Source organism: Sciurus carolinensis, chromosome 11 (genome assembly GCF_902686445.1).
Source record: "Sciurus carolinensis chromosome 11, mSciCar1.2, whole genome shotgun sequence".
NCBI classification, from domain to species: Eukaryota; Metazoa; Chordata; class Mammalia; order Rodentia; family Sciuridae; genus Sciurus; species Sciurus carolinensis.
Window position 1 is genome coordinate 19,145,584 of NC_062223.1, and position 72,089 is coordinate 19,217,672.

Sequence of the window (72,089 nt, forward strand, 5' to 3'; positions counted from 1 at the left end):
CTGAATTGGATTAGAATAATCAATCCAAGATTACTTATGATGCTCACTAAATAGATGATGAGAAGAATCACAAAAACAATGACTTGAAACTCAGGATTGTCCGTAAGTCCCAAGAGGATGAACTCAGTCACTGCTGAATGATTGCGTTTGGCCATTGAGCAGATGTAGAAGTTTCTAGAGCAAACCCCTCCAGGGCACACCTTCTGAGTTATCTTGATTCTGTAGGAAATAATCCAGGTTGGTATTAGAATAGGACAGGCTTACAAAGATGTGCTATGTTTACTCAAAGGAGAACAGTAATGTGCACTCCCAATTACACTTGGACTTTCTGGATGCAGGAGAGGTGTGCATCCAAGGTAGAAAAGTCTTTAGGAAGTTGTGTGTGTGTGTGTGTGTGTGTGTGTGTGTGTGTAGATAAACCTATATTAAACATAAGTCAAAGAAAACAAAAATGTGTGAAAATTAGAATATGAGACATTTTTTTAACTATATAAAGAAAACACTTTTAATGGCAATGTATAAGGCCATAAGACAAAAATATTGATAGTATATCACTAGGTAAGGTATACAGTTTGGGGTATAGAATAGTCTTCTGTCTGTATATTTACATGCTCTGAATTTACTTATATCAATATATAGTATTTAGGAATTTCAGAGAAAAGTAAAAAAAGTCAGTGCTGTTTTGAAAAATATACATACATGTACATAGACATGCAAAAACATGTATGTACAATTTTCCTCTTGAGGATTAATAAAATATATTTAGATAATTCAGAAATATTTTATCCTATATTTATCCCTTATATTTACCCTGTATTCAGTGACAAAGGGAAAATGTTTTATTCCTTTTATTCACATTGCTTTCTAGTTACCAGAAAGATGACAAAATTAAAATTCTTCCTTTAAGCAGAACAGAGAGGTGCAATTTTCATTGTTTCTGCTTTTTATTTTATTTCTTGCAGGGTGCTGGAGATTGAATTTAGGGTTCACATATGCTAAGCTCTATCACTGAGCTACACACCCGACCATCATCTCTAGTTTTCTGTATATTCTCAGATAATCTTCACATCAGCCTTACAGATGGACAAGCTAGATGCCTGCTCCATTAATTGATACAATAACTGTACAATGTTTGGTGAAATGCATTGAGTCTCTAGTAAGACCCTTATGGCTCAAGTGCTAACACTTTATCCTAAAATCCCTACCTGCAGCTGATGAAAGTACCGTTTGCTTTCCAAAGAGACATGAAGTTTCACAAGTTTCAAAATATTGGATACCCTGGAAATAGATGACATATCATTTTCTAATACCTGAAAAGTGCTCAATTAGCACCATCAATTGTAATGATAATACAAGCAATTACTGCTACCATCATTACTATTGTCATAGAAGGTCAGTTTTGTTCTTAAGGAGCTCCAGTGCCTACCGCCATCCTTCAGTGACATGCAGGAAATCACTCTATTTCCAGAATCGTCAGTTGGCTTACTTGAGATGCCTCAGAGGCTCATCCTTGATTCCTTACCCTGCTGGCTTTTAGTACTTGGGGGATTTTTTATTCACATTCACTGTTCAGTTTTCTCTGGAGCTCTTGCTTGGAAATTCATTCCACTACCCTAACATCTTCAACTTTTTCTTCTCCTTCTTCAGCTGCTCTATGTTTGAGGACCCAAATCTAACCAATATGCAAATTACTTACACTGGCATATTTTCTATTTATCTAAAGTAAAACTTTGGCCCCCATGTAAAAAAAGAAGTACATTATTATATATTTAAGCAGTTGTTGTTGGAAGCGTTATGTATTCCTTGATGGACACTGTCCAAATACTGTTTCTTGTCTCTTTCTCAGTTTAGGCAGAAAAACAGAAAAACTTGAAATATTATAGATTTAAGGGATAAATCACAGTTAAGAACTACAGTAATTTTGGAAGAAACTGAACAGTAAAGATTAAGAAGTCTGAAGCTGTAACATCAGTGAAATTCACTTAACAACACAAACCTGTGTCACAGGTGTGACTGCAGAGAGGTTTAAGAGGAGGCTGTCCACCCAGTGGTAGGTCTCACAGAGATCTGCAGAAATGGTAAAATGTTAATGTCACCACCTTGGAATGCTGTCTACCATACCCTGTGAAAACAGCAGCCTCTACTTTTTCTGCGCCTCCCAGATAGAACACATTCCCTCTCAAGGACAGACTTTGACTCAGAACTTTAGGAAAAGAGTTTAGCAGGTCATGAATTCTCAACTCTAGCAGAATTTGTGAAGTCAAATTGATGACAGGGGTTAGAGAAATTCCTTCTTTTACAATCCAACACCAACACAAATTCATTGTAATAAAATTTAGCATCCGAATAAATACATTAACAGCATCATCCTTCTTTATAACATGATATAATTTTCTCTCATAAAATTAAACCCATGTATAACCCCTCCCTACTCCAACAGTCACGAACAAACCTGTCTCTTATTTTATTCACTCTGGGAGACAATCGAACCACACTCTAGATTTCAAATTCTGAAAAATCAAATGTTAAGTTAAAAATGTTAAATACTATTAACATACCTCATTTTAATTCGTGATGAGACCAGGTGAAGATGAAAGTGTAACTTGAAGTAGATGGAAAAACCATGTGAATATCAACTGCAATTTAATAATCTCAGAATATTTAGATGACCTGGTCTTTGAAATTTCTTCTGACTTAGTGGTCTGGGACATATTGAAATTAAAGGTGAAGAGCAAATTATGTCATTTGACTTGGGTGGTTACTTATACCTTATTATTTTATGCTGTTCTTATACATTTACTGATTAATTCAAAGACCACACAGTATAAACTGTATCAAGAGCAAAAAAAGGTTCTGTAAACTAGCATGTCCTTCAAGGTAAGCTGCTCTGTCACTTGGGCTGCACAACATAACAATTCTAGTAAAACTTGAAATTCCATGAAATGTAGGGGTGTTTATAAAGCTTTGTAAAACTCCTAAAGGGAATTACAGTAGAGACTTTTATGATTTGGGGGGGGAAGAGAGATAATTTCGTCATTGGATAATTATTTGTCTTTTGAGAATAAAGCTTCTGACTGGTTATTAGTCCTTGGAGAAACTGAATGGTTAACGACAGGCTAGGAACCATGCTATCATGACACCTGAGCTGCCCAGTCTGATCTCCGTGTGTCTGCACCACCATGCCTCAAAGCAGGGCATGCACAGCAGCTCAAAAGATTTAGTGGTGCAGGGCATGAGCTTGTCCTACAGGCAGAAACGACTTGCACAGTGATGTGACTCTGATTTCCATGGTTAATAGCAATTATATCTACAAAGTGACAATGCAATGATCCATCCCTTTCTTCCTCTCTTCTAGTCTCTCCCTCCCTCCCTTCCAGCTTCCCCTCTTCTTCTTTTCCTTTTTATGATCAATTTTAGTTATTTTCTTTTTTTTTTCCATTTTGAGGTCATATTTTTTATTTATCTATTTATTTATTTTATTGTAAACAAAGGGATACAACTTGTTTCTCTGGTTGTACATGAAGTAGAGGCATACCATTTGTATAATCATACGTTTACCTAGGGTAATGGTGTTTGATTCATTCTGTTATTTTTCATTCCCCCCCTCCCTCCAACACTCTTTTTCATCTGTATAGTCCATCCTTCCTCCATTCTTGCCTCCCTCCCATGCCCCATTATGTATCATCATTCACTTATCAGCAAGATCATTAGTCCTTTGGTTTTTGGGATTGGCTTATCTCACTTGGCATGATATTCTCCAATTTCATCCATTTACCTGCAAATGTCATAATTTTACTATTCTTTATGACTGAGTAATATTCCACTCTGTGTGTGTGTGTGTGTGTGTGTGTGTGTGTGTGTGTGTGTGTATAACAGTTTCTTTATCCATTCATCAATTGAAGGGCATGTAGTTTGGTTCCACAATCTGGCTATTGTGAATTAAGCAACTATGAACATTGATGTGGGCTGCATTATTGTACTATGCTGATTTTAAGTCCTTTGGGTATAGGTCAAGGAGTGGGATAGCTGGGTCAAACGGTGATTCCATTCCAAGTTTTCTAAGGAATCTGCACACTACTTTCCAGAGGGGCTGTACTAATTTGCAACCCCACCAGCAATGTATGAGTGTACATTTTTCCCCACATCCTCGCCAACACCTACTGTTGCCTGTATTCTTGATAATCGCCATTCTAATTGGGGTAAGATGGAATCTTAGCGTAGTTTTGATTTGCATTTCTCTTATTACTAGAGATTTTGACCATTTTTTAATATATCTGTTGATTGCTTGTAGATCTTCTTCTGTGAAGTATCTGTTAATTTTCTTAGTCCATTTGTTGATTGGGTTATTTGTATTCTTGGTGTAAAGTTTTTTGAGTTCCTTATAGATTCTGGAAATTAGTGCTCTATCTGAAGTATGAGTGGCAAAGATTTTCTCCCACTTTGTAGGTTCTCTCTTCGCATTGCTGATAGTTTCCTTTGCTGAGCAAAAGCTTTTAGTTTGAATCTATCCCAGTTATTGATTCTTGCTTTTATTTCTTGTGCTTTAGGAGTCACATTAAGGAAATCTGATCCTAAGCCAATATGATGAAGATTTGGACCTACTTTTTCTTCTATAAGGTGCAGGGTGAGAGATAGGGGTTTAGTTGCATTCTACTGCATATGGATTTCCAGTTTTCCCAGTACCATTTGTTGAACAGGCTGTCTTTTCTCCATTGTATTTTTTGGCACCTTTGTCTAGTATGAGAAAATTGTATTTGGGTTTGTGACTGTGTCCTCTATTCTGTACCATTGATCTACTTGTCTGTTTTGGTGCCAATACTATGCGACTTTTGTTACTATTACTTTGTAGTATAGTAGAAGTTCTGGTATTGCGATACCCCCTGCTTCACTCTTCCTGCTAAGGATTGCTTTAGCTATTCTGGGTTTCTTATTCTTCCAGATGAATTTCATGATTGCTTGCTCTATTTCTGTAATGTATGTCATTGGGATTTTAATTGAAATTGCATTGAATCTCTACAGCACTTTTGGTAGTATGGCCATTTTGACAATATTAATTCTGCCTATCCAAGAACATGGGAGATCTTTCCATCTTCTAAGGTTTTCTTTAATTTCTTTCTTTAGTGTTCTGTAGTTCTCATTGTAGAGGTCTTTCACATCTTTTTTTAGATTGATTCCCAAGTATTTTATTCTTTTTTGAGGCTATTGTGAATGGAGTAGTTTTCCTAAATTCTCTTTCTGAGGATTTATCACTTATGAATAAAAATGCATTTGATTTATGAGCATTGATCTTATATCCTGCTACTTTACTGAATTCATTTATGAGTTCTAGAAGTTTTCCGGTGCAATTTCCCGGCTCCTCTAAATATAGAATCATGTCATCAGCAAATAGGGATAGTTCGAGTTCTTCTTTTCTGTACTCTGCTTTAACAAGCTTGATTTCAATTTCATAGGCATATTTTCATTTTGAAATGCAGTCTACATTTCTGTATATTGATAACTTTATTTTGCCTATTAGTATCTGTATATTTATGCCTCTCTGATGCCCATATGGGTGCAAGAATTTGACACCAAAAAATTGTTAAGAGGTAGGCATGAATTACAAACTCAGAACTCTTCTGTGTAATTGAAAATGCTCAAATAAATATTCCATTTTTGCCACACACATACAAATGAAGGAATCTATCATTCTCTCTTTGATACATACATCTGTTACATATATGTGTGTGTGTACATATATATGTATATATACATATACAAGATATGATGTATGTATTCTTTGATATATACACATTACAGATGTATATATGTACATACATGATATGATGTATGTATCAAAGAGAGAGACCACATACATATGGTTATCAACTGCAGTGTAGTGTCATCCTTTTTGTAAATTATTTCTTCAAGTTCATGTTATTTTTAATTAGTAATGTTGGGACTAGAATCCAGGTCTGGCTCATAGAAGAAAGGGGGATAATACACAAATTCCCATCATGAACATTTGATGTTGCTTAATCTTTAAAAAGACATAAGTTGAATAACTGTGTTCTCATTAACTGATGAAAAAGTTGATGAGATCCTGTATACACTACAATGACGTGTTTGGGATTTAACCACAGTCTTTGACTAGGAGGCATCTTCTCTTTGCATTGAGTTACCCTGCTTACTGGACATTGTGTTGTAATATATGCTTTAATAAATAATGACTAAGTCACCAAGACATAATTTCCCCACCATCACTACTTGTGATCCTAGCTACTGGCAAAATAGTCTATGAAGTGTAAATCACTGTGAACATATTTGTTTAGAATTTGATTCCTCCTCCCCATGTAATTCAGGAGTAGGCTGAAATATAATTGTATTTCTGAATTACATCTTTTTAGATAATCAGGAAAAAAAAAAAAAACCATAAAGTAGTCTTCTAGGCATAAAAATTCTTCTCACTTAAAGAATTCCAGGATAGTAGAAGGTGTTCAATCATTGGCAAGGTAAGGTTGGAATGTTTCCTTTAACAAAAAGAAGGTAGTGGATGCAAAGTATTGGGCAGTTTTAAATTATCATGCATGGTTTCAAAAAATCAGGGACCTGGGAAAAACTATTACACTATGCACCTTTGATTTACACATGGAAAATAGTTAGTGCAACCTTAGAATTCAGAACTGAGGAATGGGGTATAAGGGGATTCTGAACTTCTGTCTATGCTCTCTCTGCCTATAATTACATATATAATGACAGTTTTCATTGAAAAACTGGGAGAATTGGCACAAATTCTTATCAACCAGGAAATATTGTTCAGACATTTTCTATTTGAAAAATGAGAGAAAGGATGTAAATTCTTACAGTCCTTTTTATACCTGAAGTCACATTTTAAGTGAAAATTAACAGAAAAATGTGTTATAAAGTGAACAGATGCACGTAGATTACATATTAAGAAACAATCATGCTGGTAGATTTTCAGTAGCAAAAAAGAAGTACACCAAAAAGTCCATTTTTAATTATTTGAGTCACTTTCTTAATTTCATAAACATAAAAGCCTTGTTTCTATTGATGAGGATTTTCTTCAAAGCCTCTTTGACTTCCTTGTTCCTGAGGCTGTAGATCAAGGGGTTCAGCACAGGGATGATCACGGTGTAGAAGACAGAGGCCATCTTGTCTGTGTCAAGGGAGTGGCTGGAGCTGGGCTGTAAGTACATAAAGAACAGGGTCCCATAGAATATGGTCACTGCCAGCACATGGGAGCCACACGTGGAGAAGGCCTTGCGTCTTCCTTCAGCTGAGCGCATCCTCACGATGGCAGAAATGATGTACACATAAGAGACAAAGACAGTCAGAAGGGAGGACGTGAACATGACACCAGCACAGACAAAGATCCACAGCTGTTTGGAGTGGGTGTCAGAGCACGTTAGTCTGAGGAGGGGCATGTCATCACAGTAGAAATGGTTCAGGATGTTGGAGTGACAGTAGCAGAGGCGGAAGGTGAGGATGACATGGAAGAGTGCAACCAGGATGCTGTAGCTGTAGGGTACTGCTACGAGTCGAACACAGATGCCTGGGGACATTACCACCATATAGAGCAGAGGGCTACATATGGCCACGTATCTGTCATAGGCCATGGAAGCCAGCAGCAAGCACTCAGCTGTCATGAAGGCCAGGAAGCAGCCTAACTGTGCGGCACAGGCACTAAAGGATATAACATTTTGTTGGTACAAGAAATTCCCAAGCATTTTGGGAGTAATGACAGAAGAGTAACAGAAATCGACAAATGCTAGATTGCTAAGGAAGAAGTACATTGGTGTGTTGAGTCTGGAATCTGTTCTAATGACCAGGATCAAACCCAGGTTGCCTACTACTGTGAAAACATAGATGGATAAGAACATTACAAATAGAGGCATCTTCAGCTCCTGGCGATCCGTGAGGCCCACGAGAATGAACTCTGACACTTGGGTGCAATTTTTCTGAGCCATTTGTCTTTGAAACATGTGGATGAAGAAGATGGAGAATCTAATCAAGCTAAATATTTCTATATTTTAACTTAATTTTATAAAAAGTAATTGTGTTGCAAACATGATGTTATTTTAATATTAAAATTATTAGTACACTTGAAGACTGAGGTTGGAATGAAGGTCAAAAGGAGACGTTTTAGCCGGGTGCAGTTGCACACACTTCTAATCCCAAAGGCTCTGGAGGCTGAGGCAGGAGGATTGAGAGTTCAAAGTCAACCTCAACAAAAGTGAGGCACTAAGCAACTCAGTGAGACAAAATAGGACTGGGTATAAAAATCAGCATACTACAGTAACTCAACCACATCTATATTTATAGCAGTTCAATTCACAATAGCTAGATTGTGGAACCAACCTAGATGCCCTTCAATAGATGAATGGATAAAGAAACTGTACAATATATACACAATGGAATGTTAGTCAACTATAAAGAAGAATAAAATTATGGAATTTGTAGGTAAATGGATGGAGCTGGAGAATATCATCCTATGTGAAATAAGTCAATCCCCAAAAAACCAAAGGGCTAATGTTTTCTCTTATAAGAGTATGATGATACATAATGGGTATAAGGAAAAAATGGGGGAATGTTGTATTGTGTAGAAGGAATTGAGGGGTGGGGAGGAGGCCAAGAGAAGGAAAGATAATGGAATGAGGTAAACATTATTACCCTATGTACCTGTATAATTACACAAGTGGTGTGACTCTACATTGTGTACAAGAGAAATGAAAAGTTGTACCCCATTTGTGTAAAATGAATCAAAAAAAAAAAAAAAGAAAAAGAAATTAAAAAAAAAATAGGGCTATGGATGTGGTTCAGTGGTCAAGTATCCCTGAGTTCAATCCCTGGGAACCCCTCTCCCTAAAAAAAAAAAAAAAAAAAAAAAGAGAGAGAGACATTTCTTGGGAAACACACAAAATTAATTGAATTTACATTTGTTTAATTACAGTCCTCCAAACTGTAATTATAAGGTCAAGAGTTGGAGGTTAGAAATCAGTTTACAGTGACTCTTTCAAATATTCAAAGGTATCTTTCAAATATTTAAAAGTATTATGTTGTTGAGAAATATTGGTATTAGTAGCATAAAGAAATAAGCATACTCCAGGGCTGTCACTTAAGCCCTTAAGTTCTGTGCAGCAGAACTCCACACTGTCCCCGTGCTGACATATTGGAATTCTCTATTCTTTCAATCTACTTTCATTACTTACCACAAAGAGCTCCCTGTAGCTTTCTATACATCTTCACACTACTGCTGAAGGTTAACACAATGAAAGACACACAAATACCCTCATTATATAAATGATGGAGAGACGACTCCAATAGTTTAAGAACCTGAATTCAGATAGCTGGAATTCAAACCCATGTTTGTAGACTCAGACATTTTTAAGCCTCATCATTATATTCTCAATCTTTCCTCAGCTAAGCAAATTCACAGAAGGCAGAAATAATGTACACATAGGTGATAAAGACAATCAGAAGGGAGGAAATGAACGTAATACCAGTATGCACAAAGACCTATAAACATTTGGAGCAAATGTCTGCGCAAATTCATGCCGAACACTTGTTTCTCCAACTGTTTCCTGTTATAAAGTTGCAAAGACATTTTTATATGGAAAGTTATCAACTTACCAGGTCAAGAGCAATGAACATCTATATGTTTTAAAAAATATTTTGCTTTATTAAAATAAAGGAGGCATTTGTTTTCTAATAGATCTACATCAATTTTTATGGGTCCTGCCATATCTTTGGCATTTACTTAAAAACATATATTAGAATTATTTTTACATTAATTTTATTTTATATTATATTATTATTATTTTAAAAGGAATATTATAATATATTATTATTTTAAAATGAATATCTTCACATTTTATTTTGGACTGTTCATAGTCCAAATAACTTGTATTTCCTATTTTCTTTTTAAAAATATTTTGTTTTAGTTGTTGGTGGACACGATAACTTTATTTTATTTTTATGTGGTGCTAAGGATCCAACCCACAGTCTCACGCATGCAGGTGAGCACTCTATCCCTGAGCCACAACCCCTGCCCCATATCTTCATTTTTTGACTAATGGGTCTTGAGGTATATTTTTTAGTTATCCCAAAATGGCTGTAGAGTTTGTATTTATTTGCTCAAGGATGTTTATTAAGCATGGACTCCACCGAAACTAGTCACTTTAAAGTACTCTAATTCATTTTTTTTTATAGTAAATAAATGTGCTCCATTCCATCTTGGAATCCTCACACAATGATTTGTGTGTGTCCAGTGACAGCAACATCTACATGGAGGAAAAGATGGACCCCAAAATATTCAGTATCACATAATATAACTTGCATATGAAGAAACAAAATGCATTTTCATTTTAAGAATAGTGCCTAGAACTGCTCAGACTAAAACTCTTGTCTTGACTAAAGGCATTTTGATCCACGATCCAATGCAAGAAACATGTGTTATAAACTGTCATAGAACATATACAAACATCTAAAATGATTCTCTTGTATCTGTCTATATATGTATGATTACACAAATCCAGAAGAATTACCAGAATCCATTATCTTCTTTTATAAAAATACATTGTATACTATTCAAAGAGTCAGTGTTTTCACTATTCGGTGGTGTTTCACTGAGATGATTTAGCTCCCTGACCTTTCCTTCTCCAAGACTACCAACTTTGCCACCAGCAACAGAAATGCAAATACTGCTTCTCTACAACCACTTCATAGCAGCAAAAATACCTTTAGGTCCTCAGGACATTTCCATTAGTTAGTTTTCTGACATAGTGTCACTTTTTCTTGCATTGATACTTGCACCTTTTTATGCTACATTCCTGTCTGTGTGAGAATGTGTGCATTTATCTCTGTGTGTGTATATATGCTTTTAAATATATGTGTTCACACACACACACACACGAATATGTGTTTGAAAATCAAGTATCTTTTACCACTGATTTGAAACAATTGTCTTTGAAGAAAAGCATATGAAAAGCATATGAAAGTCTTTTTCTATTTTTAAAACTTGTAGCACAAAGGTCATTATTCAGTAGATCCTCAGAAAATACTTGCTGCATTAGAAGTATCTTTTATCCTGACTCTTTACACCAAAGGTATTCCTTCCATCAGGTACAGTCTTACTTACACAATAACCCACTTATTTTATCATGACAATTTCCCTTCTTTATAAAGAAGCAATGTGACATAGCATTAAAAAAGATGAGGTTTGAGCTTTAATAATGGCAATGAAATGCACCGGTAGTTTTGTCCCTTAGACAAAGCTTTAAAATGTTCTTGGCTGTACATAAAATAGAGGTAAACTCCCTTTTCATGAGTAAATAAATATAAAATTCCCTTTGGGTTGACTCATGCTATCAGATCTATTTGAAAGAAAAGAAAGTGAACTTTCTAGCATAATTAGCAGTTTTATAATGAACTTCTTAAATGTCAGATATCTGTTGAAAATGACATTTTTTTGGTATTTAAACTAGGTAAGTTATAGTAGAATGAATTCTGATTAAAATTGAGAGACCTGGACTGAATGTGTTTCTGTCACTTTCGACTTACATAATTTCTTTGCATCAAAAATTTAGTTTGTTACTCAGTTTTTCTAATCTATATCCAAAATGTTTGTTGTATTAAAAGGGAATTAGCATGTCCATCGCATCACATACATAAATATATTTTAGAGGAGAACACAATGTTTAAAGTCCCACAAAATTTGTTCCATGGAGAGATTAAAATGTATGTGGACATAGAAGTCAGTATAAGCTCTTTAAAATATATTGACAATGGAGTTAGCACTGTTAGTGTGTCAAGGTAATGTACCTCTAGGACTGGAACATACAGGATATGGAACAAAAAAATAGAAAATTCTAAATTGATGGAAATGCATAGCTATAATTCTTAACCGATGGAAATATGTAGTGCAAAATTTTATGTGCGATTTGATTTTTATATAAGAAACTGAAAAGAATGTGGTAAAATCTTAGCTCCTCAAACATAATCTCAACAAAGAGTAAATTAACAAAAGGAAAGTCTAAACCATAACTGATAATTTTTGTTGCATTTGTTAAAAGAAATAAAAATACATAAGAAGTTAAATATTCATTGAATAAGGACATGGATATCAGTTTTTGTGTGTGTGTGTGTGTGTGTGTATGCATGTATGTATCTATCACTTTCTATAATGAGGACAACCACTGACCACAGTCTGATCAATGATCAATGCTTTTGCTTACCATTACCTGAGATAGGTTGTAGAAGATCCTGTCAGCTTGTTCTGTGTTCCTACAAATGTGTAAGTCCTCTTTTAAGTATAATCACAAGTTGATTAATAGCCTATGTTACACTCTGAAAATGCATCAGAAAGCAATTTTGTTATTGCATGAAAATCACAGAGTATTTGCACAATGTAAGTTGACTGCAACATCACTAGGAGATATAAACTTAAAGGGCCACCATCATACATGTGGTCTACTGTTGATTTGAACATTGCTATGTGGTGCGTGGTTGTAATGAGGAAGCTATTTTGTTGAAATTTAATTTTCCATGTCTGGAGATATCTGGTAAGTCCACACTGTTTAACACCTATTTGAAGTTCAGTTTGCTACTCTGTTTAACTCAAAGGTAGATAGAATATGCATTGTACTTGAAAAGGTATTTCATATGACCTTTTGCAATATAGCCCATGTTAATTCCAGCCATGTCTCTTTCCTTCTGCCAAAACTAACACACAGGCGTTTAAAGAGCCCAGTGGTCTTGCAGTCCTCCAGCAGAATATATGCTTCATATATTCTTTTTTCCCATGCTCATCTCTACCTGGTGTAAGGTGGATATAGAGTTGGAACACCACTTTATTCTTTTAGGATTCTCTGCTTTTTAGTCCCCAGACTGGGTTACCATCTTTCATCTTTGTGTTATGGAAACATTTTATGCAAAGCTCATTTACATAACATCTCACAATTTTTGACAGAATGTAGGCTCATGAGTGGAAATCGTGACTTTTTAACTCATTTCCTATTGCAGCCCCTTCTAAATGTTTGGTAATAGAAAATTTTATATTCATTTTGAAACAACATTTCAACACCTAATGCCTCTTCTTTATAAATAATATCAATAATATCTTTATTTATATCAAAGTTATTAAGTGGGATATTGATGATTTGGTTTGGGTATACTCTCTTCTCATTCGAGGTAAAATGTCTAGTTTTTGCAAAAATGAAGATAGTTTTAACATAGATTGCAATCTAGTTGATTAAATAACATTTCTAAATCATCTAATTAAAAACTATCTTGGAATTCTAAAGTATTTTTTCTAGCTCAAACTAACAAGACATACATTTTATATAATAACTCATGTATGTATAGCTTAATTTCAGAAAATGTCACCAAAAATATTTTACTCCAGTCTATTGTATTCTATTCTACTTCAATTTTAAAATGTTTATTTTGATCCCAATTTTGAAATACATTCTTCAAACTTACTTGGGTAGAAAGTGTTCCTATTTCTTCTCCACAGGTGTTTGGTCAGAAACAACTGAAAGGGTTTTATTGGAGTCTTTGTCCCAAAGGAAGAATGATGCAAATGAGATCATCCTAAAAATTACAGCCTATTCCCAAGATAGATTACAAGTGAATTAGCATTGTTCTTTGGTTTGGATGAACCACAGACCACAGCTCTGCCTGTAGCATAACATTGTTGCCCTAATATTCCCATTTTGGGAATACTGTTTATTGAATGATTCTTGTTTTTATCGTTCATATTTGTGTTCTTGCTTAGTGACAGGGTTTGAATTTACCTTTGAACAAAAGAAAATAATTGCTTTGTGAATATTCTTACAATGTATCTTTCAGAAAACTGAGTAGTCAACTCCCAAGATCCTCTTCCTGTGTATTTTAAGACATAATGTACTGTATTTGCTTTCCTCTTTGAAATGCTCATGGATTATATGTTTCTGCTTCTGTGCTTTGTTTTTTATTATTACTTAATTTCTTTTTATTTGGTCTAAAGAGTACTCTTTAAGATTACTTTCTTAAAAAATTGAAGCCATAGCAATGAAAGTATATGTTTTTAATACTTATCAGGAAAGAATGCACTAGCTATGAGTGCATTGAGTTTCCCCATTCATATAAACCCCTATCCCCTGGTGTGATGGTGTTTGGAGGTGGAGCCTTTGGGAGGTAATTAGGATTAGAAGAGGTCATGGAAGTGGGGTTTCATGATGGATTAGTGTCCTTATGAAAAAAGATACCGAGTGTGCTTTCTTCCTCTCTCTTTCTCCATCTCCTCATTTCTGTCTCCCCACAAAGAGGTAGTGTGAGGACACAGAAAGAAAGAAACTGCTTAAAAAGCATAAAAAGAGGCCCAACTAGTCACTGAATCAGATATAATCTTTATCTTGGGCTTCTGGCTTCCAGAATGGTGATGAAATCAATTGCAATCATTTAAGTTGCCCTTTGTATGGTATTTTATTATTGAAACCTGAATTGAATAAGGGGATATCTCTGAGAAAGACAAATAATTATCTATAATGCAAAAGACTTTGTGGGGAACAGGTGGAGGGAAGAAAAGAAATTATGAAATAATTTTTGTTTTTCCAAAAGCAGAATTTTCCACCATCTTCCTAATAATCTAGGGAAGTCAATATGTAACTCAGGATAAGACCATATGTCCAAGTATGTCTTCTATGGAACTGGACTAGACAGGAGACTTTTAAAAAATGAGTTTACACACAAAAAGCTTAAAATACATAAGTGCAAAGGCCAGCAAGGCATTTGGCATAAACCCTGAGAGAAGTTTACATTTCCAGGGATTCTGGATCTGTTGATGAATAGATTTTGTGAGAATACAGTGGTTTGTATCTGCTTCATATAAAAGCTTAAATAAAAATTTTTTACATGGTTTTGGACAATATAAGTATGTTTAAGATAATAATGATTATGAATATACAGTATGTTAGTTTGTGCCAACTTGCAAACATACCTTATACAGATGGCAATATTCCCCATTATTATTTATGTCTTGTTATAAAGCATTGTGACTTCATATCTGGTATCAGGACTTGAACAACTAAGAAGAAATCTTCTATACAAATTTATACTCTTAAATAAATTAGATTAAATCCAAATGGCAATGAGCAGATATTGTTAAGAAGAAATTGTTAGGATTTTTCTTTTGTTACAATATTATTTCAACATCAGTTTAAAACAAATTACCAAAGATTTTTTTTTTACAGGGTATGTTTTATCTTCTCATTTCTTAATCTTTTTCCAAGTTGGAAAAAGTTTAGGAGAAATGAGAATATTTGACTATGAAATACAAATAGAAAGTTTTAGGTTGAAAGAATTGATCTTCAGGTTACTGAGGTGGTAGTATCAATATTCCATGGTAGGAACTTGGGTTAAAATCCAGATGGAGAGAAGGAACGGGGGAAAGGGGAAGAAATATGGAATACTTTTAACATAACCCTCTTATGTACATATGTAAATGTACTAAAGGGAATTTCACCTTTATGTATATGTAGAAAAATAATAATTAAAAATAAATAAATAAAGGAGTGAAAGAAAGATTGACAGAGTAGAGAAGGGAGAAGAGGAGTAGGAGAAGGAAAGGGAAAGATGGGGAAATGTGGATTCACATCAAATTTCTTTCATGTATGATTTTGTCAGAATGCATCCAAATACTATGTATAATTACAATAGTCTAATTGAAAACAACTGGGGCCCTGACTGCAGCAGCCTCTGAATGCCTGGGTGGCTGAGCATGGTGAAACAACTTTCTAGGTCCCCTGGGCAAGAAGGGTGCTCCCATGGTCTCTTCTCAAAGGAATTGGTACTTTTGCACACTTGAGCCTGATATGGATGTGGTATTGCCAGTTCCTGAGACACTCTCAAATCTTATCTCTTAATGTTTCTAGGTAAAATATTTAGCACTTACTTAGTGGCTATAATGACCTTAACAACCACAGCTTTCTTAGTCCCAGATTTACTCACAGTTTTCTAGCCAAAATGCAATTGTTTTCAAATCTTTCTGTTTTGCTTTATCCTCTCGATTACCAAAATAAACTTGGCTAAAAGCCACCAGCGATATCCATGCCACTGCCTGAACTCTATGCTGCCCAGAAATTTCTTCTATCAGGTTTAGAAGCATAAGGAATTCCACGGAAACCACCCTGGACACAGGAGATCACATAAGGGAGTTTATTAAGCAAACAGAGTGTCTCCCTGCAGGGCAAGAGAGAAAATGAGAGGAAAAGAGAAAGGAAAGAGAAAGGGCACACGCTAGAGAGAGTGGAAAGCAAGGAGAAAGAAAACAAGTCAGGGGGAGAGAAAAGCAAGAGAGAAAAGATGGCAGTGAAGCTATCTTTAAGAATCCCGCATGGTCTAACAGGGGACCAATAATGGAGAAGGATACTTGCAAGCTGACTGATGAACCAATAGCTAGCTAGGATGTTCACAGACTGACAGTAGTTGGGGGTGGGGAAAATGGCTCCACCAGAAAGGGCAGGAGAGCAGCTTTCAGACTGACAAACTAGGTTGTGATGCAACGGAAAGGTTGAGGGAGCAGCTTTGTACTACAAGAAGGCCATCACCTTTAAATTCAGCCTCACAGAAAATCTCAGAACATGGGTAAAATGTGCAACACTTCTTAGCCACAATGTAACACAAATGACATTTCGTTCAGTTTCCAATGGAGTCTTCCCTTTCTGAAACTTTGTGAGCCCAGTCTTCACTATCCATAGTCCTATTAGCTCTCTGGTATTTTGAGTTCCTACCAGAGTCACCTATTCAGCTATGCTCAATATTCTAAAGCTTTTCCAGATTTCAACTCTAAAATTCTCAAAATTTCCCCCACATAATCCAAAAAGCTTTAAAAGCTTCTGAACCACCTAGTCAGGAGTTTAGGCACAACAATGACCCTACTTCTCAGTAGCAATTTCTGTCTTAGTCAGCTATTTTTGACTCTGTGACCAAAAAAACCTGAAAAGTGTAAATAGAAGAGGAAAAGTTTTTTGAGGGGCTTATGGTTTCAGAGATCTCAGTTCACAGATGGACAAAGCCTTTCTCCGGGCCTGAGATGAGGCAGAACTTCATAGCAGAGGGGTGAGCTCAGGACCTGGAATCAGGAAGCAGAGAGAGACACTTATTCTCTAACCAAGGACAAAATATATATCCCAAAGACATAACCCCCAGTGACCCATCTTCTCCAACCACACCCCACCAGCCTACAGTTATCACTAAGTTAATCCCTATCAGTGGATTGACATACAGATTATGTTAAGGTTATGATAATCCAGTCATTTTACCTCTATAATCTTTCTTACGCAGTCATACACGTGAGCTTTGAAGTGACACCTCATACCTAAACCATAACACTAATTAACACTGATGTTTTGATCAAGAAAAAGAAATGTGAGGGACTTTTGGAATTGTGGGACAAGGACTTCCATGAATTCATCCCTATATAAAATCAAGAAAAACACTGGCACACATTTGAAAATCTCATTTTCCAGAACTCTTGGAATTAAATTTTAAAATAAGGTGAAAACTGTTTCTTCAAGAAAAACTTCATGAGTCATATTAAACGGCAGAGTCTGTCGTGTTTGGATACATGGGCCTTTTGGGGATGTTCAACATTTAAACTACAGAATCACACACCAGAGGAAAGGCAGATTTTACAGAATGACTTCAGAAAAGTTATTGAGCAAACAAACAAATAACAGCAACAAACTTCACAATAAGATAAAATAAGGTGAACAAAAACAATAAATGGTGGGGCTGTGTGTCAGGGTGTATGTATGTGTGTGTGTAGGTGTGTGCTTGTTTATTTAACAAATTAGGGATTAAGTGTCTAAGTAAAATATTTCAAAAGAGGCCAGAGGTGCTGAAATAAAGAAGCATATAAGGTATGAACTATTTAGAATACAGTTAGTGAAATAACAGACATAAATTCAATTGCACCAATAGTTATAAGAAATAAGAATGGGGTTTTAAAAAACGCCAGCCTTGAGGTAGGCGGGGCGGGAGATGTGAACGGAAGGCGTCGCTGACTGCGGTTGGAGCACCGGTGCTGGGCCCCCTCGCGTCTCCTGTCGGTAGCCAGCCTTCAGATCCTGATCCCCGAGGGCCGATCAGGAGCCATGGGGCGCCGCGCGCCCGGACCCTATGCGGCCCGCCATGGGCTCGCGCCGCCGGAGCAAGCCCGAGGCCCCAAGGAGAGACCCCGCGAGTCCGCCCCCCCAGTACCCCGCGGCGGGGAGCCTCCCTAGGTTCTTCCTCACAGAGGCGGAGAAATGTCTGGCTTAAGCAGGTCAAAATGCTGCAGAAGAGCACAGACCTCTTGATAAGGAAGCGCCCCTTCAGCCGCCTGGGCACTCCATCTTCTGGAAACATGAGCCCTCCTCGGACCCTCCAGCCTTGCAGTTCTCTCTGGAATTGATGACCCCACCACCTCTACTTCGAAACTGAGTGCTTTGACTATAGAAATGGAACCCTCCCATCCATCCACCATTTGATCCCTTTTCCTACCCTGGGATTTTGCCTCCTTATCTCCCTACCACCAATAAGAGATATGCCATTTCCTCAGCTCCCAGGATCCATACCTGCTGCTGGTTGGGCTGTAAGATTAAGGGCCAGGACAGGATGATGGAGATGAGAATTCATGGGAGACACTTTGGGAGAGTCTGTCTTCCCCCTAATCTCTCTTCTGTTACTCTACTCCTCCCCATTCCCCATTCCCCCATAGACAAGAGAAATATGTATGAAATGCACACGTGGGATGGACTTCAATTGGCAAGCCCAGGCCCTGTTGGCCCTTCAAGAGGGAAGAAAGGGCCCAGGAATTACTGGGTGAGTGCTGAAAGGGGGAGGAAGAACATTCCAGAATTCCATGGAACTGCCTGTGAAATATCACAGGCTGGGTCTGGCCTCCTGAGAGAGTGACACGTTGATGCCTCAGAGTTTGGAGGAGATTCTGTGTGGCAGTGATTTCAGTCCCATTTGTGAACAGTCATTGCTTCAGTCCTTTGAGCCCTCAGAAGTGCAGCAGATCTCCAAAGAGTAGCCTGTGCCTTTTGTCTGTCTATCTGTCATTTACTCTTTGGCCCAGGCAGCAGAAGCATATTTAGTTCACCTCTTTGAGGATGCCTACCTCCTCTCCTTACATGCTGGGCGAGTCACTCTCTTCTCCATGGATGTGCAGCTGGCCAGGAGGATGCGCAGCATTGAGGAAAGACTTGGCTGAGCTCCTGCAACAGTGTCTCTGGATGTTACCTGGGACTCTCAGGAGCCACGACTAGACCCAGTGGTGTCTGAGGTGCTACCTGGACTGTGCTGTCTCTGAGCAGTGTGTGCATGTTTCCCTTTAAATTTTCTTTATGAAGGAGAAGACTGCATATTTCCTCTGTAGCAGAGGTGTTACAGGAGACAACACCATTCCAAAGTCCTGAAAAGACTTAGTTGGTGTGTTACTCACATGACTCCTAAAGGAATTTGAAGACATCAGATCTGCCATGTTATAGGAAAAGGATATTTACTTATTATTTTAGATCATTCTGTACTACAGGCATTTTTTACCATGAGTATATTTGTACTTTTATTAAAAATGTAAGGGAAAAATAAAAGAACACTGCCATCTATTGTATGAATGGAAAAAAAATAATAATGGGTTAAATACTCCAGTGAAATGGCAGAGATTATTAAAGAGGCAAGATTCAGTTATTTGCTATCTTTAAGAAACACCAGATATACTCAGAAACACAAATATACTAAGACTTTGGAATATTATTCCATGCAAATGTTAACCAAGAGAAAGCAATAATGGTTACACTAATGACAGTGAAAAAAAAGACTTTAAGGCAATAACCACTAACAGAAAACAGAGACTTTTAACAATGGTAAGAGGAGAAAACAAGAAAATTTAGCAATTATAAACTCATGCACAAATAACAAATAAACCCCAAAATATCTGAAATAAAAATTGACAGACAAGAACAGTTTAAGCAACTTTTAATTGGGATTTTAATGTCAGTCTTAATAATTAGTAGAACAAAGAAACAAAAAACCAACAAGCCTCTAAAAGAATTGAGCAACACTAAAAATCAACCATCTTGACCACATAACAATTGGTAGTCATATAATTGCTCAGGACAGACTTTCTCAAAGTTGGCACTATTACCATTGTGTTCTTGATAAATTATTGCGTAAAGGACTATGCTGGTCTTGGTAGGTTATTTTTGGCGAATCAGATCTCGCTCTCTCTGTAGAAGTACCATTCCTTCACACCACACTTCACATGAAAATCAATAATTATTTCAGGCATTTCCTACTCTACCCTGAGGGAAAAAAATATCTTCAGTGAAAATTCTGGTAGAAATTTCAGTGGAAATTATTTGTATAATTTTATCAGAAAATATCATTACATTTGATTTAGACTATATTATTCAAATTCAATTTTGAATATAATGTTATAACCCTTATAATTTGGAGTGCCTTCACTTTTGTCTATTGTGGATTAGCATCTAGTTTTATAGCTATCAGATGAGATAACTTAAAAAATAATATTTTATATGAGAAATTACAATGTAAATCATTATGTCATTTTCTATGGGAAATGTAATTCTAAGTCAAAAATGGTTACAAAAATACAGAGAATGATTTCACTTTACAGTGAACTGATCTTTATTGATTATCGCATTTGTCCAAGGCAGGATAACTGGTTTTATTAACAGAGAAAACAGACAACTAAGAAAAGTCTTTTTTTTGTTGTTGTTGTTTATTGAAGTCATGTTTTTAGTTTCATGGACTCAGAAGTCTGGTGTCTGTTCATGATGATTTTCTTCAGAGCCTCTTTCACATCCTTGTTCCTGAGGCTGTAGATCAAGGGGTTCAACATGGGGATGATCACTGTGTAGAAGACAGAGGCCACCTTGTCCGTTTCCAGGGAATGCGTAGAACTGGGCTGTAAGTACATGAAGATCAAGGTGCCATAGAATATGGTCACTGCCAGCATGTGGGAGCTACATGTGGAGAAGGCCTTGCGTCTTCCCTCAGCTGAGTGCATCCTCAGGATGGAAGAAATAATGAACATGTAGGAGACAAGGACTACGAGAACAGAGGAAATGAATGTGACCCCAGCACAGGTCAAAACCCACAGCTGCTTGGAGCTAGTGTCTGAGCAAGCTAACCTGAGGAGGGGCATGTCGTCACAGTAGAAGTGATTGACAGTGTTGGAGTGGCAATAGCAGAGGCGGAAGGTGAGGATGGTATGAAACAGTGCCATCAGGAAGCTGTAGCCATAGGGCACAGCTATAAGCTGGATGCAGGTAGTTGGGGACATTGTGATCGTGTAGAGCAGAGGTTTGCAAATGGCTACATATCTATCGTAGGCCATGGAAGCCAGTAGCAAGCACTCCGATATCATGAAGCTGAGGAAGCAGCCTAACTGTGTGGCACAGGCACTAAAGGATATAACATTTTGTTGGTACAAGAAATTCCCAAGCATTTTGGGTGTGATGACAGAAGTGTAACAGAAATCAACAAAAGCCAGATTGCTAAGGAAGAAGTACATTGGTGTGTTGAGTCTGGAATCTGTTCTAATGACCAGGATCAAACCCAGGTTGCCTACTACTGTGAAAAGATAGATGGACAAGAATCCCACAAAAAGGAGCATCTTCAGCTCCTGGCGATCCGTGAGGCCCATGAGAATGAACTCTGTCACTTGGGTGCAATTTTTCTGAACCATGTGTCTTCAGGACATCACGATGAAGAAGAAGAGAGAAAAGTTAAGTCCAAGTTGTGTATCTATACTATGCTTACTCGAAAAGGTGTTTTCATACTTTGATATCTTGCAAAGGGGTTGTTCTGTGTTTTTCTCCTAGTACCAGGGGTTGCTAGCATTCTGAGATTCTGGAAATATGATTGGTAGTAGAAAGAAATTTTTGTGGACAAGGATTATTTATTTTCCCTATGTTCATCGTTTATTCAGAGATAGCTGATGTGAAGTGGCCACCATTGCCTCAAGTTTTTTAAATGTACAGTCCGACTTGTTAAATTGCTATAGTTTTTATTGAATAGATATTGATATCTACAACAAGTTGATGTCTGTAAGTTTCATCTTCTCTGAAAGATTTGTTATCTTGTCCATGTGAACAAATCTACTCATTATCCCAATGTTGACAGAAATATGGTTTTGTATTTTTCTACCTTACATTAATTATATTTTAAATATAGGCATTCTAGGTTACAAAATAATCTTCATGATATGTTACCAATTGAAATATTAAAGATAGTTAAATTTGTGGAAGGCATATCATGGTATCTAACAGACTTCATTTAATCTTACTACACCTTAATGTTAATATATTCATGCCCATTTTGCAAATGGCAAAGGTGAATAAATAGCAACAACATCAGACAACCTGTTTAAGTACAGTTGGGTTTCAAATCCATGATTTTTACTCTGGAGTGCACATCATTCGTCAGAATGTTCTCAAAATAAAATATCCTGTTTATTCTAGTTTTAGAAAACTAAATTATTTCTAGATTTTTATGTATATATTACTCCACCAACATCTTTAAAACACTAGATAAAGGAAAGATAAAAGGGAATTATTTCTCACAAAACCTTATAATATATTGTAAACTAGGATAAAACATGTTTGCTTTCAAAGAGATTTGGAAATTTTTCTAGAAGTTAATTTATAAGTTAGGTTGTGTCCCTTTCAGTGTTTTTATCTTTTTGTTAAGAAAACAGGTTTGAATCATATCTTGCACGTATTTTTTGTTTCCCTACTATGTTAAAAGTTTAATATCTTTCTACATTTATTTTTAATGATTTTGGCTAATTTTCACAATTGAATTATTGGATATTCAAATAATCTGAAATATTGTATTTTCCATACTCCTTTTCTTCTTTCCTTTTTTCTTTTTCTCTTTCTGAAAAATAAAGATGAGTTTCTTAGAAAAACTCATAATTTGCTTCACATACTATGAATTTACCTCACAAATAAATATACAAATAAAATAAAATCTCAGGCTTCCTCACAGCTCTTCAGAATATACTTTTTGTTTACTTTGTTTACTCCAGCTATTGTTTCATTGTCAAGAATACATTTTAATTATTTTTACTTTTATTTTTCTAACCAATGTTTATTGAGCAACACTATTTAGTGGGTAATAACTTACCAGCAATACTAATTTAACCTTCTTTTTACCCTAAACTAATTGTGTGTTTCTTCTTGACGTACTAATACACATTTTAATGTCTAGTTTTAGCAACGTGGAAATTTTAGGAAATAAGAACCTAGGAACCCATAAATTCCAAATCTCTAATTTTCATGTTTAATAAAAAAATGAAGGTCAATTTTAAGCAAAAATAATTCAATAAATAAAAATTAAAAACTAAAACAAGAAAAACAAAAACAAGGAAAAGGGAGACAAAATGATAATAAAATAATTGTTTATTTTGCTGCTCGAACCAAGAATCTTCTGTAGAACAAAACTGTCAGACTCCAGCAATTTTTATCACAGGTAAAGAAATAACCACTCCCTCTAAGAAAGCATGGAACTAGTAAATATACCCAGAATAATACTCACTCCGTAGAATGCGCAGATATATTCCTTTGTGTTATGGTATTCTGTCCTATGTAACCAAAAGAATGCTTGTCAGCATCTTAGAATTTTTAGGTTTGAAGTCCTAGTAGTGAAAAGCAAAGTTTTGAATCTGCACTCTAATCTACAACACACCACACCATTTTCACTGAGCAGGAGACCACATTGCATACAAATAGTACCCAAAGTTACCTCTCATGTGCTCTATGATCAAGAGAGCAGAAATTCTGGGCCTCACATTTCCCTTGATTATGTCTGTGTGCCACTTTCTTAGGAGGCAATTTTAATTCATGTGTTCATCATGCAATAATATGTAGTGAGAACTAGTAACGTCCAGACAGTACATGGAGTCTGCATATAGAGCCCAGAAAAGCACAAGAACCTAGACCAGAGGGAAAGAAAGCTCTATCCAAACTTCCTTTGTTTTTCTCATCTCTTCCTCAGTTTTCTTTTCCACTTTTCAAACACAAAAATGTGAAATTTGTGCATGGAATGCATTGATTTAAAAAGTCATGCTTACCTTTCCTTTCAAAGTCAAATATATTCTTTCAACGAACCCAGGTAGAATGTGCTTCTTTATTTCCTCATACTGGGTGCATATAGAGTCCGGCTGTGTGATTTTGTTAGCATCTGTCCCAAAGGATCTTACTTCAGAGAAGGAGGAAACAAGATTATCAAAACGAATTAAAATACATGCTCCTCCGTTGGGACCTTTATTAATGTGAGTCCCTAATTTTAAAGAACGCTAGATCTGTAACTCTGCATCTAGTGTGGCATTATTGCTAAACTCTTCCAAATTCTTAAAATATTATTATAAGTTTATTTTTAAATATTTTTGCTTACTTAAATTATTAGTGTTATTCTTCAAGTTTGACTTTGAAAGGCAGGAACTATCTTGTAAAAAAATTTGAGGGCTGGGGAGATAGCTCAGTTGGTAGAATGCCTGCCTCGCAAGCACAAGGCCCTGGGTTCAATCGCCAGCACCGAAAAAAAAAAAAAAAAAAAAAATTTGAAAGGAGCTTTCTATGAAAAATGCATCTAATTCTTAGAAGGGCCCATCCTCAACACTGTCTGAATAAGACATTGGTAAATCTCTGGGCGTGTGCTTACGATGTTGTACTATAGCTCTGAACTCATGGGCTGGTCCATACTGCAGTATGTATTTCCTGACTCTTACATCTCATCACAAAGCTTATAAAACATTGTGTCTAGAAGTAAAAATATAATAAAACCATTTCCAGTGGACACAGTTTGACTGTTCTGGTAAACAAGCATAGTGAATTAAAGATTTTTCTTCTTGTATAGTTAAACTGGATGGATATATTTGTATTTAACATTGATTAAGTATTAACATTGAGTGGATGTATACCAAAGCACATCACATAATCCTATTCTTTTTTACTTTTAAGTGATCTATGAGTTCCCATAATAATTAGATTTTCTAAATGTCAGAGAAATAAAAAGATTCTGAGAAACTATGGGGTCTCCATGCTTATGGAAGCATGCACTGTAGCTGCTGATTCTTAAGCTGGAGTCATTCACCAAGAATCCTATAATAAAACACAGGAGAAAATACTCAGCATCAGCAACAGAATTTGTTACAGTTTGAGTTGAACTGATAGAACAAAATTTCTCTGGGGTGCCTCATATTTCTTCTCCATACATTGCAGTGTTTAGAAGAAAAATTTCTGATTAACTTTCTAGTTATTAGATAATTTTTTAAATTTTTTAAATTTTTACAGACTGCATTTTGATTCATTGTACACAAATGGGGTACATATTTTTGATTCTGTGGTTGTGCACAATGTAGATTCACACCATTCCTGAAATCATACATGTACATAGGGTAATGAAGTCTGTCTCATTTCACCATTTTTCACAGCCCCATCCCCTCCTCCCTGTCATTTCCCTCTACATAATGTAAAGTTCCTCCATTCTTCTGTCACTCCCCACATCCCCATCTCCATTATATATCATCATCCACTTATCAGGGAAAACATTTGACCTTTAGATTTTTGGGATTGGCTTATTTCACTTAGCATGATATTCTCCAATTCCATTTATCTGCAAATGCCATAATATTATTATTCTTTCGGACTGAATAATATTCCATTGTGTATATATACCACAGTTTCTTTATCCATTCATCTGTTGAAGGGCATTTAGGTTGGTTCCACAATATAGCTATTTTGAATAGAGCTGCTATAAACATTGATGTCACCGCATTACTGTAGTATGTTAATTTTAAGTCCTTTGGGTATAAAAGGAGGAGTGGGATAACTGGGTCAAAAGGTGGTCCATTCCAAGTTTTCTGAGGATGAACTTGCAAAACTTTACACCAAAAATACAAAGAACCCAATCAATAAATGATCCAAGGAACTAGATAGACACTTTACAGAAGAAGACATATAGGCAATTAATAAATATATGAAAAAGTGTTCAACATCTCTAGTAAATAGAGAAATGCAAGTTAAAACAGCTCTAAGATTTCATCTTACTCCAATCAGAATGGTTATTATCAAGAATACAAACAATAATAGATGTTGGCGTGGATGTGGGGAAACACTTTTACATTGCTGGTGGAGTTGCAAATTGGTGCAGCCACTCTGGAAAACAGTGTGGAGAATAATTATTAATTATGAGTTTCTATTCCTAGTTTAATCTGTTCTTATCTATATGCTCTAAAAAGATACCCCAGTGAAAGTGAGGACCAAGTGAGGGTTCTATCAGTTCCCTGTTCTGCTGCTTCGAAGAGGGATCAACATTGCTGACACTTGTGTTGGTCTCCAGGAGAATTACTTATAATGGCACTCAGTGGCTTTGAGCTACTGACGGAATTGTAATGACTTGCCCAGGCTCACTCAGCTGCTTTCTGGTGGATCAAGACTAGTATGGCAGTTCTTTGTTTCTGTGTTTAAAGTGGCTTTGTCTTCCACTGCTGAATCTCTGCTGGGGCCTCCACACCCTGACCACACTGGTGTAAGGGCAGTTTCTGAAGCAGTGTAGCGCTGTTCCACTCAGGGATTCTTGCACCTGATACTCCCTCTGTCAGGAACTCTCATTCTCCACATGATCACAAGCCCTGCTGAACCCCTTTTGGAAAGGGAGCAATATGTAAATAGCCTACAGCCTCTGGCCTTTTTCTTAAATTAGATACTCTGTAATTTTGCCTTATTCATGAAAAAAAAAAAAAGAAAGGAATTAATGTTCAGCATTCCTTCAAGGGCTTGATATTTAATGGAGCTATGGAAAATGTCATTCCTCGAAATTAGAAGACTATCCATGTGTAGATGAATCTGATGATTGATTTTTAATTTTGCTGTCAAAGATGGAACCACATTGTTATTGTTATTATGGTACTGATATCAAAACATCAACAATCCCTCCATCAGTATATCACATATGTGGTATCATGTTACCTGCTTTCAAAAATTAACAAGTTGCATCTCTGTGCAATCTCTACAGAACAACTTGGTAGTTTCCATTTCTTGGCTTTGCTTTATTTTTGAAATGGCGAAACACCAATTTATTTTTCATTAAAATGGTAAAATTATGAGACCTCTTGGAATAGCATTGCCTGGTGTTTCAGTGACTGCAGTACAAATTCAACTTCCTGTGATGAGGAATTGGACAAAGATGTCATCCAGGAGAAACACCTGTTCTCACATCCCTGGCACGGGATGGCAGAACTGGAAGACGGGGTTACCTAATGAACCCATTATCCTGCAGGACCTCTGAGTTCTCACTGATCCACTGATCCTTCCTAGGGAAGTCCAGGGGTCTCTCCTCTAAAGGAGAATCAGAATATTCTCAATACTTGTTTTTCCACTTTGGCTATTTAGACTGAGTTTCTGAATGTTATCTGTTTGTTTTAATCCTCATTTTAAACCTCTGAGAGGTTTGAAATAAAGTGTACTTTTTATCCCACATCTTCTGAGAAGGCTCTCCTGGGACACTGTTAGTTATCTCACATTCCCTTCTGAGCTGGCAGAGAGGATTATTATGTGAGAGCTTTATGGAAGGGTCTATTTACACAAAGTAATTACATTAAATCTCTTAGATATGTCTTTGTAATTAGATAAAATTATGATACCACTAATAAATGTGCACTTCCTAGAATCCCAAGTTAGTCAGTGAAATAAATGTTATGTTAATAATTAAATAAATTATATATCATAGATCAGGCATACAAAATGACTATTAGTAATTTTCTCCTAGGAAAATTATTACAGATAAAATACATCTTTCTAAAATTGTCAGAAATACAACTCTATATTGAAGAAATATGAGATTTCTAGTTCCAAAATTTTGCCAGCTAAACCAATTTCTTTTTAATGGCAAAATTTAAAATTTGTTGCATACCCTTGTTAAATTTGAGGACTGGAGGAGTGATTCTAATGATTCTATAGGTAATCAGTGGCCCTAAAGTTAATATATAAGTGTACCCAAATTTTTTCATGGTAATTCAGTCATAGTCAAAGAGCAGTTTTAGTAAGAAACATTTTATTGACCATGCAGAATTTGCATATGCACCCTTAGAAAATTGCTGAACTGGGTGGGACTATGGAAAACTGTATCACCCACTTTCAAGGTGGTGCAGTGAGATGGGTTTTAGTTTTTTTTTTTTTTTTTTGGTTTTGTGTTGTTTTGTTTTTGGTTTTTTGTTTTTGGTACCAGGTATTGAACTCTAGGGGTTCTTAACCACTGACCCACATCTCCAGCTCTTTTTTATATTTCAGTTAGTGACAGAGTCTCACTAAGTTGCTTAGAGCCTCACTAAGTTTCTGAGGCTGGCTTTGAACTCATGATCTTCCTGCCTCAGTCTCCTAAGCCACCTGGATCACAGGGATGTACCACTGTGCCCAGCTGGGTTTTAGTTATTTTGATGGTAGCACTGGCTGACAACTTCGATATTTTATATTAACTTGAGCAGATAAGGGATAAGGTTATAGATGAGAAAAGCAAGACTTCTACTGTCAGATCAAGAGTTGAACGTGATCTGTGGGGAAACCCCATGAATCCTGAGAAGGTGGATTAGTCAGTGTTATCAGTATTTACACAAGTTCCTCTACATAAGAAGTTCTATAGAGAGGTAGGTAGGTAGGTAGCAAGAAAGAGGTAAATACAGATTTGCGTATTTATATCTGTTATTGTAGATAAATATAATTCCCGTTTTCATTGGCAGAAAGTAGCCAGATGCAGTGGCACCTTAGTGGCTGCCAGCACCTAGATCCAGTGGTAGCAAATATCACCAAGTCTACAGTCTTCTCAGGTATCAAGCCCATGCTTCTTGACAGCTTGTTGTTAATCAGTCTTATTTTAGAATAAAAAGACCCCAGGTTTTTGTGGGAAAGAAAATTCTGAACTTGGTTCCATAAACTGATTTTTGTTGAGATTTACTTTTTAAAGTAAAATTCAATTTAACTCCAGAGAAGAGGAAGGTGAGGCGGCACCATGACTCTCGGCAGCCTGATTGATGCTGATGGCTGTGCTAGTACTTTCGTTGCCATTGTAAAGAAATTTCAACCCCTTTTCTGATTTCCTAGGTTTTCACCCAATGTCCCTTTATGTTTGAATATCCCATCCAAAATAGACTGGTGCATCTTGTAATCACAGTTTCTGAAACTCTTCCAGGTGGTCAGAATTTCTTAGGCTTTCCTTAATTTTTATGATGTGACAATGTTGAGGAGCATACTAATCAAGTATCTTTTAAAATGCCTTAAATTGGTCTTTTCTGATGATCTTTTCCTCTAAGATTAGACTAGGCTCATGAATCTTGGGGAGAAAAATCCAAGAAATCAACTGACTTTCAAAACTGCATCTTTACAAAATGTGATTACTATCTGTCAACAATGTAGTTCCTAACTGTCCTTAATATCAGTGTGACTTCCTGCTTACATTAATCTTGATCACCTAGCTAAGGTATGTTAGGGGACAGACAGACGAGGATAGTGAGAACAAGAGGTTAAGAGAATAATGCTATAAAATGGACCCATTGTGCTGACTCCCACATGCTTTCCTTTCCAAAAAGTGATTTACCTGCAGCCCTGCTTGGGCTAATGGACAGGATATGTCACATTCCTCAGCAAACTACCTGTTATCTGCAGTAGATAACACTACCTGGCGTAGTGTCAAGGGTAGTGTCAATGGGGAGGAAGAAGACTTTGGGGAACAGATCCTGAAATTCAAGTTGATGAAGATAATTCCTACTAATGAAAACATCCGAAGGAACATATGGTTAGGAATACAGTTAGAATGGGTCAGCATTGGCCAAGCTGACCTAGAATTGTCTTGCTGTCAGTCAAAAGTCAAGAGGTAGACTGGGCAGGACCCTCTGGAAATTACTCTGGGATACCCAGTAAAACTGGAGTGCAAGAGAGGCACGCTGTCCTCCTTTATGAGAGGATCCACACTCTCCCTTGAGAGTGTCCCAGTTGCCTTTTCTTATCCCTTTAATAATTGCATACCTATTACACCGATGGATAGGTCTGAAATCTTCCTGACTCCATCGCAAGAAATGGAGATTGAAGGGCAGGACTTCAGGGTGCCTCTGCTTCTTGGAAGACCCAGTTCTGTATTAGTAGTGTTTGTCAAATTTCTCCACTCCAAAGTGACTCTCTGCTCCTTCCCCTTCTGTGATTTTTGGAGGGAAGTCAGTATGTGATACTCACATGTAAGGAGTAGGGAGTTATCATTCATCTCCTTGAAGGTAGAGGATCTACATAAATTCCTGTGAATTTTTCTGCAGAGGACATTTGCCTGTTTCCTTATTTTTTTTTTTTAATAATTATGCTATCGACTTTCTTCTACTTGTGTGGTAGATTTTATTTATTTAGTTCCTAACTCTCTGACACTGTTAACATTCTCTGGAATCATCATGTAAACTTCTCTCCCTGTCCTGGTCATGTTTCAAAGAATTTCTGGGTCTTTTTACTGAAGAATGTTATTAGAAAACATTATTTGGGTTCTTGGTGTGTTTGTTGCTATTGGACTAAATATGTGTCTAGAATATGTGTCAGCTGGCAGAGCATTGTGTGCATGTGTATATAAACATATATACAACTCACTCAGTGTGTAAACTCAGAGCATCTACATTAGGTGAACATAGTGGGCAGGCATCACATCCAGTGTCCCCATCCGGGCAGGTCTCACTCTGAATTCATCTTACAGTTTCTTGGCAGAGTCGCCAAATGATGCTGGACGTAGGAATTTTGACTTGGTAACAGTAGAAACAAAAGCAAGTGAGGCAAGAGAACTACAGGCAAGGTTTTTTTTTTTTTTTTTTTTTTTTTTTTTTTTTTTTAATTAGGGCTTCTCCTAAGAGAAGGGAAATAAGCACTAACCAGAATGTATGACTGGCTCCCCAGAAAGAGGAAGAGAGAATTTTATTCATCTGAAAGGGTTGTTTGCAAGAGGTGCTAAGGTTTAGAAATGTTAATTGGTTTCAAGTATATATCCAAGGTCTGTTTCCTTTTCCTATGAGGATCTTTAACTCTGAGGAAGGCATGGTCAGTTGGCTATCCTGGAACTAAGTTAGTTTTACGTATTGCTGCCTCAGTCTGTATAAACACCTCTGTCATGTGATAAGGATGAGTCCCTACAGTGATTAAGAGAGCACATGGGTAGAAATGGAAGAGAGCATAGATCACAGTAAGCAGCAGGTTATGATCCTGGGAATCTGCACAGTATCTTTGAGTGGCTCAGACCATGAGTTAAGGCCCAGTTCACTTTCTCTGTGTCCTAAGGAGGTCTCAGTCTCAATTCTGTCTCTACCTCTAATCTATTACAACCATGAACACTCCCTAAAAGTCTAATCTCCTTCTCCAGTAGTATGAAATGTGGCTGCCAACCATGTACTTAATTGTTCACTTCTTTTTTATCTGTGTATAATGGTTAGAATTTTTAAACTCCATCCTCATAAGAAACAGTTTTATTGCCCAAGTGCTAAGCTGTACAGAGTGCCTCTTGACTTTGGTATCACTTCTCTGGTCTTTCCTATGTTTAATAGGTCAGCATGTTTCTCCTTACCTACTTCAGAAAAATCATTCCACATATTTTTAATACCATAGAATATTCTTGTCACATTCTGTACTCTTTTCCAGTGTCCTCTGGATCTCTTAAATGATTTGTTTCTAAATTAGCATTCATTAAAGATTTATCTTTGTTTTGTAAGACTCTGTACGTATTAGAAAAAGACATAGTGTCATGTATCCACCATAACAGTGTTGGGCCCAATAGTTTCACTATAGGAAAATGCACCCTAGGCTTCTCCTACTTAACCCTTCCTTCCCAAACCTTCTCCCCCAAGCCTCTGGAAACCACTGATCTGCTCACCATCTCTAGAGTTTTCCTCACATGTAATGACTTAGGCATGGAATGATGTAGTCGTTCAGGTTCACTTATTTCACTTAGTAACATGCACTGAAGGTTTTCTAGTTCTTTGTAGTATTAATAGCTCGCTGATTTTCTTGCTTAATAGTATTCCCTTGTATGGATGCATTTGTTAAATTGCCCTCTGAAGGACATTGGTTGCTTTCAAAGTTTGTCAATTATCCATACAATTGGCATGTATGTCCACCCTTGGAATTTATGTTGGATAAATTAAAATGCCTGGGAGTGAGGTAGACCAAGAAAACCTACAACTTTGCTTTCAGATATGGATTGAATTGATTTGAGTATAACATTTAAAAACTCATTCAGAGAAGTGTTTGTAAAACAAAAGTTACTTCAGTGGTCATTCTTGGAAAGGTCAGAGTCGTAATAGAGTGTGAGGTAACTGCAGTAATTGGAGTAATCAACATACTGGGAACTGGCTGATAAATTTAATGGAGATTTCATAACAGACTAGCAGATCAGCTAGTCAGGAAAAGAGCATAGACTTTTACAGATGCAAGGTATACAAGAAAAATATCTTAGTACAGAGCTTCCAAATAAACCCACAGACTAAAATAAGAGCAACAAATCTCAGAGAGAGAGAGGAACAGAATTCAGAGTTCCACATCATATTAGGTAAAGTGTCCTTCTGAAAACTGTAGATATTCAAGGAAGAAGAAAATTGTGATCCACAAAAGAGAACTAATAGTCAAGAGAAATACTGTCTGAGAAGCCCAGAGGTAAGACTTGTACACGAAAACTTCAAAGAATTAAGGCAACTATGAAGTTATGCAATCACAATCTTTGCATGTCTTTGAGTATAGATATTTTTGTTATACAACATTCCCTTACTTATATTAAAATTATTATGACTGAAGATTTAATGTCTATATTAACATTCTTCAATACTAATGCCCAGTCATAAGAAAAGTGAACATGTGCACAGAATGTTAATATATGGTTGTCAGTCTAGTACTTTGATGTTTGCCAATATTAATTCCTAAGAGACTTTGTCAGAATACACCATCTAGTCTATTAAAATATGACCGTGTAGGCTTTATCTTATAATTCTGATTTGATAATTCAGAGACACAGCTGGGCTACCCCCATGAATTTAAATTTGTCAAGTAGACTTAGGTGTAAACTAACTGAGCAAGAACTTCCAGAAGAAAAGACAACATTTTTACAAAGCACAATGAAATATTTTCTGTAACAGTATAAGTAACTTTCACAAAGACAGTCAATTAATTGCCTAAGAACATTAAAAACAGTAAATTTATTTTGCATGCAAGATACTTTAAGATACTTACATGATATTTAGTGTAAGGATAAACATATTTACAGATTTGACTATCTTTCAGATCAATCCCAACATATTAAAAGTGCTACATTGTGTCTTTAATTCAAAAATTGTAACATTAAATTGTTTAGATTAAATAATTTCAATCTTAATATGCTTATCATTCAGAATGTGAGGTCAAGTGGTGATAATCATCTATTGATTCAAACACTATTAAGGCAGGGATAATTTTCTTTTAAATAAAATTGTGAGATCATCTTTGTAACATATTTGTATCCAGGATTTTACTCATCTGTAATGAACAGAATTTCAAGATATGATGATCTACTACACTAAACTGTATCTGGGGAGAAACATAAAGGAAAGCTGAAGAATGAAAAAGATCAATTTTACTTCTCTAGTCCATTATACGTTTTCTCCATTCAAGTTTATTTAATTCTTTAACTGATAGCTTTCCTTACTCCTGAAAACATTGCTTCCAAATTAGCTACCTGTCAAACCCACAGGGTAAAATGGATAAATAGCATCTTTGTTTTTGTATTACCCTTAGAACCCAAAAATGTTTTTTTTAATTTATAATTTTGCATGAATCCAAGAATGCCATGGAGCCACTAAATCAGTTATATATATATATATATATTTTAGATCTTTATTTTGTACAAGCACATAATCATAAGCATCTCTTCATTTACCTGAAGACTTTAAAACTGCATTGTTTTAAGGGAACAGCATAGATTCCCCATGAACCTCCTTAAAGCAGTCTTCACATCCTTGTTCCTCAGGCTGTAGATCATGGGGTTCAGCATGGGGATGACCAGGGTGTAAAACACGGATGCCATTTTATCAGTATCCAGGGAATGGCTGGATCGAGGCTGCAAATACATGAACAGCAGAGTCCCATAGAAAACTGTGACTGCCGTCATGTGCGAAGCACAGGTGGAGAAGGCTTTTTTCCTTCCCTCTGATGAATGCATCCTTAGAATAGACAAAACAATATTCAAATATGATACTAGAACTATAGTCATAGAAAAAAACATATTTGTTGCTGCAGATACAAAGACTATTGTTTCTGGAATGTAAGTATCAGAGCAGGACAGTGCCAACAGAGGGACACTATCACAGTAAAAATGATTGATGACATTGGAAGCACAGTAAGACACAGAGAACACACAAGACGAAACCACAACAGCTGTGGAAAAGCTATACAGGTAGGTGAGGGACACCAGCAGAAGGCAGATCCTGCGAGATACCACCACCATGTAGAGCAGGGGGTTGCAAATGGCCACATAGCGGTCATAGGCCATCACCGCCAGCATGAAAACCTCAGGTACGATGAAAACCAGGAATCCTCCCAGTTGGGTGGCACATTCATAGTATGAAGTGGTTTTCTGACTTACTAAGAAGTTGACCAGCATTTTAGGGGCAATGACGGTCGAGTTCCTAAAATTTATAATGGCCAGATGTCGGAGGAAAAAGTACATGGGGGTCTGAAGCTGAGAGTCAACCCTGGTGAGAGTGATGATGCCCAGGTTACCCATCACTGTCTGCCCATAGATGAACAAGAAAACACAGAAAAGAGGAATTTGCAGCTCTGGAAGATCGGAGACACCCACGAGAATGAACTCAGTCACCCGGGTGATATTTCCAGGAGCCATGAGGGTGGTGGAATTCATGTGTCTGCAGAAGTAAAGGGAAAGCAGTTACAGCTTTCAGGAATTATTTTATAAGGTTGTCATTTTATGGCAAGACCAATTCCTTGGATGAGATTTTCTTAAATTATGTGTTAAATTTGCTCATTTGTTAAAAATTTGCAACCATTTGGAGAGAGAAGGTCCTGTAGATTATAAGGTGCTTCAGCATCACGGAACATTTTCAGGATTTACTTCTTTGCCGTCTAATGAAGTTATCAGAGTCCTTAACTTGGAACATTGGAAGCCAGGATTCATATCGTGTCTTTTGTACTGAGTGTGGGAGAGCCTGGAGGACCAAGTAACCAAGCATCCTTCACGAACTCTTGATTTGAGACTTCTGGCTTTTATTTTTTTATTTTTATTTTCTTGTCCTTTCTCTAAAAATATATGATTCCAGGTCCTATCCTTTCCCATTCTCTGTAGTCTATTTTTCTATTACTTGAATTACATAAAAACTTATCTTGCATATTCAACTATTTAAGGCTGTTAACTGTTTTCTTTTCATTTTCCATTTTATTAACTCAGAAAAAATATGGAGAGATATAGACCTAAAACCTAAATTTTATATGACTGGCTTCCTTTTTCAGTCTTTTAAAAAATTATAACAGTGAAAATTTAATCATTTTGTAACACCTTGACATTACGATTTACTATATACTTCTTCCTACCTTTACCTTCTCATTATTCTTGTTTTCCTGTTCCAGAAACTTGTTTAATTCCTTACATTCTTACCATTGTACTACTTTTATCATCTTTTTATTAATACAATTAAAATATTGCTTTTATAATTTGAAAATATATCTGCTCTTAATTTTAGTTAATCCCTCTAATTGGCCTTTTTACACAATTTGACAGCAATCTTTATAGTGATTATAATGAAAATTTTTATTCTAATTACTTACTCTGAAATTTACAATGAATATATTTTCCATGGAATATCATGGTATTTCCAATACTTAAATGTTTTCCTAGACTTGTTTATCTTAAAGATGATAACCTGCCCCAAATTAAACCAATTAGAGTCCCTTTACAGTTCCAATTGACAGTTGAGAAATGTAAAAGAATAAGACCTGTCATGAATTCTTACCTAAAATCTTGAAGTTAAGTTCATGAGAATCAAAGACTATATTTTGATCAACGTCTAAGCAGCAATGTGACATTTTCTCTCCCTCTAAAACATATGGAATAAAAAGGGGGGAAAGAGCAAACTTTTAAGCATTGAAATAAAGTGATAAGATACAAAAAAATCAGAAAAATAAAACCACAATGCACCCCAGCATTGCCGACTGTCTAAGTGTGTCTCTGACATCCACTGTCCCTCACCCACTAGGTTCTTTGTGTTGTTTTCTCATTTATTAACCACATATTTAGTGAATTTCTACTGTGTTCCAGACAACATTCAAGACTCAGATAATTATTTGCTCTTCACCTCATGAACTCGCCATTCCAATTACAGGGAACAGACAAAAAAATTGTCAAGTAAGTCAGGCCCCATGTCACAGGTTGGTACCCAGCAGATTAAGAGACTGAGGCAGAAGGATCATAAGTTCAAACTTGGACTCAGCAAATTAGCAAGAGTGTGAGCAACCTAGTGAGACCCTGTCTCAAAATAACAAGTGAAAACAGGGCTGGGGATGTGGCTCAGTGGTTAAGTGTCCCTGGGTTCAATCACTGGAAACCCTCCCCCAAGAAAAAAAGAAAGAAGAAAGGAAAAAAAGACCAAAAAGTCTATTATTGAAAGAAGATAATCATAGAGTATAAAAAGCATAATGAGAAAATGCATAATGCCCTGGGTTTGATCTCCAGTCGTGCAAAATAATAATTAAAAAAAAAATAACCTCAGACAACAATTTCATTTGAGATTAAGGAATGATCTTTCAAGGTAACCCTGAAATTGAAAAATAAGACCTAAAAAATCAGAAGTAATCAGCTGTCCTGTGAAACACAGGAAGAATACTTTCAGGAATCCAGGCCACAGTGAATATGTACAATGCGGTCGGTTTTGGGGTAGAAAATAACTTACAGAACTTAGTTTTTGGTGATGGTGAGCAGGAGGATGTCAATGGAAGAGAGTGTAACTGGATATTATAAGGAGAGGGGAATTAGTAGAAACTGGTAATAGATTTTAATAGTACATTTTAAGATTTTAAGTGAATTTTACACCCTGGAGAAATTTTAAGATAGATGAACAACGTGATTAGCTTTAAGTTTTAAGACTATTTCTCTTACTGTTATGAAGATAATGAATTGTAGTGATTTGAAAACAAATGATGGAGTAGAAGTGAAATTCAAAGAAACAAAGAGTTAAGCAGCAGTTATGGGATTTTCCAGATGCTGACTGAGCCAAGAAGGAGAAGCAGGACCTAGAGATTAATAATTGGAACAATTAGGGACAGAAACAAGGTACTCTTAGTGTAAATCTTACAAAGAATTATGTGGGAGATATATAAGCAAAAGACAGAGCTAGTCAGGAAGACATGTGTGAGATGATTTTGGCAATTGGGTCGATATTGATGATATTTTGAATATGAAACAATGGAGTAATCAAAGTGATGCTTCCAATACAGTATTTTGAGGTGTTCATAAAATAGTCACAGTCATTTGGGCATGTTCATATTTCTGTCTGGAGCACATTAGTGCAGTTAATTTCACAGGCATTTGAGAAACTTCAGTCTAAATCATGAAAGCATATTTTTTTACTTCTATTTCAAAGTTTTTATTGAAATAGTTACCGAAAATTTTAACATGTTCCTTATTTAATCTGCCTCTTTTTCAACTGAAGACAAATCCTTTCCCAAGTGCCACTGCTCAAATGGAAATCTTTTTTTGTTTGTTTAACTAAACAAAGTCATTTTTATGTAATTGTACTAAAATGTTAGCAGATTTATTTTCCTGACAGATACAAGGTTTATGTAAATATGTTACCTTATTGCATAGGTACTGTTTTGTTTCTATGTACATTTTCTTTATGTCATCAAAATTTACTATTAATTTTCTTTAAGAAATTTGTTGTGTGTAGTTACACTTTCAAAGAGGGGTTTAATTTTGACTTTGAGTAGCTATGCATCTACTTTTCTTAATGAGACATGATGCCAGCTTGAATTTGGAAACATGTATAAATGTCTCCTATCTGACACATTGTATTTCTGAAAAAAAGTTTAAAAATCACAAACAAATTAGGGTAAGTACTATATTTTTTTGATTTTAAGGAATTAACAGTATCTTCCAAAATCAAAGTGAAATGGGTTATTTTGAGTCATGGTTTGGATGTCTTTAAGGTTCTTAAAGAAAATAAGATGAATAGTTTCTACCCACCTCTAATGGAGAATCTGCTTCAGGTTTGAGTCTCTGAACTGCAGCAATGAGAATCCATGTGCCCTATATACCTTGGACCCTACCTCTGAGGCACAGGTGGCTCTGGGATCCACATATTTCCTGTTACATCCTCAGGGAAGATGCCAACTAGGATTGGTTCCTTAACAGAGCCCTCCTCCAGGAATTCTCCATAAACACTTCTGTATTCTATGTAGCAGTCTGAACCACAGACTGTCAAATCCATGACATCTCAGGGATACAGTGATTGAAGTGTGTCTGTCACATCTCATCTCCAGGTAGAAATTTATTATTTCACACATGGGATATATAAGAGCTAGGAACTAGTTGTCTATCCATCAAATCAGAACAATCTGTATCTATAAGGGACACGTTTATATGCCACCATCTCTGTTAGGTTTTTATCCCTTCTACTTCAACAATATAATTGGAATTGAAAATATTTCCTGGAAAGTTATAAAGTAGATATTAAAAGAAGGATACTCCCTCTAAAAAGCAGTCCTACTTTAATAAAATTATTCTTTTAGTCTCTCCTTTAGGCTTGCTGTTCGTGTGATAAAAGAAGAGTGGATAAATAAACAGAGTCAAACAGCATTTAAGAGCAAAGTGATCTGTTGAAAATGACTAAGAATGACATAATGTACAAATGATTCTTAAATATGTGCACTTCCTGCATATAATGTCTATAAAAAATATATGAAAGATGATATGCATTGGGGAAATTGTCTTCTTTGTGGATTAATCTTATTTGACTGTACACACACACACACACACACACACACACACACTACACAGGCTTGTCTCCTCTAGACTTTAATTTAAACTTATAAGTGGGGATATAGGGCATGATGAGCTTTTTGTAAATGCACATTGCACAATAATGCATACTCTGTGAGAAAATAAGGAACAGGCACATTCACAGTAAATGCTCAGGGGTGGTTATCTGATGGTGGTGATTGGGATTGGGTAAATAAATTAAAATACAAGGTTCATTAATTTTTGAGAGCTGCCATAACAAAATACCATACGATAAGTGAATTAAACAATGTAAATTTATTTTCATACAGTTAGGAGTCTCAAAGGTCAAGATCTGGGTGTCTGCAGGCTTGATTTCCTTTATTTTTTTGGTTCTAGGGAACGAATGCAGAGGTGCTTAACCACTGAGCCACATTCCCAGCACTTTTTAAATGTTTTATTTAGAGACAGGGTATCATTAAGTTGCTTACGGCCTTGTCAAGTTGCTGAGGCTGACTTTGAAAGATCCTCCTGCCTCAGCCTCCTGAGCTGCTGGGATTACCAGCAAGAACTACCATGCCCAGCAGGTTAGATTTCTTGTCTACACCCCTTTGTCCTGCAAATGTCTGCTTCCTCAGCTGTGTCCTGGCGTGGCTGCTCCTGGCCTATATTTGTGTCTGATGCACCTCCCCCTTTCTACCCTAATCTCCTTTTCTCATAAAGGAACCAGTTGTATTGGAATAGGGCCCAGTTTAAGGAAATCATTTTAACTCAATTGCCTCTAGAAAGACGATTTCCGAATACCATTTCTTCTCAGTACTAGGAGTAAGTGTTATCATATATGAATTTGGGGGCAAACAAAATTCTGCCTATAACTGGAGGAATTAAAAGTAAATTGAAATATCCAGCATGAGATGAAATGAGAAATGTAAATATTTAAAATTTGTTATCTAAGGCCCCCAAACAAAACAAAACAACAACAGCAGCAACAACAAATACAAATCCAGAAATAAAGGACTTGTGAAGGTGTCTTCTACAACTCTGTTCTGAAGAAGTATTACAGGTTATTAAAAGACAGGAATAAAAATCTTCACAAGGTTATTATTCAATGTGGTAAAACACTACAAACAAAATATATACTTTGAGATTTTATGTAGTAAATTGAGATATACATATATGTCAGGGACCAAGAAGAAGTTCTCATTCTGAGGACGTTCTGATCTTTACGATAAGCAGCAGCCCAGGGAACATTTTGCGGTTGCCTCCCCTGCACAAACACCCTGCAGCTGACTCAGGCACCCTGCAGCTGACGGCTGACGGATTCCCGGAGCGCGCCTCTCCCCACTCCCGGCTGATAGTTCTGCCTATGGCCCGCCCCCGCTTCTCTTCCGGGATTTCACCTTCCTGCTGGTGTGAACTTGCACCTTATCAGGAGCCCAAAAGAAAAACACAGCCAACTAGCCTGTGTCTCATCATACCCCTCATTCCCTCAGCATAAATACCTGTGAGAACAATAAAAATTTGCAGCTTGATCAGAATTCCTGTCTTGCTGTCCCTCCCTGTGTCTCTTGTCTCTTCATTCCTTCTCTCTTAGGTTTGCCGTCCTGAGTTGATGTCCAGCGGGCCGGGACACATATAGTGTGTATTCTTTTAAAAGCATCATAGTTTATTGAATGGTCAAACTTTATATGGAGTATAAAATACTTAAACTCATAGAATCAGAGAGTGGAATGGTGGTCTCAAGTGCTTATCAACAAATAACCACTTGGTGGTATCAGGAGAGATTTTGACCCTGGGTAAAAAGTTTCAGTCACGGAGAGTGAATAAGTTCTGGGGATCTAATGTCCAGCAGGGTGATGCTAGGTAATGTTACTTGACTGTATATTTGAAATTATGTTAGCAGCATAGACATTAATTGTTCTTGCTATGCCCACCAGAAAATTTACTAGTGAGCTGATAGAGATGTAAATGAGATAGACCAATGTAAACATCAAGTTTTACATTTCACATATATAATATTTTAATTTAATAGTTATAACTCAAAAACAGGATAAATGTCATATTTTGTTGATCTCTCTTAAAACAATAATAATTCACATACATGCATAGCATATGTAAATGTTATTTCTGTTCCTAATTCAGAGTATATGTTTCCAAATGGCCATTGTGGTACATTCCCCAGTTGCATATTCCAGACCAAAATTGCTTTATTTCTCTTCAGATCAGTTCACCTATTCCAGAGCATCATATAAAAGGAATAACAAGAAAAGTCTGTGTCTGGTTATTGCTATTGAAGCCCATCCATGCTGCTGAATGAATGCATGGGCTTTATTTCATTCTGTTGTGGAATAGTACGTCATTTACCAATGTGCCATAATTTTTCTTTTTATTTTTTGATAAACACTTAAAATATTTTCCTTTTGCATGATTTTTACTACAGTATCAGTAACATGAGTATATGTGCATTTATGTGTACACATTGTCATTCCCTGTAAGGAAAAATCCCCTAGGTGAAGTTAGCTGCACATTTAATTTTATTTAAACCTGTCTCCCTATTAGCCAACAAAATGTATAACTGTTCATTGCAAACAGCAATGTGAGATAACTTCTGGAACCAGAGATAGCAACTGATATTTATTTTATAAAAATAAACTGAACATATTAACATTAAGGTAACTCTGAATGTATTCTCATTGCAAATTTTCTATGTCTTGGATTCTAATATGTCTTGTAGTATTATATTCTTTTTCTTATATCATAATGATTATGAATAAATATTTACTATCTGTAATTAAGAAAAAAACCTCTTCAATATCAAAATCCTTAATGAGTAAAATGAATCCACTCAATGAATGTTAACATTCCAGATTGGTTCTTTGACATTTGCCAAAATTTCTTCTTATGGTCTTATATAGAAATGCTTTTGAAACTTTTTAAATATACCTTTATGGCCCATAGCTTTGATTCTGATTTGATAATTCTTAAATATAGCCTGGTCATCCTCCACACATTTAAGGTTGTATACAACAGATTTAGGTGCATGCTTACTGATCAAGAAGTAACACAGAGAACAACAAAACTTTATATTTTATTTCATTTCTTGGTGCCAGGGATTGAACTGAGAGGCACTTAAGCACTGACCACACCCCCAGTTCATTTTATTTTATTTTGAGACAGGGTTTCACTAAGTTGCTGAGGCTGGCATTGAAATGCAGTCTTAGCATGTAGTTCTGAATGCTACTCATGAGTAGAATACAATATTCATTCAAGCAACATTAAGAAAGTGACAGGGAGTTTTAAATTTAATAATCAGCTCAATTTTGGTTACTTAGCTGTAAAAGTGACATTTTTATCTGTGATTAAAGATTGTTAAAGTACAGCAATTCATTATGTGAACTATGCTCAGCCAAAGAAACAGCAACAAAGGCCAAAGAACAAAAATGATGCACTTCATTTCTCTTTTCCAAATGCTTTTGCTCATTTCAAATTTACTTAACTTTTAAAAATATGTATCTGTCTGGTCTCCTGTAAAAATTCCTTTCATATTGACCAACAACACTCATGGGCGAAGTTATCAAATTACACGTATGTTTTAGATCACCCTCACAACTCAATGAACCTCAGTTTCTTTCTCCATTTGATGCTCCTTATATCCTAGACCTTTTAATTTCCCAGGGAAACCTTAAAGTTTGCAACTCACATAAATTTTTCTTTGAGTAACTTAACCTTAGCCATCTCTTTATTTACCTACAATTTTAAAAACTGCACTGCTTTAAGGAAACAGCATAGATTCCCCATGAACCTCCTTAAGGCAGCCTTCACATCCTTGTTCCTCAGGCTGTAGATCATGGGGTTCAGCATGGGGATGACCAGGGTGTAAAACACGGATGCCATTTTATCAGTATCCAGGGAATGACTGGATCGAGGCTGCAAATACATGAACAGCAGAGTCCCATAGAAAACTGTGACTGCCGTCATGTGCGAAGCACAGGTGGAGAAGGCTTTTTTCCTTCCCTCTGATGAACGCATCCTTAGAATAGACAAAACAATGTTGAAATAAGATATGAGAACTATAGTCATAGAGAAGAACAAGTTTGTAGCTGATGATATAAACACTACAGTTTCTGGAAAATAAGTATCAGAGCAGGACAGTGCCAACAGAGGGACATTATCACAGTAAAAATGATTGATGACATTGGAAGCACAGTAAGACACAGAGAACACACAAGATGAAACCACAACAGCTGTGGAAAAGCTATACAGGTAGGTGAGGGACACCAGCAGAAGGCAGATCCTGCGAGATACCACCACCATGTAGAGCAGGGGGTTGCAAATGGCCACATAGCGGTCATAGGCCATCACCGCCAGCATGAAGATCTCAGCTACAATGAAAACCAGGAATCCTCCCAGCTGGGTGGCACATTCATAGTAGGAGGTGGTTCTCTTACATACTAAGAAGTTGACCAGCATCTTAGGGGCAATGACAGTAGAGTTGCCAAGATTGATGACAGCCAGATGTCGGAGGAAAAAGTACATGGGGGTCTGAAGCCGGGAGTCAACACTGGTGAGGGTGATGATGCCCAGGTTCCCTGTCACAGTCAGGCCATAGATGACCAGGAAAACACAGAAAAGAGGAATCTGAAGTTCTGGAAGATTGGAGACACCTATGAGATGATACATTTTCAATACTGATCAAAAGAGAGAAATGTCCACATAGTCAAAAGAGGCAACAAAATTATTTCTTAACTAGATGGTCGGATAACACAAAAGATGTGAAAACAACTGGAACAAAAATTTTAAATATAGGCAATTGCTTCTTTTCAGATTAAACAAAGAATAACAATCTATAAAACCCAATGGTCAGTTACCAAGTTAGGTCAACAAGTGGTGTAAAAGCACAAACTCGAGCATACCTGTGTACTCTCCAAATGCACCCTGAATGTCGTGTTCATGAGTGACAAGAAAATGAGATAACTGGGGAAAAAATAACAGCTGGTAGGAATCCATGTACTGCTGAGTTCTAGTTAACAGACTCATATGAGGAAATAGAGACATCGTAGGATGCCAACAGTTGTAATAGTTATTATTTTAGTCTATTCGTTAAACTTCAAATCATCACGTACCATATAAATGACCAGTATTGAAGACAACTGCAAAATAAAACAGGGAAAATTATGAGGGATGAGACAGAAGAGACTATTTACATGCAAAAGAAGACAGACTGAGACAGGAATTGAAGGTTTTATTCTGAAGGTGATAAAAAACACAAGAGCCCTCGCCATTTCCTTCCCTGACTCCCCCATTCCCTGCTCTGACTCAGCATTTCCACTTCCCCTTCTACTTATATTTGTACTATATCCATCTAGCATATCTACTCTTCTACAAGTTGACTAATTATGAGTAAGTTTCACTTTTCCCTCTCAAAGAAGGAAAATATCTTCTTTGCTTTCTTCACTAACCTAAGTGTACCAATGAAAAGAAACTGACAAAGAATACAATGTGTAAATACATGTTAAACCCGATTTTTGCTTGTTATTTCTTCTAGGTGTATACAGAGCAAAGATGCATGCCCATAACCCAATTTATAGGCATCATATTTTACAAAAACTTAAAGAAAAAATATTGCACAAGTTATTCCATGTCCTCCGCAGGGCGTATTTTACGTCTTTGTTTCTCAAACTGTAGATCAAGGGATTTAACATGGGGATGACCAGAGTGTAAAATATGGAAGCCACTTTATCAGTATCAAAGGAGTGACTGGACTTGGGCTGTACGTACATAAATATCAAAGTCCCGTAGAACACTATGACTACAGTCAGGTGGGATCCACAGGTAGAGAAAGCCTTGCGCCTGCCCTCAGCTGACTTCATCCTGAGAATGGCTATGAGGATAAGCAGGTAGGACACCAGGACAAACAGAAGAGAGGAAATCAAATCAAAAGCTGCAAAGGTCATAATTATTAGTTCAATATCATGAGTATCTGAACATAGCAGAGAAATCAAGGGGACACAGTCACAGTAGAAATGACTGATAACATTGTAGCCACAGAAGGATAAGGTAAAAATCTTTATGGTAACTAGAAGAGACACAAATGTGCAGTAGAGATATGGGATTGCCACTAATACATGACATACCCTCTGTGACATGATGACAGTGTAGAGGAGAGGGTTACAGATGGCCACATAGCGGTCATAGGACATGGCGGACAGAATGAAGAGTTCACTAACAATAAACAGAAGAAAGAAAGCCATCTGTGCAGCACAAAAGTGAAAGGAGATTGTATTTTGGTCTACAACAAAATTTACTAACATCTTGGGACCCACAGCAGTAGAATAACCAAGATCTGTAACAGCCAAGTGTCTCAGGAAAAAGTACATGGGTGTTTGCAGGCTGTGGTCTACCTTGGTGAGGATGATCATGCCCAAGTTGCCCAGCACTGTGACCAGGTAGATGATGAGGAACAGCCCAAACAGTGGAGCCTGCAGCCCAGGGCGCGATGTGATACCCATCAGAATGAACTCATGCACCACTGTCAGATTGCTTTCCTCCATCCAGATTCATTGGAAAATCTATTCTGCATAGAGACATTATCACAGTCAAAAGCTCTCATGTTTTATGGCTGAGAGATTATTTTTTAGTATAAAGTAAGTACGAACAAAGTACACACAGACTTTATGACTTAACGATACCTGGAAATAAACCTGTTTCTCCCAAAAATATGGATATATAGAATTAGAGATAGAAACAGGGATAAGTCAATTTTTCACTCACCAAACAATATTTTTCACTGTCTAGATACATTTTCTTTGTCACAATCAGTAGATAGGCTGCTCTTAGCGTCTAGTAATTATAGGTCACGTAGCTTCATAATGTCATTTAGCTTCATAATGTATCAAACATGCATTTCTAATTAAGTTCAGTACAATCTGTCAATAGTACTAAGGTCGAGAAACCCTTACAAGATAGATAAATTGGTAGGTGGTAAATAAATTGTTTGATGTACAGATTAAAGCTATGAATTTATAAAGCCAAAATTCGTAAGCTAAAACTCTGGGTATCAATACATGGATGATTACTCTAGTACTCCTAACAGTTCCGAATATAATTGTAACCACCTTGTCATATTTACAAATTGCATTGAAATATAAATGTATAACTTATAAATTAGATTATATTATCACAGGCATATAAACATTTTTTCTAACTACAATTCAAAAATACGTAAGACTACCTACTTCAAAAATAGTTCTTCGAAAACTCTTTCCTCTAGAGCTGGTGAACTACAACCCCAATACACTGGATAAATATTGAATATCATTTGTATGAATATAAACACTGGAGTTGATCATAGTAATAATTGTTTGTATGCAAGTGGAAAAATACAAGAGGTATATGTATGAATATATATTCTACACTATATCCTAATGTATAGTAGATTTGAAGGATTTCTTTAGAATATTAGTTATCTAGAATTCTTCTCATGTCAAAAACCAACATGGCCTTTCCAAGTTTTGTTGAAAAGGATGAGTGAAGATCTAATGCTTTAGAAAATTGACTCTGAATGTCATGTACATAATGTTGCTTTTTTTTGTTTTACAAATTATGACAGTGCCTTAACGCATGTATGCATGCGTAGAGTATGTGTAAATGCTTCTGGATTCCTGGATGAGGTCAGCTAGGATGTAATTCATATAACTTCTCCCAGTCATTTACCCACCCTCTCACCCATTCCCTGGTGAAATGGGCAAACCATGTTCTTTTTTGGTTTCTTTTCTTATATTTTTCATAACTATTTTAATGACATTTTAATATAAATTATTTTGATGTACATTTACTTGAAATATTAATCTCCCTCAAAAGAAAATTTAATTGTAATTGAGGAATAAAAACATGTCTGTAAAAGTAAATGCATTTTATCATGCAAAGTCCTAGGGCAGTAGAAGGAAGTCTGAGTCAACTAGGAGAAAGAGGTCACTACCATTGGTTTTATATTGAGGAACTTCATAAAAATTCCTTAAAAGTATTTATTGAATATTTAAAGAAAGACTTGTATACCACTATGTTATACAATACTAATGGGACAAAATCAAATACACCATAGTTTAGATACTATTAAGATGTGATTTGAAATACTTTTATACATTAAGCCTAAAAAAGCTTCTTTAAATTTTGTTATACTATATAATGGAGATCAACATGTATATGATTAAATAGATATATATTGAAATATTCTACATATTGAAAAAAAATATATATATATTATGAGTTGGAATGCATATTAATGGAAGAGAGTTACTGATTTTATAATCAGTTATAATGCATATGAAAAGAGAAAAAAGATTTTACAATGAAAATTTTAGTGAACTATCTGTGAGCTACAAGCAAAATAAAAGATATATTTTTACATTAATTATCAAGGTGATTACCATAATTTGCATTTAACTCATTTAAAACATTGCTCAAAAATTGTACTCTCTTGTTTCCCCACACTGTCCCAATGGGTACGTTTTTCCTACATTACTGATATGGAATTACATTTAAAAAAGATGGTGCCATTAGAAAATATCTTGAGTTAAATGTAATAGGAAACAATATGAATTTTGCATTTAGACTATTTTCTTTGTTTTGTTTTACAGTTACAAACAACAAAAATCACCCTTGTTGTTAATATCTTGTTAGTTCAGAAAAGATAAATGAGCTTCCACTCAGCAGCTTTGGAGTTTATGGCAAGAATCAGATAGTGTTTTCAATTTTTACTCTTGATGTTGAGTAGCAACTGCAGTGTTTGAAAATTATATCCTCTTTGAAAAAATTATACCTTCCTTTTTTCAGATTTCAATGGTATGCAAAGTACAATCTGGATACTCTATTTTACCATAAATCTGGCTTCTTCATACTCTCCTAATTTTCAATTAATGATTTTCACCTCCAAATATGAGATAGCAATTCCTTTTTTTCACATCAGTAAATGAGGAATTATATCTATATGTGTATAGATATAATTACTGAGTATCAAATTATTTATATAGCACAAGAACCTAGAGATATTAACTTCATGTGGAAAGACATAAACATGCAACTACCATCAGTTACTTCATTATGCCTTTTAAAATATTCTTATCTTCTGGCGTCTTACTCACTCTTAGCTTTGACCTCAATTGAAGATTAAGTTACTTAAATGAAATGAATATTTCATAAAGAGTCCCATGATGACTATTTTGAAGATGAATACCTAGGAAAACCTGTAGCTGGGCATGGTGGCACACACCCGTAATTCCAGCTGTTGGGAAGCTGAGACAGGAGGATCCCAATTTTGAGACCAGACTCAACAACTCAGTGAGGCCCTAAGCAACTTAGCAAGACTGTCACAAAACAGAAAACAAAAAGGACTGGGGATGTAGCTCAGTGGTAAAGCACCCCTCAGTGAAATCTCCAATTGAAAAAAAAATGTAAAATATTATTAAAACTGAATGAAGTCAAAAGGAGAGGAGTCCTATTTCTGTTTGGACATTATAGAAAGGTAGAAAGAATAGCACTAAGTCAGAATGGTCCCATTTTTTTTTCTGTGGAACTTTGAAAATGCCACTGATATATTGTGACTATCTGTAACATAGACCTACACACGAAGCACTTTTTCTTCTTACCTGTAATGAAGCCTCTGTCCTGACTCCCCCATGTGTTTCTTATATGGTATAGTGAGAACAATTTATACATTTTTTTAACCTTTTAAGGGTCCCCCTAAGGAGATGCCAACCATTTTGTTAATTATCCCTAAAGAATTTGAGAACATAACAAAATGTCTAGAGGCTGTGCTGTAGTCAAGGATGGTTTGTATTCACTAGTGTATTAGTATTCCAGAGAGACAGTCAGTAGCCTGTGCATAGAAAGGGATGCACTAGGAGGAACTGGCTCACAAAACTAAGTCCTTTTAAAATTTCGTCACCGGATAGTTGTATCGGAAGTCATATTTCCTAACAATACAAATATTGAAATATTTCCACTCGTAATTGCTTGAGTTGTCTTGCTGACTTTATAATGAATATATGTGGATTTATGTAATCATGAAAGATCTTAATTATAAATCATTCTATTGCTTTTGGTCAAGGAAAACAGAAACAGGAGGAACTTATATGCAATAGTGGAATGAAGACTTAAATGGATGCATCTCTCTATAAAAACTACAAAATCCCTGTAAAGTATTTTAAAAATCAATTTTATAGGACTCTCGAATCATTTAAACCTTAGCAACAATCTAGAGCATTTATATATTCAGAAAAAACTGCTGAACCGTGTTAAAATGTATTTGGGGATTGTAACATAAACTATTACCATTCACCCTCTACAATATACAAAGTCTCAAAAAACAGAAACTTGATAACAGCAGCTTTGAAACTCAGAAAAAGTGCAACGATTTGCACTCCTTAAGAAGTCCTCTCCCAATGCAAATCAAAGCTACTCTAAGATTCCATCTCACCCCAATTAGAATGGCGATTATCAAGAATGCAAGCAACAATAGGTGTTGAAGGGGATGTGGGAAAAAAGGTAAACTCATACATTGGTGGTGGGGCTGCAAATTAGTGCAGCCACCCTGGAAAGCAGTGTGGAGATTCCTTAGAAAACTTGGAACCGAACCACCATTTGACCCAGCTATCTCACTCCTTGGCCTATACCCAAAGGACTTAAAATCTGCATACTACAGAGATACAGCCACAACAATGTTCATAGCTGCACAATTCACAATAGGCAGATTGTGGAACCATCCTAGATGACCCTGAATTGATGAATGGATAAAGAAACTGTGGTATATATATATATATACAGTGGAATATTACTTAGCCATAAAGAATAATAAAATTATGTCAATTGCAGGTAAATGGATGAAATTGGAGAAATATTATGCTAAGTGAGATAAGCCAATCTCAAAAAACCAAAGGACAAATGATCTCACTGATAAGCGGGTGATGACACATATAGGGGGTGGGAAGGGAGCAAGAATGGAGGAAGGAGGGACTTTATAGAGGAATAAGAGGGGTGGGAGGGGTGGGGGTAGAAAAAAATAACAGAATGAATCAAAAACTATTACCCTAGGTAAATGTATTATTACATAAATGGTATGCCTCCACTTCACGTACAAACAGAGAAACAAGATGTATCCCATTTGTTTACAATAAAAATAAATTAAAAAAAAAAGAAGTCCTCTCCTACTCCTCAGTAATTTGTCTTTTGACTTCTTGGGAAAGTCTTTCCATGGGTCATTGCCTTCCTTTGACATGACAGTTCATTCTATGAAAACATTTTTATCCTTGGAAAAAATATAATTGGCAATTGATTGAATTAAGAAAGGTTATGGGGGTACATGAAGTCTTGAAAAAAATTAAAAGGAAAATTTGTGAATGAGATGTTCACAGATTTTGAAAGATCTGTCTTATGAGTAGGGATATAGTAAGTAACATTCATGTGCAGGAGTGAGTATCTGGCTGGGCCTGAGCTGAAAGGGTTCTGTTCTTTCAGCCTGACTGATTTAAGGATCTGCACGTGCAGAAAATGAAGGCTTAGGCAGAGTTGCCAGAAGTTTAAGCACATATTTTTCTTTGTGTTGTTATTATGTAACACCTGACACTATAATTTATAAGGGACATACATTTATTTTGTCACAGTACAAGAGGCAGGAAGTCCAAGATCAGGTTTCCTGTAGGTCTGGTGAAAATCCAGCCCTTCTAAGTGAATCAGCTAGGTGAACTCACTTGTCCTAAAAGTAGGATACAAATCCATTCCTTCAGGTATTTTTAGGGGCCCTAATTTCACACATTAGGGTTTTCCTTCAGAACTTAATAAATCTCTCAAGGTCCCACCTCTTAATACTATCATGTTAAGCATAAACACATACACTTGGGAGGACGTATTCAACTGTAGTTGCATCGTACACATATGCCCACAGATACTAAGTAAGCAAAGAATAGAAGATTCAACTTATTTTGGTTGAAAGCATATAAGAAAATTATTTTCCAATCATTGGATTATATTCTTATGTACTTATATTCCCAGTACCACACATTGCAGGAAATATAGACCTCACAAAATGGGTGGCAAATTTCACTAAACAACAACAACAATAACAAGAATGTGAAGGCCAGGGGTAATTCAGCAGATATTGGAGAATATGTATACACAGATGTGGGGGAAAGGGAGTGTGTTTGGGATTACTTTTTTATAGTTACCACATTATATGCTGCAAATGTACAATTTTCAACCAACATTTCAAGACAAAGAAACAGGAAAGTAAGTGGTAAGTCCCATGCACAAAAGAGAAAGAAAAAAAAAAAAGAAGCAAATAGGAAAGATTGAGGAGGGAATCTAGAAGTTGATATTAATAGACAAAACTGTTTAAATTTTAATGCAAATATTTTCCAAAATAAAAGATACCATTATAAAGAATAAATGGAAAATATGAACACAATGTTTTACTAAAAAAGAAAAAAATTTAAAGCAATAATTTTTTTTCTAACAAAACCACAAAGACACTCTGGAATTAAACAAAAAATAAAAAATAAACCACAATAACTGAAAAGAAAAGTTGAATAAATAAATTCAACAGAAGATTGAGATGGCAGAATGAAGAAACAGTAAATTTGATAATAGTCAAGTTATTTAATTTAAAGAAGAAAAGAAGGAACAAGAGACAAAATGGGTTGAAGATGGTGGAAGGAATCTAGGCAGAAATCTCTACCCCTCTGTAGCCCAGAATAATAACAGTGAAGGAACAGCTCAGATTTTTATTTCTTCCTCTTATTCTTTAATTTTCTACTTGTAGCACCTTCTGCTATCTCAAATCCCTATCCCAATTTTTCTTCTTTTATCTTGGTTTGTACTATGTTTCCTCTCTTTTCTGTTTTTATTCTTTGTCAATGTTTTTCCTCTATCCCCTTTATAACTCCTATATACTTTAGTAGTAAAGTTATTACATTTAAAACCCATTGCTCAACCTGTTCAAGAACATTACTCCAATTTTCACTTGGACATGGGGGAAACATTTTTCAATAACCTTTTCTGAGACTTATTAGTACTTAGGTATTCATCAGTCTTAAGGGAAAGACTGACTACATTGTGTCTTACACAAAAGTAGAAGAGGTAATCATCCTAGTAGATGGGTAGAAATACAAAAAATAAGGAAAAAGCAAGGATGAATCACCCCAAATAAGCCAGGACATCAGTGACTGATTCCATTGAAACTACAGTGAAGGAAAAGAACAAAAAATTTAGAAAGATTGTGGTTAAAATTATCAATGAAACTAAAGGAATCTAAAAGAAGAAATAAGGAAGAAAATACAGGAAATAAGAATGTTTCAATAAGGAGATTGAGATTCTGAAAAATAATAAAATGGAAACTGTGGAAAAGAAATACTCCATGATTTAAATTAAAAATTGTTTGAAAATATAGAAAACACAGTAGACTACCTAGAGGACAGATTTTCAAGTCTCAAAGGAAAGGTGTGTATCCTTGAAAACAGAATAAGCAGTGAAGAAAAGATAATAGGAGATCATGACCAGAATATTCAAGAATCTGGTATAATATTAAGAGACCATTAAGATACCATTAAGAGAATCATTGCATTAGAAGGCATCAAATTACCAATTTCAAGAATGGTCAAAGATTTTAGTGAAATAATATCAGACAATTTTCCAAATATTGGGAATCAAAATACAGAATGCATTTAGATCCCTAAATAGACAAAATCAAAAAGATTCTCTCCAAGACAAAATATAATTGAAATGTTTGATATACAAAACAAGGACAGAATTTTAAAAACCACAAGAGAAAAATGGCATGTAACAGATAGAGGTAAGTCAGTTAAACTTTCTCTGATCTCTTAACACATACCCTAAAAGGTAGGGGAGTTTGGAATAATATAACAAAAGATAATGGTTGCCAAATAAGATTGTTATATTCAGTAAGACTTTCTTCCATAACAAGATAAAATAAAACCTTCCAATATAAGCAGAAACTACAAGATTCAGACTACTAAGTCGGCCCTACAGAAAACATTTAATGAAATATTATACAGAAGAAATTAAAAAAACAAACATCAGAACCAGTGAATGGTAAAAATCTCGATAAAATTGCAAAGCAAAGGATCATCAATTCTGACATAAACAATAGAAATGAATCAAAATGTCAGAAAATAAAAGAATCTTTTTTATTTATACTTTTAATTATTCTTTTTAGATATACATGACTATAGAGTATACTTTGACACATTATACATACATGGAGTATAATTTATTATAATTAGGATTCCATACTTGTGGTTGAACATGATGTGGAAGTACAGTGGTTGTGCATTCATATATGAACATTTCAAAGTTATGTCCAATTCATTCTACGGTCTTGCCTATTTCCACCCCCACTTTCTTCCCTTCATTCTCCCTTGTCTAATCCAACGAACTTCTATTCTTCCCGGTTCATTATTGTGTGTTAACATCAACATATCAGAGAAAACGATTAAGCCTCTTATATTTGGGGATTGGCTTATTTCACTGAGAATGTGTTTTAGTCAGTTTTTTCACTTTTTTGACTTAAAGAATCTGACCAGCACAATTACAGAGGAGGAAAAGTTTATTTCAGGGGTCACGGTTTTAGAGGTCTCAATCCATAGACAGCAGACTCCAATTCTTGGAGCTTGAAGTGAGGCAGGACATCATGGAGAAGGGTGTGGCAGAAGGATGCAGCTCACATGAAGATCAGGAAGGAGAGAGAGAGAGAGAGAGAGAGAGAGAGAGAGAGAAAGAGAGAGAGAGAGAGAGAGAGAGAGAGATACTCAAAGTCATGCCCCAATCCCCCCCTCTTCTAGCTATACCCTATCACTTCAGTTACCACTCAGTTAATCCCATCAGAGATGAATTAATTCACTGATTAGATTGATGCCATGACCCAATCATTTCTCCTTTCTCCTCCAAAACTTCTTGTATTGTCTCTCACTGTGAGCTTTTGCGGGACACGTCACATCCAAACCATAGTGGCATGATAGTCTCCAGATCCATGAATTTACTGGCAAATGCCATAACTGCATTTTTCTTTATGGTTGAATAATATTCCTTTGTTTAAATATATCACATTTTCTTTATTCATTCATCTGTTGAAGGACACCTAGGTTGGTCCCATAGACCAGTTATTGTGGAGTGGGATAACTGGGTCAAATGGTGGTTCCCATTCCAAGTTTTCTAAGGAATCCCATAATGCTTTCCAGAATGGTTGCGCCAATTTGCAGTTCCATCAGCAAAGTATGAGTAAATGTTTTTCCCTACAGTCAGACTAACATTCATTGTTACTTGCATTATTGATAATTGCCATTCTGACTGAAGTGAGAAGGAATTTCACTGTTGTTTTAATTGGTATTTCTTTAATTACTAGAGATGTTGAACATTTTTTACATGTTTGTTGACCATTCATAATTCTTTTTCTGTGAAGTGATAGTTCAGCTCTTTTGCCCATTTATTGATTTGGTTATTTGTTTTATTGAAGTTTAGTCTTTGAATTCTTTGTATATCTTGGATGTTAATGCAGTATCTGAGGTGCAAGTGGCAAAGAATTTTCTCCCATTCTGTATGTTCTTCATCACATTCTTGATTGTTTTCTTTCCTGTGAGGAAGATTTTTAGTTTGATACCATCCCACTTATTGATTTTTTTAATCTTAATCCTTGCACTTGAGGAGTCTTGGTAAAGAAGTAGTTTCCTAAGCTATCATGATAGAGATGTGGGCCTAATTTTATTTCTCTAGTTGGCACAGGGTCGTAGGTCCAATGCCTAGGTCTTTGATCCACTTTGAATTTTGTGTGGGGTGAGAAATAGGCATTAAATTGAATTGTGCTACATATGAATTTCTGGTTTTCCCAGCACCATTTGTTGAGGAGGATATCTTTTCTTCAATGAATATTAATGGTGCCTTTGTCTAGTATGAGATAACTGTATTCATGTGTGTTTGTCTCTTTGTCTTCTATTTCATACTATTGGTCTTCATATCTGTTTTGTTGCCAATTCCATGCTGTTTTTGTCACTATTGCTCTGTAATATATTGTGAGGTTTGGTATTGTGATGCCTCCTGCCTCACTTTGCTTGCTAATAATTACTTGGACTACTCTGGGCCTCTTATTTTTCAAATGAATTTCATGACTGCCTTTTCTGTTTCTATTAAGAACATTATTGGAATTTTAATAGGAATTGGATTAAATATGTATAGTGCTTCTGATAGTATGGCCATTTGGACAATATTAATTCTGCCTGTCCAAGAACATGGGAGATGTTTTCATTCTCCGAGGTCTTCAATTTCTTTCTTTAACGTTCTTTAGTTTTCGTTGCAGAGATCTTTCACTTCTTTTGTTAGATTGATTCCCAAGTATTTTATTTCTATAATAACACTGAATGTACATGGTTTCAGCTCTCCAATTAAAAGGCATAGACTGGATGTATTTAAATACAAGATCCAATTATGTTTTCTAAGAGAAACTAACCTTACAGGCAAAGGTATTAACATGCTGACCATGAAAGATGGGAAAAAGTTATACTGTGTGAATTAAGACCAAAAGGAAGCAAAAGTAACTACTCTCATATCTGACCAAGTAGACTTCAAAGTCACAATTAATAAGAAAATTCAAGGAGTGTTTATCCATACAGGACAAGATAAACTGATCATAAACACTTATGACCCAAACATCAGTTCACCTACATGCATAAAACAAACCTTACTCATTATCAAGACTCCAGAAGATCCCAAACAAAATAATACTTGGTGATTTCAACACAACACTCACACCAATAGATAGGTCATTCAGAATTAACCCAGTAAAGACTCTTCAGAATTAAAAATAGTATTAATAAAATGTACCTAACAGGCATCTATAGAATATTCTATTCTTTGACAATTGAATTCATTTTCTTCTAAGCAGCACTTGGAATAGTCTCTAAACTAGACCATATTTTAAGACAATAATAAGATCATTAGTAAACACAAAAAATGCCAAAATAATTTTCTTCTTATTGTATTTTCATGAAATGAAATTAGAAGTCAATCAAGATCTAAACAGAAATTATTTTAACACAGAGAGATTGAATAATGCTTTTTAGATGAGAAATGCATCATTGACGAAATCATGATGAGGACTGGAGATATAGCCCAGTGGTGGAATACTTGCCTATCATCTATGAAGTCCTGGATTCAGTCTTCATTAGCACTAACAGAAAGACAGAAATTAGAGAGAAACAAAGAAAAAAAATCTTAGAAATAATTAGAACAGAGGTAAAACATATCAAAATGTCAAAAACAGTAAGGAGGCAGTCCTAAGAAAAAAGCATTTATAGCATTTGACTTTATGAAAAAGAGTCCAAATAATTACCCTATTGCTGCATTTTAAGACCCTAGTAAAGCAAGAACAAATTCCATAACTAGTAGAACACATGGATTAATTAGGATCTGAGGCTAAATTAAGGAAGTTGCAAGTAAAATAATGCAAAGAATCATTGCAACAAAAGATTGGTTCCTTGAGAAGATAAATCAGTGGGTTAACTCTTAAAGAAACTAACCAAAAGAAAAAGAGAGGATCTAATCAACAAAATTGCAGATGAAAAAGGAGATAGTAGAGACATGAATTAAATTAATAAAATCATTATGAACTATTATAAGAACTCATATTCTAATAAATTGGAAAATCCAGATAATATTGACAAATTTCTAGTGCATATATGACATACTGAAATTGAATCAATAGAATATAGAAAACTTAGACTGGAAGCAAGCTGTAAGATTGAAAGAGCAAACCAAAAGTCATCTAACAACAACAACAACAAAAAAAAAAAATCACAGGAACACATGGATTCTCAGTTAAATTCTAACAGAGCTTTAGAAACAAGCTAATATCAATCTACCTTAATTATTCCATAAAATATAAAAGGAGGTTACACTTCCAAAATCATTCTAAGAAGCCAATAACACCTGGATAGGAAAATCAGATAAAGATACATCAAGGAAAGAAAACTACAAATCAATATTCCTGATGAACATAGATCCAAATATCCTAAATAAAATATTATAAATCTCATTTCACAAGCACTTTATACACTGTGATCAAGTTGACTTTATCTCAGGATGCAAGATTAATTTAACATACACAAATCAATAAATGTGATTTATCCAATAAATATACAGAAGGGCAAAAACCAAAGGATAACCTCAATCAATAGGTACACAAAAAGACTTTGAAAAAATTAAGTACTTATTCATGACAAAAATCACTGAACAAACTTGGTATAGAAGGAACTTATCTAATCATCATAAAGTCTGCATATTACAAACACAAAACCGAAGTCATACAGAATGCAGAAACCTGGATACAGTTCCTCTAAAATCAGGAAAAAGAAGAATTTCCACTTTCACCACTCCTATTTATCGTAGTCCTTGAAAATATAACCAGAGCAAACAGACAAGAGAGGTTAATTAAAGGGATACAATTGGGAAACAGAATGAATCAAATTATTACCATTTGATGATGATCTTACATATAAAATACAACCCCCCGCATAAAAAAAGAGTGCACTAGTGGACTTCTAGAGCTGATAAACAAGTTCAGCAATGTAGCAGCACACAAAAATGCTGGTGGGACTGCAAATTGGCACAACCAATATGGAAAACAGTATGGAGATCCCTTAGAAAACTTGAAATGGAACAGCATTTGACCCAGTTATCCCACTCCTTGGTTTATACCCAGAGGATTTAAAATCAGCATACTATACTGATGCAGTCACATCAATGTTTATAGCAGCTTAATTCACAAAGCCAAGCTAAGGAACCAAATTAGGTGCCCTTCAACAGATGAATGAATAAAGAAAATGTGGTATATATACACAATGAAATATTAACCATATAGAACCATATAGAAGAATGAAATTGTGGCATTTGCTGCTAAATGGATAGAACTGAAAAATATCATGCAAAGTGAAATAAGCCAGAGTCTGAATGTTTTCACTGATATGTGGATGCTAACACAAGGGAGGATACATACATCAAGGGAGGATGCATACATCAAGGAAGGATAGGGAGGGTAAGAATAGAAGTACATTGAATTAGATAAAGGAGAATGAAGGGAGGGGAGAGGGAATGAGAACAGGAAGACAATAGAATGAATTGGTCATAATTTTCCTTTGCTCATAAATGAATACATGACCAGTGTAACTCCACATTATGTACAACCACAAGAATGGAATCCTAATTGGAATGGGTTGTACTGTATGTCACATAAATCTGAAATAACAAATAAAAAAGAAGAAAATTTTAAAAAAACATACAAAAGCAACAGCTTTCTTAAACTCCAATGATGAATCTATTGGAAAAGAAACCATAAAAATGATTCCATTCACAATAGCATCAAGAAAAGAGAAAAATGTTTTTGTAAATACAACCAAGGAGGTGAATGACCTCTGTAAAGAACACTGTATAAAGTAATTGAAGAATATCTGAGAAGGAAAGACCTCCCATGTTCTTGGATAGGAATAATTAATATCGTTAAAATGGCTATATTACCAAAATCAATATGCAGAATCAGTGTGAACCTCAGATCCTATCAAAATATCAACATTTTTCAGAGAACAAGGAAAAGCAGTCCTAATCCATATGGAAGAATAAAAGATTCAGAATAGTCAAAACACTACTGAGCAATAAGAGTGACGCTGGAGGTTTTATAATATGTGATGTCAAATTATACTTCTTAGCTATTGTAACAAATAGCATGGTGTTAGAATAAAACCAGGCATGAGAACCAGTGGAATATTGTAGAAGACACAGAAATGAATCCACATAAATACAATCATCTGATCCTTGATAAATGTGCCAAACACATTTGGGGAAAATACCACTTTTAAAGAAAGGTTGCCTTTAAAACTGAATATCCATAAGTGGAAAAATGAGACTAGATATCTGTCTCTCATTCTCTATAAAAATCAACTCCAAATGAATAACCTAGCTAGGAATTAGACCAGAAATATTGCAACTGCTAGAAAAAAAAATAGGATACATACTTCAACATTTCACTACAGTCATTGACTTCCTAAGAAGAATCCTAAAACTCAAGAAATAATAAGTGGTATGGCTTCAAATGAAAAAATTCTGAGCAGCCAAGGAAACAATTAAAAGCATGAAGATAATCTTCACAGGGCATTATAATCATTGTGAATATAAATAATAATAAATGCTTATGAAATTGTTGATAAAAGGTACACTCATGCATTGTTGGGGGGAACATAAATTAATATTGAAATTGGAAATAAGTATAGAGATTCCTCAAAAGAATAAGAATGGAACCACCGAATGACTCAGCTATCCAACTCCTTTGTATTTACCCCAAATAACTAAAGGCAACATATCCTATCATGCATATGTATATAGCAGTGCAATTCATAAGAGCCAAGGTATGGAACCAGGATAGGTATCCATTTATCTACAAAGGTATAGATGAATGGATAAATAAAATGTGGTATATAGAAGTTTTACTCAGCCATAATGAAGAGTGAAAATATGTAATTTTCTCATAAATGTATGTAATTGGAGAATACATAAAGTAAAATAAGCCAGATTGACAAAGACAAAGGAAGAATGCTTATTTCTCTCATTTGCAGAAGATAGAGAGAAATAATTTATTTCAAAAAAATAACTAATGAAAATAGAAGGAAGAACAATAGAGTAGAAAGAGCACGAAGAGGAAGTGAAGAGGAAATGGAAAGGGAAGAACTGCAGAATAAAATTCAACAAATTATGGTATGTGCATATATAAGAATATCACAATGCATTCCACTTTTATATAATGAACAACTTAAAACTAAATTAATAGAAGGAAGATCACAAACAGAGGATGAGGGTGAGAGGAGGGTAGGATTAGAATTGAAATAGAACAAATTATGTTATATGCATTTATAAACATGTCAAAATGAACCCCACAATAAGGCAAAAATACTATGCCCTAAAAAAAATTTAAAAAGAAAAAGATTATATAAAAATGAGGAAATTTAGAGACAACTTGGGCAACTATCACATTTAGCGATAGATTCAGTGAGTCCCAGGGGTAATGAAGGGAGAAAGAGTGGGGGAAGAGGACATTTGATAATTTTTTTTTTTTTTTTTTTTTGACAGTTTTCCCAGTATTTCCTTTATTTTACAAGGTACGGGTCAAGAGCATGTTGCTCAAGATTTACAACTATGCTTTCTACATCTCTTTTTTTTTTTTTTTTTTTATTTATTTATTTATTTTTTTTTACGTTTACATAGGGTAATGATGTTTATTATATTTTTCCCCTCCCCCCCACCCCTCCCACCCCTCCCACCCCTCCCACCCCTCTTTTCCCTCTACACAGTCCTTCTTTCCTTCATTCTTACTGCTCTCCTTAGCCTAACTCTAAACCTAACCCTAAACCTAATGCTAGCCCCTCCCACCCCCCATTATATGTCCTCATCCGCTTATCAGCGAGATCATTCGTCCTTTAGTTTTTTGAGATTGGCTTATCTCACTTAGCATGATATTCTCCAATTTCGACCATTTGCCTACAAATGCCATAATTTTATCATTCTTCATTGCGGAGTAATATTCCATTGTATAAATATGCCACAGTTTCTTTATCCATTCATCAACTGAAGGACATCTAGGTTGGTTCCACAATCTGGCTATGGTGAATTGAGCAGCAATGAACATTGATGTGGCTGTATCTCTGTAGTATGCTGATTTTAAGTCCTTTGGGTATAGGCCAAGGAGTGGGATAGCTGGGTCAAATGGTGTTTCCATTCCAAGCTTTCTGAGGAATCTCCACACTGCTTTCCAGAGTGGTTGCACTAATTTGCAACCCCACCAGCAATGTATGAGTGTTCCTTTTTCACCACATCCTCGCCAACACCTATTGTTGCTTGTATTCTTGATAATCGCCATTCTAATTGGGGTGAGATGAAATCTTAGGGTAGTTTTGATTTGCATTTCCCTTATTACTAGGGATGTTGAACATTTTTTCATATATCTGTTGATTACTTGTACATCTTCTTCTGTGAAGTGTCTGTTCATTTCCTTAGCCCATTTGTTGATTGGATTATTTGTATTCTTCGTGTAGAGTTTTTTGAGTTCTTTATAGATTCTGGAAATTAGCGCTCTATCTGAGGTATGGTTGGCAAAGATATTCTCCCACTCTGTAGGCTCTCTCTTCACATTTCTGATAGTTTCCTTTGCTGAGAGAAAGCTTTTTAGTTTGAATCTATCCCAGTTGTTGATTCTTGCTTTTATTTCTTGTGCTATGGGAGTCCTGTTAAGGAAATCTGATCCTGAGCCAACAAGTTGAAGATTTGGACCTACTTTTTCTTCTATAAGATGCAGGGTCTCTGGTCTGATTCCGAGGTCCTTGATCCATTTTGAGTTGAGTTTTGTGTAGGGTGAGAGATAGGGGTTTAGTTTCATTCTATTGCATATAGTTTTCCAGTTTTCCCAGCACCATTTGTTGAAGAGGCTATCTTTTCTCCATTGCATATTGTTGGAACCTTTGTCTAGTATGAGAAAATTGTATTTATTTGGGTTTGTGTCCATGTCCTCTATTCTGTACCATTGATCTACCTGTCTATTTTGTTACCAATACCATGCCGTTTTTGTTACTATTGCTTTGTAGTAGAGTTGAAGATCTGGTATTGCAATACCCCCTGCTTCGCTCTTGCTACTGAGGATTGCTTTAGCTATTCTAGGTTTTTTATTCTTCCAGATGAATTTCATAATTGCTTGCTCTATTTCTGCGAGGTACATCATTGGGATTTTAATTGGAATTGCATTGAATCTGTATAGAACTTTAGGTAGTATAGCCATTTTGACGATATTAATTCTGCCTATCCAGGAACATGGGAGATCTTTCCATCTTCTAAGGTTTTCTTGAATTTCTTTCTTTAGTGTTCTGTAGTTCTCATTGTAGAGGTCTTTCACCTCTTTTGTGAGATTGATTCCCAAGTATTTTATTTTTTTCGATGCTATTGTGAATGGAGTAGTTTTCCTAATTTCTCTTTCTGAAGATTCATCACTTATGTATAAAAATGCATTGGATTTATGAGCATTGATCTTGTAACCTGCTACTTTACTGAATTCACTTATGAGTTCTAAAAGTTTTCTGGTGGAATTTCCAGGTTCCTCTAAATATATAATCATGTCATCAGCGAACAGGGATAGTTTGAGTTCTTCTTTTCCTATTCGTATCCCTTTAATTTCTTTGGTTTGTCTGATTGCTCTGGCTAGAGTCTCAAGGACGATGTTGAATAGAAGCGGTGAAAGAGGGCATCCCTGCCTTGTTCCAGTTTTTAGGGGGAACGCTTTCAGTTTTTCACCATTTAGAATGATATTAGCCATGGGCTTAGCGTAGATGGCCTTTATAATGTTTAGGAATGTTCCCATTACCCCAATTTTTTCTAGTGTTTTGAGCATGAAGGGATGCTGTATTTTATCAAATGCTTTTTCTGCATCTATTGAAATAATCATGTGATTCTTAACTTTAAGTCTGTTGATATGGTGAATGACATTTATTGATTTCCGAATGTTGAACCAACCTTGCATCCCTGGGATAAAACCCACTTGATCGTGGTGCACTATCTTTTTAATATATATTTGTATGCGATTTGCTAAAATTTTGTTGAGAATTTTTGCATCGATGTTCATTAAGGATATTGGTCTGAAATTTTCTTTCCTTGATGTGTCTCTGTCTGGTTTAGGTATCAGGGTGATATTGGCTTCATAGAACGAGTTTGGTAGGGTTCCCTCCTCTTCTATTTCATGGAATAGTTTGAGGAGTATTGGAATGAGCTCTTCTTTAAAGGTTTTATAGAACTCAGCTGAGAACCCATCTGGTCCTGGACTTTTCTTTGTTGGTAGGCTTTTGATGACCTCTTCTATTTCATTGCTTGAAATTGGTTTATTTAAGTTGTGTATGTCCTCCTCGTTCAGTTTAGGTAGTTCATATGTCTCTAGAAATTTGTTGATGTCTTCAAGATTTTCTGTTTTGTTGGAGTATAGATTTTCGAAATAGCTTCTAATTATGTTTTGTATTTCACTCGTGTCTGTTGTGATGTTTCCTTGTTCATTCCGAATTTTAGTAATTTGAGTTTTCTCCCTTTTTCTCTTTGTTAGTGTGGCTAAGGGTTTATCAATTTTATTTATTTTTTCAAAGAACCAACTATTTATTTTATTAATTTTTCCGATTGTTTCTTTTGTTTCGATTTCGTTGATTTCGGCTCTGATTTTAACTATTTCCTGTCTTCTACTACTTTTGGTATTGGTCTGCTCTTCTTTTTCTAGTGCTTTGAGCTGTAGTGTTAACTCGTTTATTTGTTGATTTCTACTTCTTTTTTTGAATGCACCCCATGAAATAAATCTTCCTCTAAGTACTGCTTTCATAGTGTCCCAGAGATTTTGATATGATGTGTCTTTGTTCTCGTTTACTTCTAAGAATTTTTTAATTTCCCTCCTGATGTCTTCTGTTATCCATTCATCATATAATAGTGTATTATTTAGTCTCCAGGTATTGGAGAAGTTTCTGTTTTTTATTCTGTCATTTATTTCTAATTTCAATCCATTATGATCTGATAGAGTACAAGGTAGTATCTCTATCTTCTTGTATTTACTAACAGTAGTTTTGTGGCATAAAATATGGTCTATTTTAGAGAAGGATCCATGTGCTGCTGAGAAGAAAGTGTATTCGTTCTTTGTTGGATGGTATATTCTATATATGTCCGTTAAGTCTAAATTGCTGATTGTGTTGTTGAGATCTATAGTTTCTTTATTCAATTTTTGTTTGGACGATCTATCCAGTGGTGAGAGAGGTGTGTTAAAATCGCCTAGTATTATTGTGTTGTGGTCTATTTGATTTCTGGAATTGAGAAGGATTTGTTTGACGTACGTGGATGAGCCAATGTTCGGGGCATAGATATTTATGATTGTTATGTCTTGCTGATTTATGCTTCCCTTAAGCAGCATGTAGTGTCCTTCTTTATCCCTTCTGACTAGTTTTGGTTTGAAGTCCACATTATCTGAGATGAGGATGGATACTCCAGCTTTTTTGCTGTGTCCGTGTGCATGGTATGTTTTTCCCCATCCTTTCACCTTTAGTCTATGGGTGTCTCTTTCTATGAGATGTGTCTCTTGCAGGCAGCATATTGTTGGATTTTTCTTTTTAATCCAATCTGCCAGTCTGTGTCTTTTGATTGATGAATTCAGGCCATTAACATTCAGGGTTATTATTGTGATATGATTTGTATTCCCAGTCAATTGACTCATATTTGTTTTTGACATGATTCGGTTTCTCCTTTATTTGGCTATTCCTTTAGGCTAGCGCCTCCTGTTGCTGATTTGCATCGTTGTTTTTCATCTCTTCCTCATGGAATATTTTGCTGAGAATGTTCTGTAATGCTGGCTTTCCTTTTGTAAATTCCTTTAGCTTTTGTTTATCATGGAAGGATCTTATTTCATCGTCAAATTTGAAGGTAAGTTTTGCTGGGTATAAGATTCTTGGTTGGCATCCATTTTCTTTCAGGGCTTGGTATATGTTGTTCCAGGCCCTTCTAGCTTTTAGGGTCTGGATTGAAAAATCTGCTGATATTCTTATTGGTTTCCCTCTGAATGTAATTTGATTCTTTTCTCTCGCGGCCTTTAAAATTCTGTCTTTATTTTGTATGTTAGGTATTTTCATAATAATGTGCCTTGGTGTGGGTCTGTTGTAATTTTGTATGTTTGGAGTTCTATAAGCCTCTTGTACTTGGTTTTCCATTTCGTTCTTCAGATTTGGGAAATTTTCTGTTATTATTTCATTGAATAGATTGTTCATTCCTTTGGTTTGTTTCTCTAAGCCTTCCTCAATCCCAATAATTCTCAAATTTGGCCTTTTCATGATATCCCATAGTTCTTGGAGATTCTGTTCATGATTTCTTACCATCTTCTCTGTTTGTTCCACTTTGTTTTCAAGGTTAAATATTTTGTCTTCAATGTCTGAGGTTCTGTCTTCCAGGTGTTCTATCCTATTGGTTATGCTTTCTATGGAGTTTTTAACTTGGTTTATTGTTTCCTTCATTTCAAGGATTTCAGTTTGGTTTTTTTTCAGTATCTCTAACTCTTTATTGAAATGATCTCTTGCTTCCCGTATTTGGTCTTTTAACTGTTGATTGGTGCGATCATTTAATGCCTGCATTTGCTCTTTCATCTCCTCCTTCAATGCCTGCATTTGCTCTTTCATCTCCTCATTAGCTTCCCTGATCGTTTTAATTACGTACATTCTGAACTCCCTTTCTGACATTTCTTCTGCTCTGCTGTCATTGGGTTTTATTGATGTAGTATCTAGGTTTGTTTGGGACATTTTCTTCCCTTGTTTTCTCATAATGGTCAGTTGTCAGTGGGACCCTGAGATATTGCAGTTTTCCACTATTGGCTTATAGTGTCCCAGTAGATTTCCAGTGTATCACCTCCCAGCCTTCAGTAGCCTGATGTCTTGGAGGAATCTGATAAAGCAGCTCATTCGAAGAATACTGCCCCTAGCCCCCTACTGGTTCCACGTTTTGGAACTGGCTCTGTGCGGAAATGCTCTCACTGTGGGCCTGCACCGTGCAGCTGGTCGTGTGGGAAGAGCCCACTGCCGGAGTGTGGAAGACTACCTTGGGAAGACTCAAGCTGCCCTGCCCGGCTCTGCTAAGCCACCTCTATCTGGGCCTGCCACCCGGGCTGAGCTTTACCCAGTGGGCAGACTCACCCGTGGCTCCACTTCAGTCCGAGTCTCTCAATGCCTCCCCTTCTTAACTCCTGGGTTCTGGAGCGACCGGGGGTGCAGTCTCCCTCTAGGCCGCCATCTTGGATCGCCCCGTGAAGAGAGCCCGCAGCCGGAGTGGGCAGAGCCGCCTGAAGAGGTCTCCGGCTGCCCTGCCCTTATCCCTGAGGCTGACTGCAGATCGAGGCTCTTCGCTGGTTCTTTGCAGGAGTACACTGCACTGCAGGGGCTCCGGGACTCGGAGCGTGCTCTGTTCAGACAGGCTCTCACTAGCGGGCCAGTTCCGTTCCGAGAACCTGGAGAAGCTGGCTGTGTGGGCGGGGCCCACCGCCGGAGTGCGCAGGACTGCCTGTGGATGACTCTAGCTGCCCTGCCCGGCTCCGATAAGCCACCTCTATCTGGGCCTGCCACCCGGGCCGAGCTTTACCCAGTGGGCAGACTCACCCGTGGCTCCACTTCAGTCCGAGTCTCTCAATGCCTCCCCTTCTTAACTCCTGGGTTGTGGAGCGACCGGAGGTGCAGTCTCCCTCTAGGCCGCCATCTTGGATCGCCCCGTCGACATTTGATAATTAATGACTGAAAATTTATCCAATTAGAGATAATCAGTGATATGCATTTCTAAGAGCTGCAGTCATGCCCAAGAAGAATAAACACCAAGGGAATTTAACAGAGACACATCGTAGTCACACTGTTGCCAAGGGGATGGTAGAACTTTTACTGTGGCAAGATGAACAGAGGAGAACCACAATAACCTTGGCAGATGAGTTCTCAAGAGAAGAAATGGAAGTGTTGAAAGATCCAATTTTCCAACCAAGGATAGTATGTCATATTTCAAATATAAATGTGGTATAAGATTGGTTTTGTTAAAGAAACCAAGATAATTGATTGCTAGCAAATCTTCCCTACCAGAAATACTGCAGGTCCTCCTATAGAAGAAAGGAAGTCATTCTACGTGGATATATTACTCCCAGAAAAAAACTAAAGCACACTGAAAGTTGTAGACATATCAGCTTATATAAGAGAGAGTGGGTTTTTTATATATATATATATATATATATATATATATATATATATAATGAAAATGTAATACATATACATATATTATTTTTCTTGATTTACTTAAGTGACATAAAATGGTATTTCTTTTCTCCTCAATTTATTTCTTTAACATAACATTGTATACATATCTGTTATAATACTGCTTTGAAGTTTATAATATGCATAGATATTTTATATATATATAGTTTATATGTGTGTATGTTAATATATATACAAACACACATACATATATTTTGAAACAGAGTCATGTGTATGTTCACACATGCACACACAAAAGAGACTATTTTGGGACAGTCTTTATTTTGCTACCATTATACTAACATTAACCTGAAATAGATTTGAATAATTTAAAATAAACATGGAAATTCTTATAAACACCAGTCATGTGTGCATCTGTGTTTACTTAACAATATCAATGTTTATTTTGTATGTTATGTCAATGTAAATGTTTAGTAAAACTAAAATAGACAAATGAGATACACAGTATTTAGAAAATAACAGATTTACAAAACAAATTGCTGTAAAATTATAGATATAAATTCATACATATGTATACATATGTAACAATTTTGTGTAATTATATATGAACTAAACATTTTGATATTGATTTTTTTATTAGTGGTCAAGATTATGGATTTTTGAGTCAATCTTCTGGATTGAATCTAAGTTCAGTTATCTGTTATCTAGAAGAAACTAGAGACTTACTAAGCCTTCTCAAAGACATAATTAAATGATCTGTAAAACAGGTTTAAAAAGCAAATGCTATTTTGAATTGATTTAAAAGAAAATATGGGTTGCTGTACAACTAAATAATGACTATAAATTATTTGGTACAGTGCCAAAAAGAGTTGGTATACTTATTAGATTTAGAAATAGCTACTAGTTCAATGTTTTTAAGTTTTACATGTTTTCATTAAGTTTATTTATATTAATTAATCCACAAATCAGAAAGGGAGTGTTTGTCTCAAAACCGTGTTCATAATGTATCATGCAAACTTTTGATTCTTAGTTTCTCATAATGTCTCCCTGTTATGGGCCCTGTGAAGGTATTTGACTGTAGTCTGGGAAAGATTTCCACATTACTTTTCATGACCATGACTTATTCTTGTATGCTCAAGGTTGTTCCCAATGAGTGGTGTCAGTCTCCACTCAATATCAGAAGAACATTTGTGTAGCTTTCTGTCTGATATGTTGGATTTTGGTGATTTACTTCTTTCTGTGGTTAATATGCTCAGGTCACAATTCAGAAGCACCACACACCTCTTGCCTTACTACTTGCCCCTGTAGTTAGACACTCTCGCCTTACATCCTCCTGAGTATCTGTGTTCCTCCAGAGATAAAAACAAATGCTTGTAAGAGACTGCACAGTGTGAATTATACTATAATAGCATTAAGTAGTTCATCTTTCCTTTCAACCTCATTCTCTTTTGGTCTTTGATTTCACACTGAATTTTCAGCTTATTTACTTATTTGTTTATTTTCAGACTGGGTCTAGCTATGTTTTCTAGGCTGGTCTTGAACTTGTGAAAGCAATCAATCTTCCTGTCCAAGCCTCCCTACAAGCTGGGACTACAGGCATGTTCCACCACACCTGGCAACGTTTTCATCTTTGGTGCCCCCTTTGGTCACAATCTCATCATTCTCTCTGACAGAGATGATCTTTTCAAGGCCTACATTAACATTCTCTTTAATAAATCATAATTTTTGCACACCACCCTTCCTACTTAACAGGAGATAGTAGGGTCAGCATACTTACAGATTAGGCAAATTCACAGTGCATCATTTGATTAGTATCGGTTTTGCTTTTCGTTTCTTGCAAATGACATTTTTTGAAATGAGTAATATATGAAAGTCAAGGATAAAATCCAAGTGACTATATGCAAAAGAGAAGAAATGCAAAAGAGGCAGACATGGGAATATTTACTCAGGGCTCTTTTGAGGACACTTTTGAAATTAAGATTATCAGAAATTTTTATCCTAATAAAGATGTTCCTGTAGTACCATAAATTTTCGTAATAAAACCTTATCGCTATACATAATATCACCTTCTGTTACACATAGTTTTAACATATCTCTGGACTTCAAGATCCAAATAAAATAATACCTGACCAATTAGTGAATTAATTTCAAAGGAAGATACCTATTCTCTTTTATTGGAAATGCCCAGTATGGCTCTGTGCACCAATGTGAAAACACTATATTAATTTATTATCATGTATAGGTAAACAGCAATATTTTTTTTCCTGTGGTGCTGGGGATCGAACCCAGGGCCTTGTGCATGCAAGGCAAGCACTGTACCGACTGAGCTATCTCCCCAGCCCCAGTAATTTTTAAATTGAGAAATAGGTAGCATATTTAATTGATTTGACTTGAAAATTCAATTAAAAAGCAACAATGCATAATAAGTGTCATTAAATCCTACCCTTTTCATTTGCTGTACTTGGCTAAAAAGTAGTTTTATGTACATAGTTATATAGACATAGTTATATGGACATCCACACCTCTTCTTATATGCAAAAATTATCAATTGGCAACACTCTTAATAGTTTATAAAATAGTAAGTGTAGTGGAACGTGCTTGGCTCTTTAACTTGGGGTCACACTGTACCACACTTCAGTAGAAAACCTAACTAGTAAATAGTTTGACAGGAGCCAACATGAAAAGGTACTTATTGGGAAGAATTTTTAATATATTCCAGAAAACTAAATTTATATACATTTATTCCAACATTTATATAAAAATAGAAATACAATCCAAAACAAAAATAGAAACATTAAGGAAACTTTGATAATATCCCAACTACAACATTTTCATGTCTCTGAGTCTAACTGTTTTTGTAGGATTCCTTTGTATTCATTCCTTTTTTTTCATTATAGCCTAACCATGCCTGAAAATCTAATACCTATGCCTGAAGGAACTCTGTAAGAACCTGAACCTGTTCATAGGTACAATGGACATATATACTTGATGTTCGTTTAATCTTCCAGGTATATCTTCCACTTGAGTTTTTTAATAGTGCTAAGATATAACCTGGTACTCCTGCACAAACTTGTACAATGAAACTTAAAGAAAAAGTAAAATTTTACCTTGCCTGAAAGAGAAATCAGTGATTGATTTCTGCATCTTTTATTCATAAATTGTGTAAATTATATAACTTGGAGTAAAATAAGTTCAATTATATTCTAGTTAGCAGTCAGAGGATAAATTCATAGGTGGAATACATCTCATTTAAATAATATTAAGAAAGAGATAGGGAGTTTTAGGTTAAATATAATGGTCAGTTTTACTTTGATAATGTAGTTGTTTTGGTTTTGAATAATTGCAGATTTTCAAGAAAGAGTGATACTCTATATTCAACCCTGCTATTTGTAACAGGAAGTAACGAAGGAAGTCAAAGAATGAGAATGATTGACTTATTTCTCTCATCAGTGTTTTGTTGTTCTGTTCAAATGCACATCATGATTTTTTTTCTGACTCTGACAAACACTTCTTCCAAACTTGCTTGCTATCTGTAGATTCCTGAGCAAAGTTATTGAACAATATTTTGTTTCTGTGTTGCATAAAACTTCTATTTGTTTACCCCAAAAGTCCCCAAATTACATTGACCTAAAGGACAGCCTGGATTCATCATGAACCTCCTTAAGGCAGCCTTCACATCCTTGTTCCTCAGGCTGTAGATCATGGGGTTCAGCATGGGGATGACCAGGGTGTAAAACACGGATGCCATTTTATCAGTGTCTAATGAGTAGTTAGTTCGAGGCTGCAAATACATGAACAGCAGAGTCCCATAGAAAACCGTGACTGCCGTCATGTGCGAAGCACAGGTGGAGAAGGCTTTTTTCCTTCCCTCTGATGAACGCATCCTTAGAATAGACAAAACAATGTTGAAATACGATACTAGAACTATAGTCATAGAAAAAACAATATTTGAAGCTGCAGATATAAAGACTACTGTTTCTGGAATGTAAGTATCAGAGCAAGACAATGTTAACAGAGGCATAATATCACAATAAAAATGATTGATGACATTGGAAGCACAGTAAGACACAGAGAACACACAAGGTGTAACCACAATAGCTGTACAAAATCCATAGAGGTAGGTGAGGGACACCAGCAGATTGCAGATCCTCTGAGATACCACCACCATGTAGAGCAGGGGGTTGCAAATGGCCACGTAGCGGTCATAGGCCATCACTGCCAGCATGAAAACCTCAGCTACAATGAAAACCAGGAATCCTCCCAGTTGGGTGGCACATTCAAAGTACGAGGAGGTTTTCTTACTTAGCAAAAAATTGACCAGCATTTTAGGGGCAATGATGGTCGAGTTGCTAAAATTTATAAAGGCCAGATGTCGAAGGAAAAAGTACATGGGGGTCTGAAACCGAGAGTCAACACTGGTGAGGGTGATGATGCCCAGGTTCCCCATCATAGTCAGCCCATAGATGATCAGGAAGAGCAGGAAGAGAGGAATTTGCAACTCTGGAAGATCTGAGATTCCTATGAGAATGAACTCAGTCACCTGGGAGAGATTTCCAGGAGCCATGAAGGTACTGGAAATTCACCTATATCGGGAGAAAAAGAAGTAGTTATGAATTTAAAGAATCCTTTTATAGAACTGTCATTAGAGAGCAAGGACAAATCCTAGAGTGAGATTTTCTTGAATCATATACTCTCCTAGCTCAGTTATTACACTAAAAGTTTGTCAAATAAGTATACTTTCCCATTGCCTGTGGAGAGAAAAAGCAAATAGGATACATTAAGTGATGGTCCAACATCATGTAAGAGTTTGAAGAGCAACTCCCTTGCAATCTAATTGAATTCTGAATATGTTTCTACCTTGCAAACCTTTCGATTACTATCATGTATTTTGCAATAAAAGGCCTAACTAAGTGTTATGTCCTCAAGTGAACCAAGGTTTCCTTGTGATTGCTTAATCTGGGATGTCTTGTTCTTTATCAAGAGTATTCTGGGTACAGCCTGCCCCAGTTTCTTTATTCCATCTTTTTCTTACATGTATGTGTAAGAGATATATGAACTTGCAAATTATACCACCCATGTAAGTTAGCTGGTTTTTCTTTTCTGCCATTTTAATTAAGTCAGACAAAAATACATGAAGGTGCATTCTCAGATCTTTTTTCAACTTTCTGATTCTCTCATTGGCCTTTAATAGATAAAATCAGTGTAATTTGTGTCATTTTT

At 35.9% G+C, this 72,089-nt stretch overlaps 7 protein-coding genes and 1 pseudogene across 7 annotated transcripts in view; 1 reads left to right on the forward strand and 7 right to left on the reverse strand.

Moving 5' to 3' along the window:
- LOC124960449 (olfactory receptor 5AL1-like) overlaps positions 1 to 167 on the reverse strand; it is a 957-nt gene extending 790 nt beyond the window's left edge. Inside the window, exon 1 of the mRNA XM_047519216.1 lies at positions 1 to 167. This exon is cut by the window's left edge and continues 790 nt beyond it. Within this exon, the coding sequence (XP_047375172.1) occupies positions 1 to 155 (155 nt within the window). The 5' untranslated portion in view covers positions 156 to 167.
- Positions 168 to 7,004: 6,837 nt separating this feature from the next.
- On the reverse strand, positions 7,005 to 7,964 carry LOC124960172 (olfactory receptor 8U9). Its single transcript, XM_047518744.1, has one exon. The coding sequence runs from the start codon at positions 7,962 to 7,964 to the stop codon at positions 7,005 to 7,007; it is 960 nt and encodes a 319-aa protein (XP_047374700.1).
- Positions 7,965 to 18,168: 10,204 nt separating this feature from the next.
- Positions 18,169 to 19,234, forward strand: LOC124958140 (histone H3-like centromeric protein A; annotated as a pseudogene).
- A 1,539-nt stretch (positions 19,235 to 20,773) lies between these two features.
- LOC124959107 (olfactory receptor 8U1-like) lies at positions 20,774 to 21,733 on the reverse strand. Its single transcript, XM_047517747.1, has one exon. The coding sequence runs from the start codon at positions 21,731 to 21,733 to the stop codon at positions 20,774 to 20,776; it is 960 nt and encodes a 319-aa protein (XP_047373703.1).
- A 12,242-nt stretch (positions 21,734 to 33,975) lies between these two features.
- Positions 33,976 to 34,929, reverse strand: LOC124959108 (olfactory receptor 8J1-like). The gene has a single exon (XM_047517748.1). It carries the CDS (start codon positions 34,927 to 34,929, stop codon positions 33,976 to 33,978), a length of 954 nt encoding a protein of 317 aa, XP_047373704.1.
- Positions 34,930 to 42,780: 7,851 nt separating this feature from the next.
- On the reverse strand, positions 42,781 to 43,713 carry LOC124959109 (olfactory receptor 8J1-like). Its single transcript, XM_047517749.1, has one exon. It carries the CDS (start codon positions 43,711 to 43,713, stop codon positions 42,781 to 42,783), a length of 933 nt encoding a protein of 310 aa, XP_047373705.1.
- A 911-nt stretch (positions 43,714 to 44,624) lies between these two features.
- LOC124958872 (olfactory receptor 8K3-like) lies at positions 44,625 to 45,584 on the reverse strand. The gene has a single exon (XM_047517412.1). The coding sequence runs from the start codon at positions 45,582 to 45,584 to the stop codon at positions 44,625 to 44,627; it is 960 nt and encodes a 319-aa protein (XP_047373368.1).
- Positions 45,585 to 70,458: 24,874 nt separating this feature from the next.
- LOC124959110 (olfactory receptor 8J3-like) lies at positions 70,459 to 71,433 on the reverse strand. Its single transcript, XM_047517750.1, has one exon. The coding sequence runs from the start codon at positions 71,431 to 71,433 to the stop codon at positions 70,459 to 70,461; it is 975 nt and encodes a 324-aa protein (XP_047373706.1).
- Between the last annotated feature and the right edge of the window lie 656 nt (positions 71,434 to 72,089).

Bases quoted from the DNA above. Each gene is read 5' to 3' on its own strand.
- LOC124959107 (XM_047517747.1), bottom strand. From the start codon at position 21,733: ATGGTTCAGAAAAATTGCACCCAAGTGACAGAGTTCATTCTCATGGGC.
- LOC124959108 (XM_047517748.1), bottom strand. From the start codon at position 34,929: ATGGCTCCTGGAAATATCACCCGGGTGACTGAGTTCATTCTCGTGGGT.
- LOC124960172 (XM_047518744.1), bottom strand. From the start codon at position 7,964: ATGGCTCAGAAAAATTGCACCCAAGTGTCAGAGTTCATTCTCGTGGGC.
- LOC124958872 (XM_047517412.1), bottom strand. From the start codon at position 45,584: ATGGAGGAAAGCAATCTGACAGTGGTGCATGAGTTCATTCTGATGGGT.
- LOC124959109 (XM_047517749.1), bottom strand. From the start codon at position 43,713: ATGTATCATCTCATAGGTGTCTCCAATCTTCCAGAACTTCAGATTCCT.
- LOC124959110 (XM_047517750.1), bottom strand. From the start codon at position 71,433: ATGGCTCCTGGAAATCTCTCCCAGGTGACTGAGTTCATTCTCATAGGA.